We start from the raw sequence: 71,081 nt of genomic DNA, 5'->3' as shown, positions 1-71,081 counted from the left end.
TTAACTACGATCGCACAGGACACATCGCCCGAGATTATAGGCAGCTAAAGAAAACCCAATTACTAGTAAAGACCACTAGCCCGAAGAAACAAGCCCAGTTAGCTATCACCACGACTTACCACACGGCTATATTCTAGACTATATACTATAATAACGGGTGTTAGATACACCTAGGCGATAAAGACGGATTAGGATAGTTTCTAAAACTACCTAGATCGGGACAAGCATTATAGGTCACTAAGAAGGAATCTAGTTAGAGGACCCCTACACGCGAGGAGCCCCGACCTCTCTCGATTAGGGAAAGGGTTTAAGCGGAATCTAGTCACTAGGGTTTATAGATAGTAGGGCCAGTCGCCCCTACCACGGTACTAAGCACTCTCTCTAAGGAAGAGGCCGTATTGTTAGAAGAAGAGTCGTCGGAAGAAGAATTCGGATCCGATATCTCGAACCTAGTCCTAGACAAGAAACTAGAAAAAGGGGTACTAGAATAAAACCCTATTACGGGAGAATACCCACCCGAAGTATAGCACTAGGCGTACCACAATATATGCGACCTCATAGAGGAGCAAGCGGGACAATTAGAATTTAAGGAGAAACTCTAGAAGATTAAGGTCCGCCTAACCGCATATGAAGTATAATAGAGATCCGCTGTTAGTTTTAGCGAACTATACAAGGAAGTCTACGACCTTATCCTAGGACGACTAGTCGTAGTCACCGAACGTATACGCTAGTTAGGGTAGATACTAAATAGCATGCCCCGCCCAAGACATAAATACTACGATATAGTGCGAGAACATCCGCCTATAGAAGTAAGATTCACTAGGGATAGAGGATATATCACCCCTAAGGGAGGCTACATTTCTAGGGAACTTTAACAGAAAGTTATAGTATTACAATAGGAATTCGCAGCTAGGGATCCACGAGTGAATCCGGGACGCTAGGTTGATCTAAGCAAATTCCGGTATAATAAGGTAGAGACTTCGACTGAGGACAAGAGCTCCGGGAGCTCTAACTCGGAAGGTTCTAACTTAAAAAACTAGGAGGCCTTCCGGCTAGAGGGTTGATAGAAGCGCCTACTAAAAGACTTTCGAATAGGTGTAAGGGCGCCTAGGTACCTAGAGCAGGATACTAAAAACACACCCTCGCGGTAATAAGATACGCTGGAAACCTATAAGTGTGGGTTAAGATTAGCCCGATATAGGCTAAGGCACTAATCGATTTAGGCGCTATAGCGAACTTTATGTCACTATAGTTCGCACAAGAAGCTAAGCTGTAGTTACAACGCAAGCTCAACACCTACCTAGTAACCGTAGTAGACGGCCAACCTTTAGGCTATAATTAGGGATTAGTAGACTAGGAAACTAGAATAGTTAGGTTAAAGATTAGACCTTATATTAGGGACATAACGTTTAATATTACGGTAACAGGAACCCACAACGTAGTGTTAGGGTTACCCTAGCTTAAGGACGCGAATCTAAAAATCAACTAGATCTATTAGACACTAGACTTTTTCTAGGGAAAATTGGTCTAAATAAGCGAAGACACGCTAAGAGACGGCCTCGAGATATACGCAATCTCGGCTAAGGAACTTATAGAGAAAGTCCGGAAGAATCCTAAGCAAGTATAGATCCTATAGAGTAAGCGATAAGAGCTCGCGTCTACTATAGCCCCATTATCTATTCTAGACGAATATAAGGACTACGCGAGGTTATTTATAGATAAGGCTCTAGACGAAGCCCTACTAGCACACTAGCCGTGGGATTATATAATACCTATCGAAGAAGGCAAGACACTAGGGAAGTTAGCAATCTACCCACTATTACTAGAGAAGCTAGAGGCGCTATAAGCGTACCTAGATAAGAATCTAAAGAAAGGATTTATATAGGAATCCTAGTCGCCCGTAGGATATCCTATCCTATTCGTACCTAAGAAGGATAGTAAACTACGACTATACATCGACTACTAGGGACTAAATAATATAACTATTAAGAATAGTTACCTGTTACCTTTAATTTTGGAGTTATAGGATCGACTCTAAGAAGCTAAGTGGTTCACGAAATTCGACATCCTAGAAGCATACAACCGGATTCGAATTAAGTAAGGCGAAGAGTAGAAAACGGCAATAAGAACCCGTTTTAGACTCTATAAGTATTTAGTCATGCTATTCGGGCTCACTAATACTCCTACCACATTTTAGGCATATATTAATAATATCCTAAGAGAATATTTAGATGTGTTTGTAGTTGTCTACCTCGACGACATACTAGTATATTTAAAGACTAAAGAAGAATATATACAACATATTAGATAAGTCTTAGAAGCGCTCTAGCGCGCGAACCTATAAATAGTACTAGAAAAGAGCTAATTCTATTAATAGAAAATTAAGTTTTTAGGTTATATTATCACGGATCACAGTATCTAGATAGACATAACTAAGGTGTAGGTAGTACTCGAATAGCCTACACTAAAGTTAGTAAAGAACGTGTAATCATTCTTAGGATTAGCAAATTTCTATAAGAAGTTTATATAGGGCTACTCCCAAATTATAGCGCTATTAATAGATCTTACTAAGAAAGATTAAGGTTTCCAGTAGAGTAAGGAAGCTAATAATACTTTTTACACACTAAAGGAATAGTTTAGCATAGAACTAGTTCTAATAATATTCGACCCATTAAGAGCTATTATTATCGAGATGGATGCTTCGGACCTAGCTATAGGAGCATGTCTAAATCAACTAGACAACGAAGGACGTTAGCATTTAATAGCATTTCACTCACGAAAGTTTAATGGACTAGAACTAAACTATAAAATCCACGATAAAGAGCTACTCGCCATTATTAAAGCATTTAAACAATAAAGAGTATATCTAGAAGGAGTAAAGTTTCCAATTTAGGTGTTTACGGACCATAAAAATTTAGTATACTTCACCACCACTAAGGTCTTAAATCGCAGATAGGTGCGATAGTCCGAGGAATTATTGATATTTAATTTTAAAATTCACTACCGGAAAGACTCTAAGAACGCTAAAGTAGACGCTTTTAGTAGACAACTAGACTATATAGGAGAGAAGCCCTAGATAGTTAGCTCCATTCTAGAATAGTATCCAGACGGAAAGATCACTTATAATTAGGGAACCCTAGCGGCGACTATAATAATTATAAATAACGACCTTAAGGACCGAATCCGGAAAGTATACGCGCAGGACGCCCATACTTAGAGAGCAATTTCCGAAAACCTTAAAGGATTCGAATAAATAGACAACAGTCTATTACTATTTAAGGGACTAGTATACGTGCCACCAGCCTAGTGGGCGGAGATTATTCGATAGTACCATAATAGGCCCACTAAGGGGCACCGCGGAATCTTTAAGATAGTCGAAGCAATTAGCCACACCTACTTCTTCCCACGACTAAGGAAGAAGGTAGAGGAATACATCGCAGCATGCGACCTATACCACAAAATAAAACCAACCCGGCATAAGCCGTATAGGTTAATAAAATTAGTAGTAATACCGGCACGGCTATAGGCTTCAATAGCTATAGATTTCATCGTTAAACTACCCCTTTCTAAAGAACCTTTAACAAAGGTGAAATCCGACTCCGTGCTTACTATCGTGGATCGATTAATAAAAGAAGTACACTTCATACCGTATAAGGAATCATCTAATACTAAGGAACTAGCATACACCTTCCTCCAGAATATAATAGCAACGTAGGGCCTACCTAAAGAAATTATCTTAGATAGAGATAAGCTGTTCACATCGAATTTCTAGACCTCGCTTATAGTATAGTTAGGACTAGCCCATAAGCTTTCGACAGCCTACTATCCATAGACGGATAGGCAAACTAAGCGAATGAATTAGGTACTAGAGTAGTACTTAAAAGGTTACGTGGACTATAGATAAACAAACTAGGTATCACTATTACCGCTTACATAGCTAGCATATAATACAAGCGTAAACGAGATAACGGGACAAACACCGTTCTACGTAAATTATAGATATCATGCCTAAATATTCCACGAACCCCGAGAATTCCAGACCCTAGTAGAAGCAGCCAGGTTAACAATGGAAGAAATGCAATAGATGTACTAAGAATTGCAAAAAGATATCAAATTTCTATCGTATAGATTAGCATTTCACTATAATAAACATAGATCTAGAGGACCTATACTTAAAGAGGGGGATAAAGTTTACCTCCTCCGGAAAAACATCGAGACAACGAGGCTAAGTAAAAAATTGGACCACGTTAGAATAGGACCTTTCAAAATTGTTAGAAACATTAAGGACACAAGCTATGAGTTAAAACTACTAGAGGGAATAAAGATACATCTAGTGTTCCATATCTCGCTATTAAAACCGGCCCCTCTAGGAGTACTAGTGTTAGCTAGGGTACCAGACAACTACCTAATAGAACAAGAAGGATAATACGAAGTGTAAAGAATCCTAAATAATAGCACCGATTTCGATAATAGTGTACAATAATACCTCGTAAAATAGAAAGGCTACCTAGACTCAAAGAATATATAGGAACCACGTACTAATCTTAATAGGAGCGAAGAGGCAATTAAGAGGCATGACCAAAGTCGGTAGATAGAAAGCCGAGGTCTAGCTCCGCCCAAGCCGCGAGCGATAAAGAAAGGTCGCTAGGAATTAAGGAGAGGTTAAAGGCACTAGACTCTTATTCGAGTTGTTATTACCTACTCTCTAGCTTACGAACCTCATTAAGGGAGGCAAGCTCCTAATAGACTATTTTAGACTCTTTCTCTTTATAACACCTCCATTTAGCTTTAGCCTAAAGTTTCCGGGAAATAGCGGCCGATAAAGCACTTTCGGCCTCCTCACGCTCTTTACAAAGGTGTTCTCGCTTATCAAGCAGCTGCGCCCCTAATAAGTAGTAAGCAAGTAAGCAAGTAATTATGGAAAGAATAATAGACACTCGGCTTAGGTCACCACTAGGTCGCATTTTCGACCTTTCATAATGCACTTAGCACAACGGCCTGTGGTAAGGTTAACCTTACAGGCCACCTTGTTAGTTCTACAACGAGAATATAGAGTAGGTATAGTGGGACCGGTAATGCGAAGAACAGCAGTAAGAGTATTAGCTCGCTCTGGGGAAGTAGTCTTATAATTCGTAGAAGGAGTTTTACGAACTAGAGGCATAGCGAAGAGATAACATCTTAACGCTAGCGCTCTGTAGCTTATATTATCCGGCCCGAGCCTTTAAGGATAAAGTGCCTTAAGGGAAGGAGCTAGTGTTATAACCTTATAGGATAGGACCGGCGCCGCCGGCATAAGGCTGAATAATAGCTAGCACAGGCTAGCCACTACATAACTACTAGCCACTACTAGTAGGAGGAACCACGTGATCAGGAATAGATAGTAAGGCTAGTAGAGGATAGTAGTGCTAGCATAGCTAGCCACAGCTAGCCACAAATAGCACCAGGCAGTATATAGGAGACACCGTTCTCATTTATTAGAACGGTGTACTTAACTCAAATAAGAATCTAGCATTCTTTATAACTTAATCTAATCTCACTACATGATATTAATCCTCACCTTATTAACTATATCTTAGCACTATTCCCTATCTCCTTAATTAGGACCCCAACTATCACAGTAATCTTTATTATCTTATGATAGCACCTCGTTACACTAAGCCTAAACACGAAGACTATAGATTACTTTTAGACTTAAAAGACTCTACTATCTCTTTATTACTAATTAAGATTAGCGTATTTAGATCTAGGCCTAGTATAATTTTAAAAAAAGCTAATCTATTAATTAACTTTATAAGAGGTCTATAGTAGCTAATTGCATTAGAGGAAGAGGATTATATAGTTTAAAAATACTAAACCTCTTTCCTATTACTAGAAAATTTAGACCTTCTATACTAGATATGAGTATGTCTTTATCGATTTCTTATTAAGTAGATACTTCTACCCTAGAAGCCTTACTTGCAGACTACTTACTATTAGAAGAATTCTTATCTAGAGGTGCCTTATAGGCTTTTAGAATACTAGCTAGAAGGAGATAAGCTATACTTCTAGTAATAGCTAGGTTGTGATTAGAAGTATTAGACTCTTCTATTAATAGTCTATACTAGGTCGCCGCCTCTATAATATCCTAAATATTAATATAAACTATCTAGTTACCTTTAAGCTAGTACTTATTCTCTTCTAACTATAAGTACCTCTAGTTAATAAATACGTTTCTTCCTATTACTCTAATAAAGAATAAATAGATGAACTAGCTCTTCTCTACTACTTAAAGTATAGTATAGACTACCCGAAACTAGTTAAGGGCCCTTTAGTACTATATATAAAGATACTCTTTCTAAGAAGTGGGGGTTCTAAAGAGCTTTATAAGATTAATAATAACCATAGTATCTCTTTAGAAGATTCTACCTAATAACGCGTATTAGACTAGACTTAGACTATATAATACTATATCTAAAACTAAGATAGTATTCTAAGGCTTAAAGACTTTATTATTACTAAAGAATATAGGTATTATAGATTACTTCTAAATATAAGCGACTCTAATATCATCTATATTCCTACCATATATAATTCTAAACTTATCCACCTTTTTTAGTTTCTATTATAGGCGGTCGCTATTATATTCTATACTTAGGTATTAGAAATAGAGATTATCTAGACTTAAGCCTTAATTTCTATTAATTAAAGGCTTTAGAATAAAAGAGAAAGTAATAAATATATAGTACTTATTACTACACTTAGTAATCTCTAGATAAAGTATCTATAGATCCTACTATATAAGTTACTAGAATAGAGAGAATATTATATTTAGTAGGTATAGCTCTCTTTAGGAATTATTAGAGTGTAAGTACTTTTATTAATACCACTAGTAGTATTAGAGAATCTAATTCCACTCTATATAAACATCTTAATACTAAGGATTAAGAATACTCTTAAGGCTCTTACCTCTATAACCTAACTTAAGGCTCTTTATTACTTAGTTATTTAAAAGTATTAGGAACCTAGATATAGTTCCTTTTAACGTAAAATCTAAAAAAATAAAAAACACCTATAACCTCTTAACCCTACTAGTATACTTATCTTAGAAATCTATAGTCTCTCTATTAAGAATCGTGCTAAACTAATATATTAATTCTATAACTAGTTATAAGTTATAAAGACTAACATAAGAGATATACTCTAGATAGATATAAAGAGTTTTAAGCGGCATATTATTTTATAGCTCTAAAAGCTTGCTAAGTTCCTAAATATAAAAGGCGTAAAGCTTTTTCTTAAAGGGCTTAAAATCAATCGCCTTTTAGAGCTATATCTTAATTATCTAATCAGCTAGATTCCTATTTAACTTCTTAAGTTTAGACCTATCTATTAAGTTAAGAAGTCCTACTAGAACTCGCCCTAAATATTAGTAGACTAAGGTTTTAGCCCTTTCTACTACTATAGGCCTATATTCTAAAAGTTCCTCCTCTTACTCTACGCCTAATTAACCTATCTTCTTTATAGCTTTACTCTTCTTTTTACTCTTCCGTATAATACTACTACCTATACTCTTATAGTCTAGGTTTATAATCTCCCTACTATTCTTTAGTTAATTCTAGGATCTTGTTATACGTTTTAGTGGTAATAAGCTAGGTAGCTCACTTTTCTAATACTTCTTATCCTCCTTCTTTAGACTATCCTGTATACTAGCTGTAGTAATAGATAGTAAGAATACTAGACTACCTAGAGCTTTAATAATACCTTATATATTATATTCTATTATCTACCTATCATGCTAGGTCCTAATAGTTATCTTCTTAGCTATAATTATACTAATCTAGTATCTTATCTAGCTTAGCTCCTTATATGTAAACCATTATATAGTTACTTCCTTAGAGCCTAGCTTAATAGAGTGTTATAGAATATAGTTATTAATAGTACTAATTACGTCTTACTTAGAGACTCTATTCTTAATCTATTCCTTAATTATTTATAGCTATTAATAGCTATAATTATATTTCTAGAAGTAGTACTTTAACCCTAGCTTCTTTATACTCTTTAAATACTAATTTATACGGTCTTAAAAATCTTTTAAATAGTCTATTATTAAAGACTACTTCTTCTTAAAAGTAGGCGTTAACCCCCTCCACTCTTTTTCCTATAAGTAGCCTACTAAAGCTAGTATTACTAAGTATAGCTTATTTTTTAGGCTATCTAATACCTTAGATTCTAACTAAATAAAGGTATTAATCTTATAAACTACTAGATATTATTTATCTAGAGGTAGTAAAAGGAATTTACTAATAAATATATCTTTCTAGCCTATTACATTTATAAGATAGCTTACATTTTAAAGCAAATATAAGCTAAGGTCTTTAAAAGGTAGGTTATTCTCTTAGAGCTTAATATTAGCGTCTTAAATAGCTTAATTAAGGTTTAGGTTCTAGTATATTATAAGTGTAAGACTCTATAAGCGCTTAGAGTCTTCCTTAACTAGAGTCTCTAACTACCTAATACTAAATAGCTATATAGCTTATTCTCCTAGTATACCTATTATCTTACTTAGTAAAGGCGTATCTTTAGTAAAGAAGGTAGGGACTAGTCTTAATAGTAGTCTAAACTTTAGGGTAGATATAGAGGTAGAAAGCATAAATCTATATTATATAGTAGTAGTAGGAGTAAAGAATCTAGGAACTTCTTATAAAGTATCTTTCTTAGATGGTACTAATTGCCTTTTTTTAGGTATTACTAGAGCTAGCGGAGCTATTAAGCTATAGTATAGAGATATAGGCTTATTTAGTCTATCGCTTATAGATATCTTTATATATAGAGAGGGGTATATAATTGTGTGTATATAAAGCTAGTTTAAAAAAGAAATAAATCCGCTTAATTCTTCTAAAAACTTAAAGGAATAATAGGAAGAATTTCGAATATATTATAATAGTATTATCTTTCGTGTTTATTATATTATTACTATATAAACAACCTTTTACATATAATACCGCTTAATCTAGATTAAGTCTAAATAGAACTAGTACTACCTCTAAATGCTTAAAACTAATAAAACTTTATAAAGTTTAATAAGATAAAATAGAAATTTAAAGATAAAAATATAGAAGCTTCTAGTATATCATTTAAAGTATATAAAATAAATATAAAGGGTTAATAAAGTAAAAGAAGTCCCTACTAAAGTTACAGAAGCTACTTAACCTTACTACTTCTAATATAATATTATATATATAAGCGTAAGCAGCTTAATAAAAGGCGGTAGCTTTATAAAAGAAGGTGGAATAATTAGAGCTAATAAAAGAAATTAAATTTTATAAGTATATCTAATACATGGTAAAACTAGGTGGTGTTATTAATAAAAAAGCGGTTTAATAATATAAAAGAGCTAGTAGACTACTAGCTAAACTAATATAGAACTAAGACTCGTAAGTGTCTTTATATAAAGGAGCCTTACTACTAAAAAAGATAGTTTTATTTAGCTTTCTAAGACTAAAGAAGACGAGGGAGATATTAAATAAAGAGATTAAAGTATTTTCTAACTATAGAGTATTATTAAAGAGTTAATACTATTAAAAGTAATAGATTTTATAAATAAAACTAGTAAGCGCTTATATAGAATCTTAAAGAGTAAGAAGTGAGTGTATTTAAAGTAGTAAGGTAGAAGGTAAGACTATAAAAGATTTATAGCTTTAGCTAGACTAAGTTTCTACGTGTTCTTTAACTAGTTAAACTCTAACTATTAAAGTAGCTAAAGATAGGTATTAACTATATTAAATTTTTATTCTTAGAATAAATAAAAGCTATAAGCTTTATAGTAGAGGCATAATACCTTATTCTTATTCTATTAATAGTATTTTTATTAAAAGACTTTTTTGAAGTACTAAGTATTATCTCTCTCTTACCTAGATAATGATCCCCTAGTTATTAGATTCGGCTAATAAACTACCTTTTTTACTAGAAAATATCTCTTTATAGTACTTAAAGTAAAGGAAAGCTCGCTTCTCTTATCTAGTAGGTAATTTTAGAGTAGTCCTGAATTTAATAACCTTAATTCTTAGACTTTCTAATAAGTATCTCCTCTCACCTCTTTAGGTGTTAACTATAGTTTTCCTCTCTCTTAAAAGGATTCTCTAAAGCCCCCTTCTAACTAGCTTTAAGTTCTTTTTTATTAGAAGCAACCTCTTATTTAAGGTCTTAGAATAAGATATAGTTTCTCTAAAGTAGTCCTAATATATTCCCTTTAACCTCTCTTTTTAATACTAAGTGTAGCTATAGCTAGCCGCTCTAGTTTACTAGATATCCTCTAGTAGTAGCTTATAAAAGAGCTTCTACTTTCTTTCTTTCTCTCTCTTCCTTTTATTACTAATAGATAGGTAGCTTATAGTATCTATCTACTATACTAACCCCTCTAGTGATAGCTAGGGAGAGTAATAGTAAAAATAGAACTAGATTCTAGAAGCTAATAAAGTAGAAGACCCTATAGTAGTAGACTATCTATAACGCTAACTTAATTTATAAAGTAAAAGATTATATAAATAGTAACTTATTCACCGCACTACTTTAGCCTATAGAGTGGAAAGCCGTATAGCGGCAGCCTATTTATATTACTAATCCAGCCTATAGAGTAGAAGACTATATAGCGCTTTTATCTTAAATATAGCGCCTCTATACTTATAAGAGGTAGTATAGGCTACTACTATACCTAAGTTCTTCCTAAATATTAGATATAAAGAGGGTGATAGTAAAGATAGAACTAGATTTTAGAAGCTAATAAAGAAGCTAAAGAGCTATTCTTTCTAAGTAATAGATAGGGAGGGTGATAATAAAGATAAAACCGGATTTTAGAAGCTAATAGAGAAGCTAAAGAAACTTAAAGAACTAGGTAGTAAGTACTAATCTACTATAAACTCTAACTAAAACTTAATCCTACTACTTTAAGCTTAATAAAAATAAGCTACTTATATACTAACTTAAAGCACCTCCTATACTACTAAAGAGTAAAGTAGAAGTACCTCTAACTAGCTATAAGCTTTATACTAGCTTTATTACGTCTAGATAGTCTATCTAGCCCTCTAAAATAGTAAAAATATAAATGCTTAGAAACTCTAACATAGATACCTATTCTTAGATAAAAAGAAGACTTATAAATTAAAAAAAAGCCTTACAGTAGTAGGTAAGTAAAACGGAAAATAAGAACAAAAATATAAGTAAGTAAAAACTTAGTAAAAGAAGCTTATAAGAATTATAATACCTACCTATTTTATACCTTCCTTCCTAATTAGAGTCTAATTTATTAATTATTTCCGTATAAGACTATAAATATCGAGAAATAACTACTTTAGATAATATAGTACGACGCTATATTACTACTTATAGAGACTACACGCGATATTAGATAACTATCTAAGGTAATAGAGCATGTTAGTTCTATAATACTTAGTTAATTACCTCCTAAATAATAGGCTTAATATCCTCCTCTAATAATTCTTTTAGATTAACTACTCTAGGTAATAAAAGAAGGTCTAACTCCCCTTTATTTTCTCTTACTAATAGAATATTTAGAACCTTAGGTTTTTCACCCTCTAGTGTAAAATATATATAGAAACGCTTTAGCTAGTTACCTAGCTTTATACTATTAACTATAGCCCTATTAAGTTCCTTAATTATATACGTTCCCTAGTTATTAGAAGTAGAGTGAATATAGTAGAGGCCCTTTTATTAAAAATTAAGCTTCTTATAGTACGCCTTATCGAGTTATGTATTATAAAGAAGAACTAGATCGCTTATATTAAACGTATTCTAGTATAGGCGCTGATAATTATTAAAATACTCTTTATCCTATTCTTAGTGATAATATATACTTAAAAGAGCCTTACTTATATTCTTATTACGCCTCTCTAATTACTAGACTTATAATATAAGAAGATCTACTATTATTAGACTTCTTTCTAGAGTAAGGTTTACTAAATAGGAAGTTCTATCTTAATTAGTAAGATATAATTGTTTCTATAGATAACCCTTATTAGAATTATACTAATAGTAGCCTATATAGTAGTATAGTCCGCCTAAAGAATAGTAGGTAGATAATAAGTCTATTTCTCTATAGATTCTTTAGTTATTTTCGCTAAAGTATTAGTTATAGGCTTATACCCTCTTTTAACTATTCTGTTTACCTAAAAGTAATAGGTAGAGACGTTAATTCTTTTTATACTATATTACTCTAGTAGGTTAATTAATTCTCCCTTATTTTCTAGACCACTATCTATAATAAGCTTTCTAAAACCACTATAATAGTAGAGAATATTATTCTAAATAAATCGCGTAATAGACTCTAAATTATTGGTAGTAAGTACTTATTCTTTAACCTATCCTAAGACGTCTTTCTAAGTAAGAACTAAGTAATACTTACTATCTATAATAGGTATATAGACTATATCTAATACCTATTTTTTGTATAGTATGGAGATCTAAGTTAGGTATAAGGCTTCCTTCTTATAGCTTAAGGCTCGTATTTAATACTATTTATAAGTCTTAATATACCGCTTAACGTTCTAGTAGAGGTTATTCTAATAGTATTAGTCTATAACCCTTTAGTAGGTCCCTTCTCTTCCTTAGTATTCTAACTTATTATAGTAGCTTTATAGAATCTCCTAATAATATTCCTTAGAATTAACTACTCTTTAGAGTAGAATATTCTTTAAAGCTCTCTAAAATAGATGCCTATCTCTTATAAAATACCCTAAAGCGCGCTTCTTAAATTAAGAAAAGCCTACTACTAGAATACTTAAAGGCCACCTAAGAGTTAAAAGGTATTTAGTAATAACCTAAGAGTTCTCTAAATGTTTAGAACCTAGTAGAAGTCTCTTATTATCCTTAATAGTTATATAACTAATAAAATCGAAGAGAGTTCTATATTAATAAAATTATTGATATTTTTAGTATTCTATAGAGGGTTGTTCTTACTTAATAGTTTTTATAAGAGGGAGTTAGCTACTATATTCTTTATACCCAGAATATATTAAACTTTGAAGTCCTATAGCTAAACCTAGATAAGCTACTAGATTATTAATACTTCTAGTAAGTCGGATACTATATAATTAAGTTATATAACTAGTGTATTAGTATTAGTCTCTATAGTAAACTTCGCCTTATAGAGCTAAACCTAAAGCTTCTTAAGAGTATAAAGTAGCTCTTAATACTCTAACTTACTAGTATTATACTTTTACTCTTATTTAGACTAGAAACCGCTTTTATACTAATATAGATACCTTCTACGTTTTTTACTAAGTTATATAAGATTACCTCTCTATTCTTTTCTACTTGTATTAATAGTAAGGATAATCTCTCCTACCTTTATTAAGTAATTTAGTTTAACTAGGGCGGGAGCTATTATTAGAGTATTCTTTAATATTTTTATCGCCTTCTTCTATTCTTAACTCTATTTAAATTCCTAGTCGGACTAGAATAATTAGAAGATAGGCTCCGTAATAAGAGTAAACTTAATAACCTATACTCTATAGTAAGTACAAATCCCTGTAAACGCTCTAGCCTAATAGAAATTCTTATATAATATCTAGTTAATAATCTATATAACCTTCTTATTAACTAGATATTATTCTATAGCGTCGTAAAGAAACCTAATAATCTTAATTAGTACTATATAGAACTATAACTTTTCCCTAGAAGTAGTATAACTAGCGCGTTTGAGGTCTATAAGAATACTATTAAGCTACTAAATATACTTAAGAATAAACTAGCGAATTCTAGTATTAATCTTTTTATTATTATATATAGTCGTTACACCTTTAACGGTGATATAATTAAAAAAGAGGAGACTCTTTCTTAGAAAATAGTCTTAGAGAATCTTTATTATAATTCTTATAAACTATATAACCGAATTTATAGCCCTCTAGGTAAAAGTAGTCTACTAAAGTAGTCTAAAAGAAGTTATAAAGGTAGTAAGATTATAGTACACCTTATTTAAAGGAATCTAGTTATATCTAAAGAAAAAGCTAATAACACTTATAATTATATACTCTATAAACTATTCTAAGAACTTATTTAGGTTTAAAGGTATATTTATATTCTAAATTATAACTATATTAATATTCTACGCGGCGTTAACTAGCTAATACTTTCTATTTTTCTTTTTAACTAGAAACTATAGGTTATAATAAGAACTATAGCTAGATTCTAGCAGTCTATTCTTAAGTCGCTCTTTTGATATTATTATTATCTTATTATTTAGTGCTTTAGGTACTAGAACGCTCTTTACCTACTAGGTATTATATAGAATAGTGCGTATTTTCTAGAAAGGGGTAATATCTAGATTTAGTTAACTAATCTTAAAAAAAGTCTAAGTAAAAACCGCCTTTTAGTTTATTACTATAGCTTTAAAAAGCTTCTACTCTTTTAGCTATAGTTCTTTCTTAACCACTATTACCTTTAAACACTTAGGAGTTGCTCTATATTTAACTAATAAATCCGTAAAACGCGGCTTAATCTAGTAATTATATACCTCTTTAGATAAAAGTAACTATAAATACTCACTCTCTTAATTACTTTTTATTTCTAGTTAAAAGAGTCTCTAGGCTTAGATTTATTAGACTCTAAAGAGTCTATAAAATAAAACTTATCTACCTTACACTTATAGAGTATTAAGATATATAACTAGTTTTAGTATATCTCCACTCTTTAGTAATATAACTCCTACTTAAGGGTAGTATAATTAAATCTCTTTAAGAATTGTGTTATTAAAGCGAGCTTAACACTATTTACTATAAGTAATAAGGTTTAATATAGACGCTTCTGAATTATAGGTTAGAATACTTAAAATACTTAAAGGTAGAGATTAGCCCCTTAATCTAGATTAACCCTAAAGCGGTTAGCGTAGTTAGTAAAGCTTTGGTTCCTCTTAAAATATTTACCTAAAATCTTAAACTCCAAACTCTAAATATAATTATAAAAATAAAAAGACTACTCTCTTACTAGAGTATTATACACTAGTGTAAAATCTAATATAAAAATATAGCTAGCTACTATCTCGCTTACTCTTTTAAAGATATTAACCCTCTAAGGTAGATTATCTAATCTAGAATCTCTTCTATATAGCTTATAATAAACCTTATCTTATATAAACTATTAATAGAGATAATCTAGTACTATATCTCTCCACTTAGGAAGTGCTAAATTAATACTAACCTATAGTAATAGAAAGGTACTTCTAGAATAATATTCTAAGATATATTCTTTACTACTAAAAATAGAGCGTTAATAGTCACCCTACTAATCTAAATAGGCGTGTTAGTAATAACTCTAAGAAACTCAGCCTCCTTATTATTTACTATAACTAATTAATAACCGCGTATATACTTAGAAAGACTATTAATAATAAGACTAGTCTTCTTAGCACACTTCTCTCTAATAAGGTTAATTTCGGCTCTAGTATCTAAAAGAGCTATTAAGAATACTACACCTTAGTGGTCTCCTATAAAGATAGGAATAAGAGGACACTTATAGTAGTACTTTTATTACCCTTAGTAGACCTCTCGCTTTATAAGCTCTTTTATAGTAAAGGACTAAATATAGCTAATATAGAACACCCCTCTTAAAGCTTCCTACTTATTAGTAGACCGCGTAAGCTTTCCTTTAAGATTCTTAACTTTATTCTTAGAGACTACTCCTATTAAGAGCTTTTAGACCTTAGGTATTCCTATAAGCAGCTAACTAAAAGGAAGCACGATCTTTTACTCTATAATTAGCTCTACTATCTCCTCTAGAAGCTAGATATTAGTTAAGAGACTCTATACTTTAATAATCTTTACTTACTCTATTTTAGTATTCTTCTTCTTAGTTATAGGCTTAGTTATAGGCACTTCTACTATAGTCGTGTTATTTATTAGCTTAACCTTCTATACCTATAGCTCTAGTTTCACTATTTAAGAAGTCTACTAGTTTAGTAGTAGCTATAATAGTAAGATAGTAGTTCTATTATAAGGAAAGTATTCTCTATTATATATTTCTTTTATAACTATAGGCTTTAGTCTAGGCTTAGTAACCCTTATATTACTATTAATAATAGTAGGGCGGTTATTAAACTCTTAGCTATAAGCTTCTTATATATTTTTATAGTATTCCTCTTAATATCTAACACTTTCTTAAGTAGCCGCGTTAACACCCTATCTAGACTCTATAGAGTAGGCTCTATATTTACTATTAATAAGTTCCTCCTTTTAGTACTTTAGTAACTCTAGGCTAATCTCTTCTTTATTACTTTCTAAATTATTTATACTAAGCTCTAAAAAAGTAATTAAAAAAGCCGATATCTTTATACCTTTTATTATAAAGTACTATTCTAGCACCTCTAGCTTATTCTCTCTTAGTAAATAGATTAGCTATCTAGGACTCTTATAGGTGCCTTTAATAATTCGGTTTCCTTCTATATAGTAGTATTCTTTTTTAACTATCTCTAATAGTTACTTGTAGTTAAGGTAGAAGTTATACTACTTTCTATAACCCTCTTAGTAGTAAAACGAATTTAAAGGTCGCTAGTTTATAGAAGGAACTTCTAAACTCTAATTAGTATAGAAAGTATTATTTCTAAGTATATACTAGTTCTAAGAAGGAGGCTAACTAGAGTAGTTTATAGAATAAGAATAAAAGGCTTCTACCTCCCTTTAAAAAGCTATAAACTTCTAGCTATTATAATATATATTTCTATATTAAGGTATCTATATTATTAGGCTACTAATACTAGTTTAGTTAAAACCTATTATAGTAAACTACTATACTAGATTGTTAATCTCACTTTTATAAATAGGCGGGAGTGCCTTCTAAACTATAGGGATAGCTAGTATTACTAGCTAAGTAATTTATAAAAGAGTATAACCTTAGTCTAAAGTCACTACTATTAGAAGAAATATAGGAGCTTCGGGAAATAAAATATTCTTAATCTTTATAGTCTTTACGTTCTAAGTTCTATTAATTAAATACTTAAAAGCATCTAGCGAATCAACTACTTCTATTTGTTTAAACACCTAGAAGGACTTTTTAATAAGAATTAACTTATTAACCTCCTCTATTAACTATTTAAATTATAAGGATAATAGGTTATAAGTTATAAACTTATACTATTTAAAGAGAGTTTCCTAGGTCTTAATAAGTAGCTTCTAAAGAAACTAAGTATATTATAAGTATTAACTAAGCACTCTATTCTTAACACATTTTTAGAATATAATAATATACTTATAGGTGAAAGCTTTAAGGTTAGTAATCTTAGTCTTATATTTAGAAAGCTACTTAATAAAGAAAGATTAGATTCTAATACACTATATAGAGTTATTATTATAAAACTCTAGCTTAATATGCTTTTTAAGCTTAGCCTAATTCTTATTCTTCCACTCCTCTATTCCCTTAATAGTAGCTTATAGCTACTTAGTGTAAAAGTCTAGAAGCCTAGAAGCTTACTTTCTATTAGTAATATAGTAGTTTTTAATAGCATCCTTATACTAATAAAGCTAGTAAGTAGTATTAATACTATTAAATAAAGAAAATTCTAAGAAACCTATTATAGGTATTAGTATTTTTAAGGCTATTAGGCGAGATTTAAAATAAGATATAAGCTAATCCGCAGCACTCCTTATATTAGAGGAGGACTCTATAGAAGAAGCTCTACCTATAGGAATAGCTATAGGCTTTAGAGCTTCTCTTAAAAAGGGTGTAGATAGAGGAGTATTCTTATTATTACTACTTAATAAGCTAGTGGTACCTCTAGTTATATAGGCTTAAGTGGCACTAAGTCTAAGAGATAGAGTAGATATTTAAGGGAATAAAGAATATATTAAATTAAAAGCCCTAATAAGAGTAAATAGGAATTCTTTAAAAGTAAGTAGTATAATAGTATAATAGTAAATAGTACTTAAAAGCTTTTAATAAGAATATAGCAATAATTTCTTATAAGAGAAGAGTCCTATAAATACTTGCTAACTTTTTTATAGTAACTCCTATAGCTCTACTTCTATTTACTGCTTTCTAGATCTTAGAGATATCTCCTACTAGTTAGAGTTTTATTCTAGCTAAAATATAACTCTATTCTCTTATAAAAGCGAATCCGAACTATCTAGAACTTTCTTATAGCTATACTTAAAATAGATATATAATAATCTTACTAAAGAGGTAGTTTCTAGCTCTTTCTACTAAATACTATTTTTTTAACTATATATTCTATTACTTTAAATTATCTATACTCTTTATAGCTATATAAGTCTCTTTTAGACCTCTATTTAGTAATTACGCCTAAGTCTATGTATTAATATTAGTTACTCTAATTCAATTTAAATCTCTTTAAGATTAATTTAATACCTACGTCGTAATACTAAGTTAAGAGAGTTCTCTCTCTAACTATAGTCTTAGCACGTTAATACTCCGCATCTAGTAGAGTCCTTAAAATTCTTAATATTATTATAATATAGAGTTAAGGGAGTCTTCTCTCTAACTATTATCCTAATTATTAATACTCTACATCTAGTAGAGCCCTTAGAGTTCTTAATATTATTATAATACTAAGTTAAGAGAGTTCTCTTTTTAACTATTATTCTACTTATTAGTGCTCTACACCTAGTAGAGTTCTTAATATTAGTAGTTCCTTACTATAATATATCTATAGCCTATATACTATCCTCGATATAAATTCTAATTCTTATAATAGCTTTTAACTATAAATTACACACCTGTGTATTATCTTATAAATCCCCTAGTATAGTTACTAAAATATTGTAGGTAAGAGGTTTAAGTATAGACTTAGGTGAGTAGGTTGTGCATGTCTATAAAGGTGAGATATTAAGATAGAACTATTAAGGCGGCGATAGAATTACGGTAATAGGTTATATAAGGCTGAATAACATATAGAACGAGTGTGGTAATACTTAATACTATAATATAACTAGTGCTAACTGCCTTAGTTGTCTAACTAATTAATTAATCCTTAAATCTCAGCACGCGCACCCTATACTAGCTCCCACGTGATAAACCTTCTGCACCATTATAGTAGAGACGTAGGGCACTAAGTAGCTAGCTAGCTACTACGCTCCGCGGTAACGACAGTCGAATAGCTATATACTCGAATAGAATCCGAGTTATAGGATTCTGTAACTATTATATAGAGGAGATAGGAGCTACACGGAGTACCACCTTACTTGTTAGCCTCTCCTATGTACAATTATCCTCAGAAAGAGCCTCAGTCCCTTGTACTTTTTATTGCTTTTTTCTAGGCGCACTTCACCCCTTACTAATTGACTACTTTGCAAGTCTCCAGATTCGAAGGACAATTGAATCCTAAAGGCGGCCACCTTTTGGACTTCTTGCACTTAATTATAGAATTCCAGAGAGATGTCACTGTTTCTAACCAAATAATATTATAGAATCGCTGTTTTCACTCTAACTATCAATTGGCTATCTTCTCCCAGAGTTTATTAATCTTGATGTAGAGTAGACAGGAAGTTTGGAGAAGTAATTACGTGATATATCCCTTCGAGTATAACTTTTGCCTGCTTATCAAAAGGGCGCTAAGCGAGCTCCCAGTAAAACCCTAAAGCAACGCTCGAAATTAATGCCCCAACCTTAACCTAGTAATAAAAATACTAGTAATATCACTTTTCGCCCTATCTACCTACAGTATATCTCCAACTATTAAGACTATACTATAGGTGCCTAAGCTTTTAAAACCCAGAATACCACCTCCTCCACTCTATCTCTACGCCCTTCAATCTCCGCCACCTCTAGAGCGAAGCAACGTATACTATATAACGCCTTTCTTGCACGACGGACTATCCTAGATTTAACCACCTCCTCTATATTCTAGGTACCGTGTACGGTGCAATATTAGCTATACGGAAGTTAGAAGCTTAGAGTGCAGCTCTATAATAGTTATTAATATAGTGGTAGGCCGTAATATAGTACTATCTTACTCTACTTTCTACGTTAGCGATCTTATTAGGGGTCTTGCCTACAGTCGCAAGCTCAACTCTAATAATAGAGTGTGCTGCTATAGAGTTCTAGAGTTACTAGAGATATTTTTTATACCTCGACTTAAACTAATACTAGGTGGGATTCTATAGGCACTTAGCGACTTTACTAAGATAATTAGGGATTTTCAGACTATATCTAGATAGGCCTAATACTAGCTCCTTAGACTAACAATGCGATATTCTAGAAGGTAGGATTATCTATTCTCTAGCGGCCGCAGCTGCAGTAGCGGGCTGTATAGATACTCTACACTATCTAGTAGGCTGTAACGAGCCTAGAGACACTCTAATATCTAGAGTACTAGTAATATACAAAGTCCGCGTTATAGCTTATAATTATAGGGCGTAATATAGTTTATTATTTTCACTAGAGGTTTAATGTCAGAAACGTTAAGAGTTTAATAGCGCTAGGACATTCTACCTCTTATAAATAACAATATTTAGTGCTTTAGTCTGGAACTTCCGCGTCAGCAAGTTTCAAGAGTTTAATGACGCTAGGACAATCTACCTCTCGTGAATAATAATATTTAGTGCTTTAATCTAGAGCTTCCGCGTCAGTAAAGCTCAAGAATTCAATAATACTAGGACATTCAACCTCTTAGAAAAATAACAATATTTACTACTTCGGCTAAAAGTTCAATATTAGTAAACATTAAAGCAAGTATTAGAAGTCCAATCGCGCTAGGACATTCTACCTCTTAGAAAGATAATATTTATTACTTTACTCTAGAGGTTTATCTAGAAGTTTAGCGTCAGCAAAACGCTAAGGATTTAACGGTATTAGGACATTCTACCTCTCTAACAATAATAATATTTAGTAGTAGGGGCTAGGAATTTAGTATTAATAAAATATTAAGAGTTTAACTGCGCTAGGACATACTACCGCTTCTAGTCTAGCTGGTGGTTTTGCTAAGTCTAGGAGATATTCTAGAGGAGAGTAAGAAGAGGTGACTTTAAAGAGCTGCCCTTTTTGTACCTATCTAACTATCTTATAGTCCAACTCCTCACCCGCTAACTCCTAAAAGCTGCGCACCCGCTAACTCCTAAAAGCTACGCACCTGCTAACTCCTAAGAGCTACGCGGTAATATGCCAACTCCTAAGAACTATATAGTAATATACTAACTCCCGAGAACTACGTGGTAATATACTAACTTCTAAGAACTATGCGGTAATGTGCTAACTCCTACGAACTATATAGTAATATGCCAACTCTTAAGAACTACGCGGTAATATACTGACTTAGGGATAAAAAATTTGCGTATACAGAGATTCTAAGAATTGGAAAGGTATCTCTTAATAGTATATTAAGCTCTATTAATGATCAAACTCTCTAATAATAGGCTTTCTTAGAATATATAGTTAAGAATAGTCGTCACTAAAGCCTGATGCTCTTAACTACCTCTATTTATTCCAACTACATCCTATCTCGAAAGCCTATAATACCTATAAAGAGACTATCTCCTTTTCTTTTAGCAAGTTCTATAATAGCACCCGACGTATTAGAAGCTTGCGATACCAAGTAGCCTAATAGATGCAAGTAATAATAGAAGCTCCGCAAAGAGGCTACCTAGAAGAAAGAGTATATACATACCCGTTGCTATTAAGCTTCTCCTAACAGTTAACTAGTACCACAAAATCGCGACCTCCCAAATAATATTAGTATAAGTAGCTCTATTCTCAATATGAACTATACTAATAGCTCTAGTGTATCTAATCGAGACACTCTAGAGGCAGCACCCCGCGCTAAAACCACTTCGCGCCCTAATAAGAACGGGAATAGTCTACGCGCTAATAGCTATATTAATAACGCCGTAGTCAACGAAGGCTTTAGAAATAATAAGGACACTCTAGCAGTCGAAAATCACGGTAGTAGCAGCATAATCTTTAGGTTTTTCGAAGATTACCTCAATAGTCTAGAGGCAAGCAATCACATTAACAACTACATAATCTTTAAGTTCTTCGAAGATAGTAGCAACACTACGGAGACCAGCAACCATATTAATAGCAGTATAGCTATTGACGAGGATTAGGATATTGCGGATACTAGCACTTATAGCGACGACAGTATAGCTATTAACAAGAATCGGGACATTGCGGATGCCAGCATCTATAGCGACAATAGTATGGCTATTGACGAGAATTAGGACATTACAGAGGCTAAGGACCACGATGAAAGTCCCTTCTACTATAAGGCGTCTGAGAACAACCCGGAGCCTTATAACTACAATAATAATAGCGTACTCTCTAAAGAATTTAGAGATAATTAAGTTCCTAGATACAATAGAGATACTGAGTTTTAGACTAAGTTAAGGACACTTCTCGGCTATCTATAGAATTTAAGATTAGCAGCCGAGAAGTAGGCCTTTGAATCCTTATTTAAGAGTCTCGATATTATCCCTTAGGAGTTAACACCTACAACAGCTAACAATATCGCTAACAGTCTACAAGATCGATGCATTACATATTATTTAAGGAAAGCGGGCGTTAGGTACGCTAAAGTCGCTTTTATATAGCACTATCTTCAGTGCAACAACCCCTATATATTTCTACTTAAGCTAGAAAAGCTTACTATACTTAGCTATTATATTATCACCACTAAGCAAGACTGGATCCAACAAGTTATAGTATATCGAGAAATAAAGACAAAGTTCTCCCATCTATATTACTAGAGTTTCTATCGTAATCTATTCTATATTATACTAGAATTAGCAGCAATCAACTAGCAGCGCAGCGCATGCGGTAGAGTTACTAAAAGTATAGCATCTATAGGGTAGTCTATCCCCACTACATACAGTCTCTACTATCCACTATATATAACAAGTTTAGCTATAAAGAGCAACAAAGTAGCAATACGTGACGCGGTTAGTAGTAAACAAATATCTTATAAATAGTGCTAATATAGAGGTAGGCTAAACTAGCAGGAGATTATATACTCTATTAATACTAGATGTACTAAGAGCTAGTGGAGTTTTTCCGGAATATACTACTAAAGCATATCTATCAGGTTCGCAAATAACATTTCAAGGATAGAGCCTCTAAAGCTAAAGTCCTATAGATACACACTAAACTAGAAGCTTCTAGTATCTCCAAGTTTACGTTACCTATAGCCGAGAATACCAGCAACTCTAAGGAGAGCGTCAGCCTACAAACAGTCCCGCTAAAGAGGAAAAGATGCCTTTGCGTATTCTACAAAATCCGTCCCACAAGCATATCATAGCATCTAGAAGAAGACTATATAGCCAACATCTACCTAGGATGCAATACTCGACAAGATCCCACCGATCTATTTAGGCACTTATGCCCAGCAGCATGTTACCTAATATATAGGGATATTTCTTTCTTTCTAGTAGAGGTGCGAACCTATAACTATCCCGTAAAGCCTCGGAATTACAATAACGATTATAGCTTCCTAAGCTATTACGAGTTTTACTATAATATCCCTAGTGCTCACCACGTATATCTAGCGATAACCTGCCGAAACTACACAGAGTATATCGCTAAGGACCACACAGAGCTAGGCGTGCACATAAAAAACTACCACTACTACAATTATTACAAGGAAGAACCCTTCGCAGACAGAGACAGTCTACTCGAGCACCTACCGTAATATCTCTACCGCACTTGCTATAGTCGGCAAACTCCTCTTCCTAAGAAAAGTGTACGTTAGTATGCATGCAATCACTTTCTCCGGTTAGTATAGGACATTAGGCTGCACGATATTACTACGAGAAGTGGACTATAGAGGAAGAACACTAACCTTGTATCGGCCAATACAATACGTTGTTGGATAAGTGAGCGGGTGTATAAGGGAACTTAATATCAGGACAGTAGAGATAGGCATAACGGGTAGCTACTGTATGGCTTAAACCACTATAGAGCTATAGCTTGTAGAATTCTAAGTAAGTAGCTGCAAAAGATTGACTACATCGTGTTACAAACCAACCTTTCTAGTATCTTAATAACTATTACTATTATGGTCATCACTTCTACTCCAACTAGTACTCCTCTTACACCTCCACCTACACCTATCCTTATTACTATACACACCAATATTCCCCTTTAACGGGATGTGGAGCTGTGGCTTGGAGGGTTCAAGGACACTGCTCGTCAGGTTTGTCTGCATCTGGTTGTAAGAGTTTCTGTGACGGGATCGGTGGGTGAGCAACTCATGGTGGGCCCCGTGTCGTGAGGAAGGTTACTAGATCAATGGATCGTCGTAGTCATGTGGATGGTGCTCGAAGTGCGAACGTCTGGTCAATGCATGTGTTTGTGGATTGTTCCTTGACCCAGGCTAACTGTGTCATTGAGGATTCCATAGCCATGTACCTCCGTACCCAGGCAGTGAAGGAGGTCCTTTTGGAAGCGTCAGTCCAATGTTTCTGCGACGAACTCCAGATGGCGTTGGATGCACCGTCCCATCAATGTGAAACTGACCCAAGAGATGGCGTCGCTTCAGCCCTGCGCTGCAATTTCCCCCAGCCGAGAGCTTCACGTCCCCCAGCTCACAGGCCCCCAAGCTTCAGCTCAGTTTCACTTCGACTTCCTCACTGCCTCCCGCAGCCACTCGCCCTCTCGTCGCTCATTGCTGCTCATCTAGCCATTGCGCATCCACTCTTTACTTAGCCTATCCGGCCAGCTTGCTGTTGCCGCCTTTCTTTCGTCTTTCATCCACGCTCATTGATCCTGCAATCGCGTGTTGTTGTTGACTGCGGGTGCTCTTCTCGTTGCACCGCATTCCTGACTCCCAGTGCCGGCCACTCACGCTCTCATTCCACTCCTTCGACCTTCGTCACCCGCGACAATAACCTGCTCGCGAGCCTGGTCAGCCGCGCGCAGGAACGACTCTAGCCTACATCCGCCTGATAACACAGCACTAAAACCACACCCACCAACTCTCAACTCAGATGACTCACCAACACCGCCGTTTGACCCACAGACACGTCGACAAGATGCCCATTGCACTTCAGAACCGCGATGCTGCCCCCCAGGACGCTAGACCTATGCAAACCATCGTTTCGGTCGTCTATGTAACCGCTGAGAAGACATTCTCTGGCGAAGCCGTGTATGTCACAGCAGACATGCCCGACACCAGGCCCTATCGCTCTCTGCCTGCGGACCCAGATTTTCCAGGCGCCATCATCCCGCGCCCTACCCAGACCGGGGAAGAAGAAGAGGCTTCAACGACTGCTCCACGGACCTCATCGAAACCTCCATCTTCCACAACACTTCCGACGACTACCTTAGCGGCTTCCCTTCCCCTAATATCGAGCACGCTGGAATCGTCGGGTCTGTTGACGTCGACTCTTCCAACTAGTGCGGCTGCCGCGGCTAGCACTGAGAATGCACAGCCGTCCTCGGCATCGAGCGAAGGCATGTCGGGCGGCGCAAAGGCTGGATTGGCTTTGGGAATCTTGATTGCCATTGGCGCGGTGCTTGCCTTGGTCCTACTCTTTTACCGCCGGAAGAAGCAGCAGAACAAATCGCGAGAGGTGGAGGATGAGAAGTTCGACATGAGTCCCGCCCTCGCCCCTCCTCCTCCACCGGCTAAGAACACTGCTGCCAGTATCCGAACTGCCAGGACAGCATCAACAGCTCCGCGATTGAGCCTTCGGCCAGTCACCGAGTTCCTACCCAACCTAGCAGGAGATGGCAGGAGCACCAGCAACAAGCAGGAGATGGTCGTTGCTCCGGGACCATCTTCAAGCGCCGATGCCAACGGCTTCCTTGCACCAATGGCAGCAGCAGCAGGCGGTAGCGCCTGGGAGCGTCCAGGAGCTCACAACCATCCTAACGATCCCGCCAACCCATTTGGAAACCATGCGGAGACTATTGAATCGCGTAGTCCTCCCGGACCAGCCGAAATGCTCGCATCGACCACGCCGGCCAAGCCTGAAATCATCTCACCTGTTTCGCCTCTTGAGTCAGAGAATTCGGTCCCCTTCGGTGCTGTTGCTGTTCGGGCTCATGTTGCACAAAATCCTCTCAGCGGGCAACGAAATGGTGCAGGCCCGGCAGAGATGCCGAATCCTGCACCCGCGCAACCGACTGAGCTCCCTGCTGCTCCCATACCTTCTCCTCCGGTTCTTGCGGCAATCCCTGCCTCACCCGTTCCCCCGCCTAGCGCAATGAACACTGTGCATCGCGTGCAGCTGGATTTCACGCCCAATATGGATGACGAGCTTGACCTGCGCGCGGGTCAACTTGTCAGATTACTTCACGAGTATGATGACGGATGGGTAAGACATCACGCTCTGTACTAGGTCACTTGATATACTGACCTCCCACTCAGGCCCTCTGCCAACGCATGGATCGCTCTCAACAAGGTGTCGCCCCTCGGACTTGCTTGTCGAAGCATGCAGTGAAACCACGCCCGGCCAGTCCAGCTCAGGGCCGCCCGGGAGGTGCCTCTCCTCAGCTGCGCGGCCCTCCTAGAAGCCCTCTACCTCTCTCTCCGCCAAATGGTCGCAACTCACCGGGTCCGTTTGCCCGACAAGCTGGCCCCGTGCCGCCGTCTGTCGGACGCAACCTCCCTAGCCCCTTTGCTGAACAACCTCGCTCGGCGTCTCCAACCGGCGGCCGTGGGCGCTCCCAGAGCAACGCGGCTTATCCTGGAGCCCTTCGGTCCATGTCGCCCGGCCCATATGGTGCGGGTCCAGGTCCTTCGAGGCCGCAGCCGTCGCGCCGCCGGTCTAACTCCGCCAGCGGGGTGACAGGTCTCAGGACGTCCCCTCCCGGTCTGAGCCCCATGAATCCTGCCGCCGCCGGTACTGTGCCACTGCGCAAACCCGTGCCTGGCCAGGCTATATGACTGGTCTGACAGCGCTTGCGGGCTGCCCCTCTGATGTAACGAGACATGGCTCATCCAACGTGGCGCATCTTATAACCCGATCCGACCTGCCTCCGCCACATCTCAATCCCTGGTCTTAGACTTTGGCTTCGTTTCTCTGTGGAGCGCGCTGGCACTTCTGCGGCTCCTTCTGCTTATACCCCCTCTTGTTGATTCTTTTTGGTCTTGATGTTGAGAGTGCCCGGCTTTTCTCCCATGTCTGCCCGGGGTAATTTAGCGATCTTTTCGCATTTCCAGAGGAACTAGATGTGAGTTCATGGTGGCAGTGGGGTTTAGACAGGGTTGGAGAGACGAGTGTATAGTATCTGCATTGTTCAGGAATCAACAGCTTCACATCTTGGTCTCAGAACGACATTGCTATTCCTAAACTGCCTTGCCAACGAGAGCCATGCAATAGTGTGAAAGCATTTCCTTCCCCTCTTCGGAAGATTGTGCAAACCTAGATATAGTAGCGTAACACGAGTAACCAAGCACACCAAGTACTGATCCTGCAGGTGGTAGAGGGTTGTAGCCTTATCGATAGCAGTAAACAAGGGGGTGTGAGGCTCCGCTGGGCCAAGCAACTGAACCTTATTACCACTGCTCTGTAGTGGTAGGCCATCGATCCGCGATTTATGGAACAGTCAACCGTGGTGTAGCGTCTCTTCGCACTTTCAGAAACCTTTGATGGCCATTTTGAATCTGGGGTGTGTCTCTGCACGCCGTTCTAGGACTGCCTCGCACCACGCTCCTCTCGCCGCGAACAACTATTCCTGACCATCAGTATACCACCCTACTGCACAACCTGCACACCCTGTGCTCTGTCACTGCCAACTGTGCCTAGGTAATCAGATTACATCGACCCACACTCTGCAGCAATGAGCAACAACGCACCTTCCCAGGGGCCGGGGCCTCAAGGGCAGCAACCGCAAGCCCTGATCAAAGTCCACCAGATCCAGAGCATGCCGCACCTGGACGAGACCGCAAAGCAAAGATACGCAGTCGGCATACAACGACTGTACACAATACTGCACGACACACCACCGGATAGCGACGAGCACAAACAAGCCTATACCAAACTTCTGGAGGCCTCGCAGAAACTGAGGATGCAGCTCCGGTCGTATCAGGACAACCTGAAGCAGCAACAACAGCAGCAAGGCGCCTCTCAAGGCGGACAGCAGGCAAGCGGTAGACCACAGAGTGGAGGGCAGTCAGCAGGGCCGCAGCAACAGCCCCAACCGCAGCAGCAGCAGCAGCAGGGCCAGCCGCAACAACAGTCGAGCAGTGCTCCTCAAACGCAGCACATTCCTCCGCAGATCATGCACCATGTTCAGGGCTTCAACTTTGTTTTACCGCCCGAGCTGGTAGGAGGAACGCCGGAAGCGAACCAATACTTGGCCAACGTGAAGCAGAGTTACTTGCAAGCCTTGGTGAAGCAGGAGCAGGCGAGAGCAGCGATAGGGCAAGCCACCAAGGTGGTAAACGAGCGGAAAGCGCAGGGTCAGGATATTCCGGCCGACATCATGGCGCAGAAGGCCCAGTTTGAGCAGTCGTATAATAAGAGCAAGACGTTTGTCGACGAGATTCGACAGAAACAGGCGCTGTGGAAGAGTCAGCGAGAACAGGGGCAGGGAACTGGTTCGCAGCAAGTGAAGACCGAGGGAGGCGGCAACGCACCTAATCCCGCACCCGCTCCGCAGTTCCAGCTACAGATGCCGCCGCAACGCCAGCACTCGCAGGGTCAAGTTGCTGCTGCCACTGCCGTGAATCCCGCTCTTGACGCTGCGCGAAACCAGTCGAACGCGGGCCGCACTTCACAGAGTCCGGCTACTTCTGGCCCACCGCAGCAGCCACAGGCACAAACGCCCGCGTTCCAGCAGCAACCAGCTCCTACCTCGGGCGCTCCTTCCATGCAAATTCCCCAGCAGCAACCTCGGCCGCAGGTGAATCCACAGCAAGCAGCGCATTTGAATCCCGTGCAGCAGAACTCGCCTCACTCGCAAAATCCACAAGGTCCGCCGATACCTCTAACGCACCAAGCTGCGATACACAGCAGCAACGCGCAACGCTCGTACTCGGGCCAACAGCAAGGCGGATCGCAAGCTCCAAGCGCGTCCAGTTATCACGGGCTGGGAAACCGCGAGCAGATGAACAACCCAAAGATGCCCATCCCGAAAACCCTCAGCGTCGTACCGCCTCAGGCTGTGAACATGGGTCCGGCAAGGCCGACGATGGGAGGGCCGAGCAACGGCGTTCCTGGAATGATGGGCCAACCAGTCATCAACAAGCCCGCAGGCTTTGTCATGGAAGGCGAAGCGCGTAGCGTGCTCACCAAAAGCAAGCTTGATGAGCTCGTTCGTCAGGTGACTGGGGGAGGCGACGGTGAAACGCTCGCGCCAGAAGTCGAAGAGGTGCGTCAGTCACGTGTCCGCTCTTCACAGCTGCGCGCTTTCGTGTGACTTTCGTGTGACGCGATCAGCCTAGCACGTGATCAGACTAGCACGTGATCCAGAAAGCCGCCATCGCCATCCACTGACGTCCCCCGCAGATAATGTACCAGCTCGCAGACGAGTTCGTCGACGACGTCGTCACCAGCGCCTGCCGCCTCGCGAAGCTGCGCGACTCCTCCACCCTCGACATCCGCGACCTTCAGCTCATTCTCGAGCGCAACTACAACATCCGCATCCCTGGGTATGCCTCGGATGAGGTGCGCACTGTGCGGAAGTTCCACCCGGCGCCGGGTTGGACGCAGAAGATGAATGCTGTCCAGGCCGCGAAGGTCATGGGCGGCAAGACTGATATCTAGTCTCTTGCCTTGGCTGACTGGAAGCTTAGGATACTGATATTAAAGTTGCGATACTTGCGGCGCTTACCGAAGAGGCGATGCGTGCGGCGCTTGCTGCAGGTGCGATGCGTGAGGCGCTCAGTAATGGGTTCTGGCATGATGAAGCGGGTGTCAAGGTTGAGGAGACGCGACTCAAGGCTGAATGGACGGCTAGCCCTGAGAAGACGGCCCCTAGCCCTGAGCAAACACCGATCAAGGCAGGAATGAAAAGGGTGAGGTTCAACCTGAAGGAAGAACAAATGGAGCCAAAGTTCGAAGAAGTATCCCCGAAGGCTAGCCAAGACCAAGACCAAGGCTAAGCTCGAGCGCAAGTGTTAGGGTGGGATTGCTGGACGATTTTATGTCTGCATTTCTATCCAAGTCGCAATCAATGGATGGCGCGTGGCGTTTGGCAGGCTCTGGGTAGCAACGGCACGGCTGTTGTTGTAGCACTCTTATAACATTGGTCTGAGGACGCAATATCCCCTTTGGGAATCTATGTTTGCAAAACTCCTCTGGCAGTGTTGAACCGCAGTGGATGAGTGATGGATCAAGCTGACAGCAGTCGCCTGACAACGCATCGAGTCTGTCACGAAGCTCAAGTGTTACGTCACAACCACGAGCTCACTCAGGCCCATCTGAAATACAGCTCACAACCTAGGCAGACATAGACGGCTTGTGCACCATGGTGTTCTTCCCCGCAACACACAATGTCTCCAGACAGGAAGGACGGCCGGCAGGACGGCAACGTTCTCCTTGTTAGCTACGTGGGCAGAGATTGTTCAGGAGAATGCAAGTTTCGGGTCGAAGCCCAGGAGTTTGGCAACATTGAGAGCCTGCGGAATTCCTACGACAGCCTGAAGTCCCACGACCAAACAGCGCTCCGAGTCATTCATGTCCAGGACGCGCCATGGGCCGTAAAGCTCTTGTTGAAGAAGTTCAACATCGATCACTGCAATGATCCAGTAGGCACACGGTTTGCGCGGTGGGCGCGCTACGAGAAGCCCCAGCAGCGTGCAGGTAAACCGATTCTGAAGGGTGAGACTTTCTCTCCACAGCGGGATCCTTCGCGAGACATCAGGCGCACGTCGTTTGGCTTGGATTACCTCAAGCATTATCCGGCGGACAGCGTCCCTGATTCGGCGGCTGCCGACAAGATGATGGAGCTGAATCATTACGACGCTGCTGGCGCGCCGGCTCATGGATACGACGTTTTCGTTCAGCGGCTAGCCGTCTATATCCAGCATAGGGAAGCACTAACGTTAAACGTGCCTCTCACGGCTCCTGACGCAGGGAACCCTTGCTATCACCACGGCGCCGAGGACAGGGGTCTTGAGCACTTAAACAAGCAGCACGATAGCGGTAGCGCTGGTAAAGGCGGAAGGTTGGCGTCCGTTGCAGAGGTACTAGTAAGTGTCGCCTCTCCGAAATTTGCTCTGCATGAGCTTCTCTGAGTTCATTGTCCCTTTCGGCCGCACCTTGACCCACTAGATACGGTGCTGATCTTTTGGATAGCCTGTACAGCCCATGCCAGACGTCAAGTCCTTCGACAACGGCAGTGTCGTAATCATCTTCGAACACTCCCAGTCCAGGGCCGTAGAAGACACCCTCATCGGCGCGCGTCAAGAGACCGAATCACGCTGGCAACGGCTCACTCTCAGCCTCCCACAAGGAGATGCGGTCAACGACGAAAACCTGGCTCTTCAATGCATGGATCTGGTTCTCTGCGACATCTTCAAGGCTCTAGCTAGCGCTTGGGAGCGGTACCTGTCCAGTTGCGGCACTCATGTGTCCATACTCGAAGACAAGGTCTACGATTCTCCAGCTGATGAGAGCCGCGCTCCTGAGCTCTGGGCAAGCCACAGCCTGTGGCGGACGGTGGAGAATCTTATGCGCATCCACGTCGATACCGTTAAGGAGATGAGGATGCATCTGAGAGAGCTTGCTGGTGAAGAGATCAAGGAACAGTGGCTGGGGACTGTGCAAGACGACTTCGAGAAACTTGCCAATCTGGTCGAAGACAAGCTTCTCAAACCCACCGACAATCTGAGGGAGCTGATGTACCAGTCGGTCCAGATCCGAGATTCGCGGCACAATCTCGAGCTAGGAATGAGCATGTGGCGCCTCTCGTGGATCACATTCATCTTCTTGCCACTGACGTTCCTCGTCGGCTTCTTCGGCATTGACCCCTTCAGGAGGGATCCGAGTGTCAAGTGGTTTGTTATTTTCATACTCCCACTAACGGCAATAGTCGTGGCGCTCTGGTTCTCCTTCAAGTACTCCTCCGCCGCCCGCATCGGACATCCCACGCGCCGCGGGGTCTATGAGCATGAGTTCCATGCTCTGTCCAATGCTTATCCGCAACTATGGTCGCGTGCCGGACCGCGTACGGACGTCAAACCGCAAGGTTTCTCCAACAAGATGAAGTGGCGCTTGATCCTAAGTTGGTACGCACCAAGCAAAACCACTCTTGTACCCAGCTACGAGCCCAGGGAAGAGACTGGGGCCTGGTCGCGCGTCAAGCGGTATCTGGTGTGGCATTGGCTCGGTCAGATCAAGTTTGCAACGGCTTCTTCTATTGCAAATCTAGAACTCGAAGAGGAAAGCATCACCGGAAGCGATCTGAATACCAATCACGTCCTCGATCTTTCCGTCACGCCTCTTATGGCAACAGAAGCACAGCCGGCAATTGCGCGATCCACTACGCCTCCTTCTCGACACCTCCGTCCGGCATCGGCGTCGTCAGGTCCTTCGCGACCAAGCAGCACGACCAACAGCGATTTCAAAATAGCAGAGGCTAGATCTGACGTGTCGAACGATGAGATACTGAAAAGATGACCAGGTGCGGATGTTATGCAGAGATAGACCGTCTCGGCAGCTCCTTGCTGGGACTGGAATACGAGCTCTAGGCACATGTTCCAAACCACAATGTGGTATTTATGAACCTCTATCACTTGAGCTATTCTAGCGCTCTTCACAGCGGATTCGGACAATAGACTCCGGTTCGAGGGTGTAGGTAGTTCTTATGCTCTGCCATACTTAGGAAGCGTTCCTTGTGCATTTTATCCGATTGTGATAAAAGCTCCGATACATCACAATGTGCTTTTGGCTGCAGGTCTCGTCCTTCCTGCTGAAGTCTCAGGCTTACGGAATGCCTTGTACAGCTGTGTTGATATAAAAATATATCGCTTGACCTTTATCGATAGCTCGAACTGATACTGACGTCATCACCAATTAGCAGCACTACACGCGGGACAGAGGGGATTCTCGGCCACGGCTTCACTGTCCGCAGTGACATCAGAATCGTCATGATGGATCTTAAGACGCTATTTGGCCCTTTTCCTTTGGCTGTACGAACACGCAGACGCAGTCAGAAAGACCTCCCGCTCCCCGTTCCCCTCAACGTATGCTCCTTGCGACAAGACCTCTCCGCAACTTCAAGACTCCCCGTTTTGCGCCAATTGGACATTCATTCTCTCGAACAAGAAGACAACTCGCAACCATGCCTCAGCAAGACGCCTCGAACACGACCTCAGGCATCCAGCTCTACACGGCGGGTGAACACTTCGTATCCTTCTCTATTCATGATCATCTTACTAACTTCTTCACATCGCATAAGGCACTCCAAATGGGCACAAAATCAACATCCTCGTCGAAGAGCTTGGTGTCGACTACACAGTCCACAAGATCGACATCGCGAAAAATGTACAGAAAGAGGACTGGTACCTGAAGATCAACCGTGGGTAGCTGTAACCCCTTCGCCCTTATACTCCTGCGGGAAAGAGAAAGAAGAGAAAACGCAGCCGGCGCAAACGCGTCTTGGTCTGACACTCCTTAAAGCTAACGGCCGCATCCCCGCCATCGTCGATAAGAACGAAGGCCGGAACAAGCGCGTCTTCGAAGGCGGCGCCATCATGCTCTACCTCTGCGAACGGTACGATAAGGAGCATAAGATCAGCTTCCCTTACGACTCAGACGACTATTGGGAGATGGTCGAGTGGATCGTATGGATGCAGAGCGGTATCGGGCCCATGCAGGTTAGTCATACTTGATTTTGGCACTACATGGCACCAGCTCGAGTTGACGAGTTAACGACGAACCAAAGGGCCAAGCAAACCACTTCTATCGCTACGCCCCCACCAAAATCTCCTACGCCATCGAGCGCTATCAAACCGAGACGAAACGGCTCTACCGCGTCCTGGAAGACCGGCTGGTTTCTCGCGCCCCTGACTCCGACGGCAACCAGTGGCTTGTGGGAGGGAAGTACACGATTGCCGACCTGGCGTGCTTCAGCTGGGTGAACTGGGCCGAGTGGGCTGGCGTGGACACGAAGCCGTTTCCCAAGGTCGAGAAGTGGATGCAGGCGATTGCGAGCAGGCCGGCGACGCAGAAGGGGGTTGATATACCGGAGAAGTTTGAGATGAAGGAAGCGATGAAAACCAAATCCGGGGAGGAGGAATATGCAAAACATCATTCCAACTGGGTTATGAAGGGGATGGAGGATGAGAGTGGGAAGCATTGAGCAGAGTGTAGACTATTTGAAAAGCTCCTATTGAAGAATTACTCTATTCGTTTCGCGTCGGTAACCCAAGAGCGGTAGCGGTACGTGACGAGAAGATTTTGCTAGCCAGAGCTCGGTCACGGAGGACGATTGCAGTGACAGCACGTGGTGTGCTGATGTGACGTTACTCATACCTAGTAATAGCGACATGGCCTCCGTGTCCTCCAGTACTTGAAGCTTGCCTGATGGCGGAGTCGTAGAGCAGTGCTGAGGGATCCCGTCATCTGTCCTACTCCCTCACTTCCCACAGCCTAATCTTCCCCTGCTCATTCGCCACAGCAAGCACCAATTCCGCCTCCCTTTCATTCCCAATCTCACCCCATGCAACCGCCGTGATCCGTCCCAACGGCGTCTTGCTCGTCGGCCAATTCTTGTACACCGTACAACTAGGCAGATGCACAATCCTCATCGCGTCTCTCTTCCAGCGACTCGCCATCGCCAGCGCCTGTCCATCCGGCGAGAAAGCTAGATGAGACGTCGGCGTGGTCAACTGCTCAAACGTCTTCGTCGGTTCCGGCGCAGACGGTATACCGCCGTTCGCCAGCTCTCCATCAGCGGCGGTAGGTTGGGCAGTGCCGCTCCACGCGCGACGGTCGTAGATATTGACCACACCGCTTGAGCTACCGACCGCGACCCAGCGATCTCCGCCTAGCCACCCCTCACGCCCGCTTCGTCCACCGAGCGCGAGGACTGTAGTACCGACAGCGCCTTCATCGGTCCAGCGCGCGATGATCCTTTGTTCATCAACGCTCCACTCGCTGATTTCCCCATTCTTGCCGGCGATAGTGAGGCCCTTGCCATCGGCCCACCAGCAGAAGTCCGCTATGCCGCCTCGGCTTTCGACGCGAGCTTGCGCGGTCCATTGAAGAGTCGTGGCGTCGAGGATGTTTACGACACCGCCACCCTTTCTGGCTGAGCCGAGGAGCGCGAGGAGGCGACCGGAGGGGGAGAGCTTGAATGTTTCCATTGAGCGCTGCTCGTGCTGGTGGCCGTATATGCGGCTTGTTTTCTCGATTCGGCCGGTTGAGAGGTCCCAGATGTGGAAGTAGCGGCGGCGGGCGGATAGGAAGACTTGTGAGGACGCTGGGGACGGGTGGAAGGCAGTGGTTGTGAGAGGGGTGCGTTTTATGTGGAGAGATGTGAGGAGCGGGTTGGGGTTGGGTGGGTTGGGGTTTATATGATGGAGGTAAAGAGTTGAGGCGGGCCCGGAGGAGAGGAGCAGTGGAAGGGTGGGGTGTATGGACAGAGATGTGATTGCAGACTGAGGCGACGATTAGCCCTGATTTGAAGAAGTTGTGGGGAAGGTTCTGGGGCTTACGGGCTGTGTGCCACCAATGTCTTTTGTACGCTGGATATCGATTACCCCTGGTCGCAACTTTCGCTTTCTGCTCCCGCCGTGCTCGGCCCTGCGAGTGAGACTGTCGGCATCCTTGAGCAGTTCAGCGAGTGGTTGCACTGTGAGCTCGTCGTCCATCTCCGCTTCGTCAGCTGAAGAGCTATCTTCAGCGGAAGAGTTCCCTGCGCCGGAAGCGGTGCGCCTCTTCTTCTTCGGCGGTCGTCTTGCCTGTGGGTTTGCCCACTCAGGAAGCGGGTACAGTCGCTCGAACCTAGCATTCTTAGCGACCTCACGCCACCATCGAGCTCATGTATGCGCTCACTGTCTGCGTAAACGGCTTGCATACTCCCTGCCGTTGATGACATCCTCTTCTTCGGTGCGCCTCAGCTTGCGCAGCCGCGGCAATGATGCCAGCGACACGGTCATCCGTTCATCATCGCTGTCTTCCCATGCTGGCGGTTCTCTGCCGTGGACTAGGGCGTCATCGTCGTCTGAGGGAGGTTGAGCTACAAGAGCTTGGCGGGGAACGTCTGCTGGTCCTGTGTCAAGAAAGAAGAGCTGCGGCGTGTCGCGTCAGTCGACATGGTGGGCGCATCTTCTTGCAAGATGGCACAGACTCACATCTGCATCGGCAATGTCTGCTAGCCCGTCCCCTCCCGCCTCGTCGTCCAACGTCGGAACTTCGCCCACCATCCACCCTGCCTGAGGTTGTGCGAAGCTTCTTATGCCCTCTCTGAAGCCTACAGCGTCCCCAAACACCAACTTCTCCAGCTCTTCCTCTGTCGAGTCTTTCTCGATATCCGAAGCGCCATCCATTCCCACATCGTTCAGGTCCAGGTCCAGGTCCTGGTGCTGGTGCTGGTGCTGGTGCTGGTGCTGGTGCTGGTCCTGGTCCTGGTCCTGGTCCTGGTCCTGGTCCTGGTCCTGGTCCGGGTCTTGGAGCTGCTCGAGTGGCTTCGGTCTGTTCGTCATCTTTGGAGGCCTCTGGGGCGCCATGGCAAGCATGCTGTTGCGCTTGCCTAGGTATTGTCCGGCGTGTTGAGACTCCTTCAAAAAGCAGTGATCCAACAAATGTCCTTGAAGATAGGTAGTCGAGTAAGGGTATGAATTTTTGACCGGGATGCGCGCTGGTCGCGGTACGGAGGTACCTTAGGGCTTAGCGAGCCCGGCGCATCTCACCTCGCGGTCACGTCAATCGTTTTCAGCCAACACCACATCTCCCAACTGCATACCCGGCAGCTGCCGACTCCCCCCCATCCCCCACCGCACCGCCATTCAATGCCGTCGTTCACCTCCATGAACGCTGCCAAGCCACAAATGGGCAACACCTCGTCCCAAGTCGCACGGCAGTCGGACGGCGAAAGCACGCACGGTAAGAACGAGAATTAAATCCCGTGTCTCGATACCTACTAGCTGAGGACTGACGGCTTTGTAGATGATGGCACCGATATCACGACTGAAGCGCCGAGAGGCTTACTGTCAAGTTCCTATCCTCCACAACTCCTTCACAACACCGACAGCCACACCGTATACGAAGATGACCGTGCTGCCTCGTCGCAGCTAATCGCCGAAAGCCAGCACGACCCGCCTGTAATCACACCAAAGACGAAGCGCAGGAAATCCAGCATCGCGAGTGTGCAGAAGAGCAGCGGAAGTAGGAAGAAGGAGAAACTATCCAAAACGCGTGACAGCCTGGACAGGGTTGAAAAGGGATCTAAGAAGAAGTCAAAGAAGCGCGATTCTGGCGTGAAGCGCGTTACAACGCGTAAATCCCCACCTGAAGCTGCCGAGGAAGGGCGCAACCCTACAGAAGCCTTGAAGCTCCACAGTCAAGGAGCGCTGGCCGCGCAGACTCCGAGTGCAACGCCGCAGAGCTTCTCACATGTCGCGGCTTCACCGGCCCAGTATGCTACGCAGACCGCTGCCGATAACACCCTCTCTAGATCAGCCACTCGTCGTGCAAGTTCAGCCTCCAAGAGCCAGCTTGAGCACGTAGAACCTTCCCTTGCGAGTCTACAGACGCCGAAGACTGCTTCGGAAGAGAAGAAAACGAAGAGGCGCAAGAGAGACTATGCAGGGGAACACACCATCACTCCTACGAAGGAGCAACGCAGAGCTACGGATGAGGGGGGTTCTGTTCATGAAGCTGCGCAAGAGATAGAGGAAACACCTTTCCCAAGCACAGTCGGTCTTCCAGCCACTCCGAAGCCGCAAACATCTAGTCGCAAACGCAAGACGCCCACTCAACACGTCACTCAGCCAGAAACTGTTGAGAGGCCACCCGGGAAACTCCCAAAGAAACGGAAACGCGATTCGACTGCATCTGTGATCATTGCCGAGGTAAAATCGGACCCTGTGGAGGAAACATCCCAGCCTACCACGAAGAGGCGGAAACGGCGCTCCGGTGATGATACGTCTCACGACAACAGCAAAGTCAGGGAAAGGCGAAAGTCCGCTCGAAGAGCCGAGACTGTTCAACCAGTGGAAGATAACAGTACCCTATCAACAGAGGACCGAGGAGCAGCATCGCCAGAGGTCGAGGACGAGTCCATAGAGCAAGAGTCTGCGTCAAAAGAACGCGCCAGGGTGCCACCGCCCGCAGGTATGCCTACCAGCGGAGCCTTCGAAAAGCCCGAAGTGACCCGCATCGCTCAAGCAGTCGAGGCCTACTGCTTCAACCACAGCCTTTCCCAGAACGAGTTCAACGACATGATTCAAAGCGGCAACGTCAAGGACTTTGCAGAGATGTGGGCCGACATTTGTGCAGCCGTGCCCTACCGCACCCGTCAGAGCGTTCACCGCTTCTGCAAACGCCGCTACCACAACGCCAAGCGTGGGAAATGGGAGTCGGACGAGGACGATGCGCTAAGGAAGGCGTATGAGCTGAAGCCAGACCGGTGGAAGGAGATTGGCGCAATGGTAGGCAGACTGCCCGACGACTGTCGCGATCGATGGAGGGACTACGTCATGGTTTCTGGTGTCAAGAACAGAGACTATTGGACGGAGGAAGAGAAGAACACGCTTATCAGAACAGTGGAGGACTGTCTGCTAGCAATGGAGAGGGCGAGAGAGGAGCAGGCACAGGACAATCAGCAGACGGCTGTAACGCCAAAGAAGGGTAAAACGGATGACCCGGAAGCGAACCTCAACTGGATGGTCGTTAGTCAGAAGATGGGTGGGACACGAAGCCGCATCCAGTGCATGGCGAAGTGGCAACAGCTCATCAAGCGGCGAGACAATCCTCCTGTCAACTCTATACACAAGACTCCTGAAGTCGATGCGGGACAGGGGTCGTGGCGGGTGAAGTGTGGGTTGAGCAACTACAACAAGATGCTGCCGGGCGACAAGCTCGCAATCCTACAGGAGATCGCAAGATCGGAGGCTGCCAGTGAGGACAATGTGCCTTGGCATCTCATTCGTCTCCAGAATCCGGACAGTAGGTGGACAATCATGGACAAGAAGGTTGCGTGGATGGAGATGAGGAAGTTGGTTAAGCCGCGCGAAGATCTGAAGGAGCTGTTGGAGGCTATTGAGAAGCGTCTACGAAAGATCTATCCGGAACAGCTGGATCAATTCTATCGTGGCGATACCCATAAGGGCAGATACAAGACGAAGCAACGGCGCAAAAGCAAAGAGGTTGTTAGCGATGACGAGTCAGCTGAGGAGGAGAACGGTGAGCCAGATGATAGTATTGAAGGATAGCGCGCGCCGGCTTCGAGCGTCCAGTGGGTCCCTAAAGTGGCTCCGTGCCCGGCGGTGATGATGGGCGAGGAGGGTGAGTAAGTATGCTCGAACGAGGGTAGCTGGTCTTGCTCCAACCGGCTGAGTGGACATCATGGGGTTCTCGGAAGGGAGAAAATGCTACTGGCTTTTAAGGTTTTATACGAGATGCTCCAACAGGCTATGTCTGGCTTCCTGTCAGAAGTATAAAGGCTCCGCTTGCACTAAAACTGCTCCTTTGTTCTTGTATATTACCACTAAAAGAGAGTAATGAGACTCGAGGCCATCTGTGTACGAAAGCAGTGCCAGGACGTATCGTAACAGTGTTTGATATATGATTCGATGATCTGCGTAGCGCAGGGGATGTTTGTTGGAGCACCACATCCCAATATGATCGACGCTGCGTGGATAGACTTGTGGAGAACAAATTGCTACGAACGCCATCTCAATATTGTTTCCTGAATAGAGACGAAACGTGCTTGCGTAGGCGAGCGGTTCGTACCAAGCTGGCTGTTGTCTGAATCCAATAGCACCGCCGGTTGCTGATGCCTACCTCATTTATATCACCTCGAGTACTCGCACTTGTGAAGCTCCAAAGTAGCACAACCAACTCGCTGAACCTTTTGCTCCCCGCTTTACTAAGCTCAACGCCGCCGACATGTCCGTGTCGTCAGGTGAGTATAGCAAGTCCACCGCGCTGGCCGGGCACGAAATACTGAAGCTCTGCAGAAGCCATATGGGCCGCCTCGCCCACGACCACACGCGGCCAGCCTACACCGCTCTCTTCAGACCCAAAGGGCGAGAGAATAGCTTATGCTGTGGGTACCGGCACCTCCATCGATGCCTGCCTTTCAGAGCATCCGCCCCAAACTACCCGCCAGCTTGAATCGCACCACCATCCACTCACCTCCAGCATGAGCTGATATGTTGGTCACAGTCCAACAAGTCAATCTTCCTCCGCAACATCGACAACCCTGCAGTCAGCAAGCAATACACATCTCATACAACCCAAACCACTGTTGCTCGCTTCGCGCCCTCGGGCTACTATGTAGCAAGCGGAGATGTTTCTGGGACGGTGCGCGTATGGGACTGTGTGGGGGAGGGCGCTACCAAAGGCAGGTAGATAAGCTGTACACGTTCGAGTCCCCGCCGGCAAAGTGTTAAAACAAGCCTCAACCAAGGCGAGGGCTCGTTGTTCCTGCTGCTGCACTATCTAACGCGTTGTTCAATCAGGCGAATATCATATAATAGCTGGCCGCATAAACGACCTCTCCTGGGATGGCGACTCCCAGCGCATAATCGCGGTCGGCGACGGCAAGGAACGCTTCGGCCACTGCATAACCGCTGACAGCGGCAACAGTGTCGGCGAGATATCTGGGCACTCTTCTCAGATTAATTGCGTTCACATCCGGCAGCAACGCCCCCTGCGCGCGGCGACCGGTAGCGATGATACCAGCCTCGTCTTCTACCACGGAGCACCGTTCAAATTCAACACAAGTCTAAGAGGGCAGCACAACAAGTTTATCTTCGGAACGGCTTTCAGTCCTGACGGCGCGAGTCTGGTCAGCGTCGGTAGTGACAGGAGAATCTGGCTTTACGACGGCAAGACGGGCGAGGCCAGGACTCAAATCGGCGAGGGTGTTCACACGGGCAGCATATTCGGCGTGTCCTGGGCCAAGGACTCGAAACGCTTCGTTACCGCCTCAGCGGACCAAACTGTTCGCATCTGGGACGCCGAAGCTGGCAAAGCAGTCCAAACATGGCGCATGGGCGACGAGGGCGTGACCAGCATAGCTCACCAGCAGGTTGGCGTCGTATGGCCCTCCGGCCGCAGCGACGGGCTGGTCGTAAGCGTCGATCTAGACGGCAACCTCAACTACCTCGTGGACGGGACACCGAAGCCAACTCGGGTTATCCAAGGACACCAGAAAAATATCACAGCCGCAGGCCTCGTCAGCCGGTCTTCCACTCTCTTCACGGGCAGTTACGAAGGCCGCATTTGCGCCTGGGACATCTCTTCCGGTGCCGCCTCCACCGTTTCGGGAGACGCTCACACAAACTACGTCGCCGGCTTCTCCGCCTCTCCGGATGATGACAGTATCTACAGTGTCGGCTGGGACGACACATTGCGCTCTGCATCCACATCCATAACGCCACCGTCCTACAGCTCATCTCCCGTGTCGCTATCCACCCAGCCTAAAGGTCTCGCCTGCGCATCAGGCTTCAACGTGTTAGTGGCATCATCCGACGGAATAACTGCCTACAAGAACAGTCTCAAAGCTTCCACCACGGACACAAAATTCTCACCCACCGCCATCGCCGCGCACGGCACCATCGTGGCGGTGGGTGGCGACGACAGAATCACCCACCTATACACTCTGTCCGCGGACTCAAGTCTGTCGCCCACAGGCCCCGAAGACGGGCTTCGGCGCGCTACCGCTGCCATTACGGCCCTGGCATTCTCGTCCAATGGCGCATACTTGGCCGCTGGAACTGGCAATGGCAAAATTATCGTCTACAGCACCAGTGACTGGAGTATTGCCACCGATCGCTGGTCGGCGCATACGGCGAGGATAACTAGCATCGCCTGGGACCCTCTATCCAAGCTCGCCGCGAGTGGCAGCCTAGATACTAATGTGTTTTTCTGGAGCTTGGAGAATCCGGGGAAGAGGACGAAGGCTGGGAACGCGCATAAGGATGGAGTCACCGGTGTTGTTTGGGTAGAGGAGAACAAGGTGCTGTCAACGGGTGGCGATGCTACCGTTAAAGCGTGGAAGGTCGAAGGCCTGGCATGAGATAAGGATTTTGCAGTTGATGTCGCAGCACAACTCCGCGCTAGTCGCAAAGGCTGAGGAACAGCGAAGATGTTTAGCGTCATACCGTGTTTGTTGAGAATGGGATAGAACCTTGAGGGCGAGTAGACATCATGACACTACTGCGATAGGCGAAGGGCGTTCAAATCAAGGCAAAGCCGCCCGGCGAATAGACAGTGCGCCGCAAAATTCTGATCTTCCGCCGTACATGACCGGTATGCTTAGGGTCTACTTCACCCTCTGGCATCGTGAAACTTTACGTTAACCTCTGAGACCGATGACAGACATACCCAGTATTGATGGCATCAACTCTATATCTAACGCTGCGGCATCTCATACATTATATGCTTTCCTCAAATTGCCGCACCAGCAATCCCTGGTCTCTCAGATACTCCTTGACCTGTTTGACTGTATATTCCCCTCTGTGAAACTATACCTCAGTGTTAGCCCCGGAAACAACATAGAACCGTATCTCATCGAAGACATACCATTCCAGCACCCAGAGCGGCATCGGTCGTTGTCTTTGCAAACACCTCACCAAAGTGACCAGGATTTCCAGCCCCACTGCTTGCAATTACAGGAATCTTAATAGACGCCTTGACATCCCTGATCAACTCCAGATCAAATCCACTGTTCGTGCCGTCTTTGTCGATGCAATTCAGTAGTATTTCCCCGGCGCCCATTGCCTCCACAGCTGTGACGAGTTGATGCACATCGAAGTCTCGACCTTCTCGGCCACCTTTGACAGTGCACTGGTACCAGCAGTACTCTTCGCCGTTTGGGCCGGGAACGGATGTGCGGATGGTGTGATGGGGTGTTGAGTCCTGCGAGGACACGTACACCCTTCGAGGATCGACTGAGACGACAACGGCTTGGTTACCGTAGGCGCGGGTGATGGTCTCGATGGCAGTCGTCCCGGACAACTGTTTGCTACGGGCGAAATATTCTTCTGCGGCCGTGACGGCTTCAGAGCCGATGCTTACTTTGTCTGCCCCGCTTTTGAAGTACAACGTGGCGACTTCAAGTGCGGATATTTTGGTTCCGTCCGTATCTTGGGTGTCTCGTATGCCGCCACCGATCGTGAGAGGGACGAAAACGGTCTCGGATGTGCGCCGCAGGATCTCGAGCATCGGTGTGTCTGCGACGGGACAATTGCGGAAGGATGTGATGTTTAGGAAGGTCACTTCGTCCGCGCCTTGCTCGTAGTACTTGCGTGCCATATCGACCGGTTTGCCGAGATTCCGCACTGCGCCGCCAGCACTGACGCCGTCTTTCTCGCGAACGTCATACTGGTCTCCCTTCGTGACGACCAAGTCTCCGTTGTCGTTTGTGCGGACATCGAGGCAGGCAATTACGCGACGGGTAAGACCTTCTTTAGCCGCTTCCGCCTCAGGTCTCGAAGAGAGCTTTTCGGATTTCCTGCCATTGAGGAAAGCTCGTAAGACGCGAAGGCCAGCCGCGCCGGACTTCTCAGGATGGAACTGCGTAGCAAGCACATTGTCCTTCGCTATGGCGCCCACAAACTTCTCGTCTCCATAGCGCGCGGTTGCGACGCTCCACCCGGCAGCCTCAAGCTCGCCTTCCCGGTACGGCGCGGCATAGGAATGGACATAGTAGTACTTGCTATCCGGCCGCAATCCATATAGGCTCTCTTCCGCCACCTGGCCTGTTGCCGAGGTGTTTGCTGAGTTCCAGCCTATGTGCGGCACGCTCTTGTCCCGGTCGTCGAAGCGCTTCAGTTGCCCGGGAATCAAGCCGAAGCCTGGTACGGCGAGGTTCTCCTCGGAGCCTTCGAACAGCGCTTGCAATCCGACGCAGATTCCCATGAACGACTTGCCGGCGGCAATGTGTGCTTTGATGGGCTCGACGTAGCCGGCCGACGCGAATTGGGTGAGGCAGTGGCCGAAGTGGCCGACGCCGGGGAGGATGAGTTTCTACATGGGCGTCTGTCAGGATCAGTCGATTGTCTTACGATTGCGTTCCTGTAGGGCCATACTTCAGCTTTTGACACGTCGGCTGGCGACTTGATCCACTCGACCGTGTAGCCTAGCTTTTCTATCGCGTTGACGAGGGAGCGGACGTTGCCGGCCACATAATCCAGCAAGTGGACGGTCGGCATGGTGCTTTTGGATAGTAGGACAGAAAGGCCAGGAGCGCCTCAAAGTCCGCGTAGATCAGATGGAGGAGAAGATGGCAGGCCTCGATTGTGAGATATACGGGAATTCGGCCTGTTGATGAGTCAACGTGGTGGAGTGGTGAGTGGTGAGTGGTGGAGCACATGGAGATGCCCCTCCAAAGGCGGTGACAGGAACAAAATTTCAGCCCTACGGCGCCGCAACTCCAGAAAATCCATCACGACCAACTTCCTCCGCCATCCCAAACCCCTCACGCACCTCACTCTCTCCCCCTCAGGCGACAAAATGGTCCGCAGACTCAAGCACCACGAGCAAAAGCTCCTCCGCAAGGTCGACTTCACCACCTACAAATCCGATAACCGGCACCGCGATGCCGTCGTCCTGCGTCGTTACGCCATCTCCAAGCCCTCGGACTACACATCTTACAACCGCCTCTGTGGCTCCCTACGGCAGCTTGCGCATCGAATCGCCAACCTCGATCCCTCCGATCCGGTGCGCCGTAAGCAGGAGGACTTGCTACTGGGAAAGCTGTGGGACATGGGCATCCTGGGCACCGGCGGTGGAGGCAAAGGCAAGCTGAGCGATGTGGAACACAAAGTCACCGTGTCGGCGTTTGCGAGGAGGAGGTTGGGTGTGGTCATGACGCGGCTGCGAATGGCGGACACGGTTCAGGCGGCGAATAAGTTCGTAGAGCAGGGCCATGTCAGGGTGGGGACCGAAGTGGTGACGGACACGGCATATCTGGTGACAAGGTGAGCCAGTGGATTATGAGAAACACTGGAGGGAAATCGAGCCGTGGCTTACACTTGGCACAGGGACATGGAAGATTGGGTGACGTGGGTGGACTCCTCCAAGATCAAGCGGAATGTCCTGAAATATCGCGACAAGCTGGACGACTTTGATCTTGGAATGGCTTGAGGTACGATTTGGTTTCAGCGAGCATCCGTTCCGGCCTATGGCGTTTGAGTGGGTTTGCAGCATTTACTGGCGCTGGAGCTGGGTCTCGCTTTTGGACGAAGCATCGGCGGTACCTTCCGTGCCTTGTCGACATCGGAAGTGGAGAGTACGGAAGCAGAACTGGCGCAACTCTTTTGCGGGTGCAGCATTACCTGCTTCGTAAGTTAGCGGAGCCCGTATACATCGCTGCTGCCATTCCAAGACCGTGCTTCCCTCATTCATACCCTTCAGGATGTTCCTCCATCGCCGTAGATCTCAACAGGGTCATCCACCGTATCTCTGTCTCCAATTCCCATCAAATTCCAACGACTGTGCATACAAGAGCGACATCAACCTCAAGATGCCCTTCTCCGCTCACCTGAAGGCCTCCTGTGAAGCGATGCTCAAAGGTGCGTCCAATATCCTGTGTCCAACCCCTCACCCAAGGATACAACTGAGTTGGCCTAGTTCGCAACGCTGAGAAATGCACGGCCTACGGCCTCCAACTGAAAACACGGAAAACAATCCGCGAGGAAGCGCGGATGAATCACCTGACAAAGAAGATCAGTGACTCGAAGAAGACACGGGAGATCGAGTCGACGCTACAACAACGGCCTCGTGCATCGATCGACCGCTCTCGGTTTCCCATCTCGACTCGCGTTAGGGGCTCGGTGCGCTCGTGGGCTTCGAAAGGTCTCCATGGTGTTTGACGAGAGGCAGAGCTGTTGGGAGCTTGGAGCGATGATACCATTGGTAAGTGACGCTTGCTGGCATTGCTCTCCACACTGAGGGAATGTTTGAGGTGCTGGCAACAATGCAGCGTTAAGGGTAACACGAAGGCTTTCAATAGACTGAAGTAGAGGGGTTTACAGTTGGTGTTTGTCGCAACAGTCCTCGCGAGGTGGAACCTGGATTGGCAAGACGGGAGGTTCAAAGCATGTCTCTTGGATAGTCCCCTGCAATTGGAACGAGGCTTTTACAAGTCTCTAAGTCATGTCGCAACATATTCACTCATCCTCTTCTGACGCGAAACTTGTTACCGCCTTCTCCCTTTGAAAAACTTCCTCAACCCGCTCGATACTTCACTAACACCACCAGCCTGCACCAGGCTTTCCTTTATCCAGCCCGGCAACTTTGCCTGTATCCTGTCCATGGCGTACCTCCTATCAATCAGAAGTATGCTGGCGTAATCTTCTTTATGCCTTATCGCGCGCCCAATGCACTGGTTCACAGCTCTAATGCAAGTGTTCTCGTAGAAGTCCCTGGCCGCCTCTTTCCCGTTCACCTTTGTCCCTCCGGTCGGGCCAGGAGGTTTGTTGGCGATATATTCCATCCGGGCCTTCCACTCAGCGCTATGCGGATTGGGAAAGGGTAACCCAATAACCATAACACCGCGGCCCAGGGCATCCGAGAAGTTGATGCCTTCACTCAGACTACCACCAATCACGGCAAGAAGGAGGGCACCACGGCCAGGGGTGACCGGAGAGGTGACGGCTGAACTGTAGGCGGTGAGCAGGGAGTCTGCTTTGGCTTGACTTTCGGACGAGCGGTTGGAGTTGGAGGAAGTGGTTGAAGGACTTTGACTGGCGCTATTGGGAGACTCGTAGAAGATCGGCTTGATAGCTATAAGGGCCTCGTAGAGAGTCTTGCCATACTTCATAACCGTTGATGGAGGTGCCGCGCGCTTCCAGACTGCAATGCACGTCCCGAGGTAAGCGTATCCAGGAAAGAATATCACTACGCCGTCAGGTATGTTCTGAATAAAAGACAGAACAGCAAGACCGAGGTCGACGATCATCTTCTCGGAGCTTCTCTTCTCGAAGGTAAAGTCGAAGACCACCCCACTTGGGCCCTGCTCCACAGCCGAGGCGAAAAGGCTGCTAGCTGGTATGACATGACCGCAAGAGAGTGTCGTGATGCGGGATGGTGGGAGATAAGAGAAGAGATGCTGCTCGTAGTCGCTCATGGGAGACATTGTACCACCAGCCAAAATCACCGCTCGAGCTTGCTCAACGATCTCTCTGAAATGGTGTGTTGGGTCCAAGAGCATGTACTTCAGCCACAGGCTACCGTCTTCTCCTAACCTTGAGTAAAAGAAGCGTCCCTCTGCCGAGGGGTTCATCAATGCGGCAAGGAAGCCTTGAACATGTGTTAAGACCGGTACAGTCTTCTCATGAGTTGCCGTCTTTTTCGTTCCTGGATGGTGTTCGGCATCTGCGGACTTGTTCTGCTGTTCCGCGTACACGATGTACCCATCAACCTTTCGGGCTAGTTTGCTTTCTTGCAGATAGCGCATCAGCTTATACAGGTTAATCTGGTCGACACCCTTGCCGCCCATGAGGTCCCCAGGCTGAATAATACCCTCCAGATCCTTGGCGACAGATGCCTTTGTCTGGAGGTAGCTGGTCAACGAATCAAGCAACCTGACGATCTGCGTAACGTAAACGCGGTTCTTGCCTTTCAAGCGATTGCGAAACTTCTGAAGGTAGATTCCTAGCTGTGCTCGTGCTCGCTGCAGCTGGCTGTGAGAGACGGAAATTGAATAGATTCCCGTAATAGCGTCCATGACATTGTGTGCCTCGTCGATGATGATGACATGGCCTTTGAGAGAAAGCCCTAGAGATTCGCGAGCGGACTTCTGTAGGAGAAGTGGATACGGGAGGGTAACAATCTGGGTTGAACGTCAACCGAAGTCACACAAGTTACGAGTACAGTTATCCTCGCACCTCACAGGGCTTCACCGCTGATCTAGACGCATAGTAAGGACATATGTCCAGTCTCTTTCCAAGCACTCCGAGATCCTCGATGTCCCGAATTTTTGCAAGAGCATGGTCGCGGAAGTCGTTGACGACGGCTTCAGTCTCCTTTCTCGGCAGATACGGGCACCTGTCGTGCGCTGGCGTCTTTGGCTGCTGAAGTTCGAGACATCTTTCGTTGATCGCCGTTGCGCTGGTGAGCTTGTTGACCTTTTGGTTGATGCACAAGTTCTTCCTTGATCCGAGGGTAAGATGCTTGAATCCCTCCTCAAGGTGCACTTGAGCAGCTGGCCCACAGGATAGTTGCTCATGAGATTCCATGGTCAGCGCTGGCGGCATCTTGACACGGTTCAGCTCACCCGCAAACTGTGTAAGCTGCGAGTGCGTTCTTGAGCAATAGAAAATCTTGAGCTCGTCCATCGCCTCGGTGTCTTCTGTGCTTGCTCCTGCAGTGGGCATCCCCAGCTTGCTCATCAACGCTTGAGTCTCGGCGGAAAGCCCATGATCTGCGTTTGTAGCGGCGTCCGCTTTCCGATTTGCATGGTCATCGCTCTCGTAGTCCTCGAGGGTAAATCGGGCTTGGTCATCTTCCGAGACGAATGCGCTCGTAGCCGTCCTCTGCTTCTATGAGTGTCCGGTGTAAAAGCAAGAAACGGATGAATGTTGGTACCTGTTTTTTGCGCGTCGGCTCCCCGTTCTCGTACCGCTCCTTGAGCCGCTTCTCTTTGGCACGAATTTTCGCGAGACGAGCTTCCAGGTCAGCACGCTCTCGTGACGCCGCCTGACGCTTTTGTTCGCGAGCATGCTCTATGATCCATTCCGGCTCGCCGTCATCCGCTGTTTCGGCTAAGAGGTCCTCCTCGAACGCCTTCCTTTGGTGGTCACGCAGCCACGTCAGAGAACCGCAGATCAGGCTTAGAGATTTCCCCTGGTTGCGCTGTGTTAGTGTCTCAGAAAATGGAAAACGTTGAGTATGTTGCGGAATGGAACACAGAGCATGGAGGGACTGAAGAAGGTGGAATGCTACTGTTCGAGCCCACAATACAGAACGATGGCCATACCATCTGCTAGATGTTCTTCAACGCGATGGTTTTCTACATTGCCCTCGGGCCATACTCGTTCGCCAATGTGGGTTCAGTAGCGACGGTTGCGACCCATTCGCTTCAGTCAAGGCATGAAGTCGGCCACCGACTCAGGACACATTGCTGAGAGGCATGTAAACCTTCGTATCTGGAACATTGACATCACTCTGGTAGGAAGTATCAAGGCCAGTGATGCCAATCGCCGGACTGTCTCGAGGCAGCTTCTGCATTGGGTGAAGCGAAAGAGCAATATGTTACTTGGATATGAGCCTGTCCATTCGGCTGGGATCCGCTCGGTCCTCTCTCTTTGAAATGCGGGTAGGTAAAGCGAGAAAATAATCTTACCGTGCCTGTTTATTATCAGCGAAGCCCAGTAAGCTGCTTCTTTTCGGCCTTACTCACCCGTAGGTGACTCAAATATGCCTACTTTGCCCTCCTCGATGCAGTCGTACAACGCGCTCATGAATCGCTTCTGGATGTCATACGGCTGGTAGGGGTGGTGAAAGTCGCGCTCTTGACTAACTGTCGATGCCACCTCCGGCAGTGGCGCCATGGTGGCTACGGTGGTGCCCTTGGAGAAGCAGGTGCAGCGGGAGGACGCGTCGTGTTTCACTTCGGGACGCGTCGGATAGAGTGAGATATTCTCACCTAAGCTTCAGCTGGGGAAGCCATGGCCACCGTTCCTCCCTCGTAAGTCACGTCCTCCGTCAGTCAACATTCGAACAAACAGACCTAGATTGGTCGCGGACTGATGTTTTACCAGAGACGTGGTTACAGGATGCAGGGGTGCACGAACCGACCTTGTGCGGCCCGCCTTCCATGCAAATATCTGCATGGCGGCTCAGGCACCTGCCCGAAGCAACTCTTTGCACGAAATCTTAAGGTCGCATCCAAGGTCTGGGCTTCGCGGGATCCTCAGGCAAGACGACGGCTCACGCCGTAGAACTGGCATCCTGCATAACTCCTTTTGTTTGTTTCGAGGATATGACGATCTCGCTCCTTGAAACACCGGCAAGCCCTACGCCCACAGCGACCTTCCGCTCGTCTCAGCAAGCGACTGCAAAATCTTCTGCTGCAGAGGGTGGCCGGCTTGTGAGGCATTCTGTACCACCTGCTCATGCGCCCCATCCTTGACAAGCGTCAATAGACGTATCACCTCTGCTAGTAGACATCACGATCTCAATAGTACTGAGCTTAGGCAGCCACTAAGTGTCGCGCTGCGGCGCAGTACCAAACTTTCCCATCTACGACCGATAGGAGATATGTCGATACCACTGACATCTACACACAAAAGAATCAACACTGACGTCATGATTGAGTAGCCTTCGCTCAGGCGTTTCACATCTACAATCCCTTCAAAGTTATCACAAGCATGGTAGGGTCGGTACGGAGGCCCTGTCAGACAGAGAACCGTCCTTGCCAGTTTCGAATGCCGAAGGCTGGTTTTCTTGGCAGGAGCTGCTCAGTGGCACCTGGACTCTAACTCTAGGCACCACGGCCACGAGTAGAGCGTTCAATGTGAGTCATGCCCTAGATATTAAGGACTAAGATCGCAGATACTAGACCCTTGGTTGCACGGCAGGTCCGGGGTCCTCCATGTCCTTCTCAGTTTCAAGCAGGATTTCATATTCAACTTCTGGGATTCGGCTTTGAGAAGTCTAGTAACGAGACGCCTAATTACTCCCATACCATTGCTTTTAGTATATAAGATTGTCTTTTCTGTTGTTGAACGCCCTCTTTTTGCTGTAACAGCAGACATACTTACCAATCGAACTATTCTACTGCCCTTGTTAATTGTCAATCTCTTGAAGATTTGCCTCTTGAAGATTTGCCAGTTGCGCAGAGCTTCAAAGATGACTGGCGACCAAGGAATGAAAATCACGCTGCGGCGCGGTGTGGCCATCGCAGTATACGGTCTGCTTGCCGTAGCCGGACAGGTTTTTGCAGCCGACTCTTCCGGAGAGGACCTTCCTATAGGCGACTTCGGCCCATGGAAGCAGGTTTTCACGGAAGACTTCCTCCTCGACGCGGCGCTAGGCGAGTTCGTAGCCAAGTACGACGACAAATGGAAAGCACGGGGTGCAAACTGGGACTTCGATCAGAGAAATCCGGGCCAGGTACCCGTCGCCGACACCTCCCGTAGAGGCATCTACTCTCCGGCGAACACTCTGTCGGTCTCCAGTGGCGTGTTGGACATCGCCCCGCACAAGGGCGACGGCCCCCAGTTCGGCCCGGATGGCAGACTTGAGCAGAACGAATGGCCAGAGCTGGTAGACCTGCCGTGGGAGCAGGAACGGCCATACGTTGCCGCTCTTACGCCTCGCGTCCTGGGTCCTGACGGCGAGATGACTTACGGCCGCTTCACGGTCCGCCTCAAAGTCGAATACCCGGAAGACAACCCCGCCGGCGGCGAAGGCTACAAGATCGCCAACCTGTTGTGGCCCAAGAGCGACTTGTGGCCGGATGACGGCGAGATTGACTACCCCGAGGGCGATTTCTCAGACAACAGCTTCTCGGCATTCCACCACTATACGTGCGATGCCACGAAGCCTAGCCCGGACGAATCCTCGGAGTGTGACAAGTTCCGCTCGCAGGAGCTGCCGTGGCAGGACGGATTTTACAACATTGCGAACTTCTCGAGCTGGCATACTGCTACTATTGAGTGGATGCCCGACCGCATCAACTTCCTTCTCGACGGCGAGCTCGCAGAGACTCGAGAAACAAATCCGACGGACGCGACTACGACCACGAGGGTGCCGAACAAGCCGATGTATCACGTGATGCAGATAGAGACGGAGCTCAACAATGACTATATTCCGGTTGAGTCGAGGCCACACATCAAAGTTGCCTGGATGTCGATCTGGAAGTACGAGCCTTAGGCTACTGTCTGAAAAAAGATGCATAGTCGGTATTACTTATATATTGATCCATTCAGGCTCTTTCCCTTGTATCTTGTATTTGCTCGATGAATTTTAGTCGATGGAAAGAAGAGTAATACGATGCAATTAACTACTTAAGTGTTACATCGGCAAAAGTTTTCGTCACATCTGATGCATCAGATGTGGCTCTAAGGCCTCAGACGTGCAGAGCTCATATCCAGCTCGCGAGCCGCTCGCGATCTGGTCGATTACCCCGCGTACCCGGCGTGTGTCACGGTTGCAGGATTCACCGCTGCACCACCGCGCATAGAACTAAAAGGTCACAGTTTCGTCCGAACCCAGACGAAACGAGGTGAATCACTATATATCCTCACAGCGTGCTCGGCGTGCTCGAGCTTTTCGTGCTTCTCGTGCTTCTCGTGCTACCTAGTGTAGCCGGTAGATAGTCTGCAGATAGCTTTTTGGCATTACGAAGCATATTCTGACTTAGTCATTAGCCGACAAGTAATAGACGCGTCTGCTGAACCAACTAGATCTTGTACTGTAACAAGAGATTCCCTGTAACCTGTAAAAGGCGTGCGCTAACCACTAGCCGCACGAGGATCCTGTAGTAGTCCCTTCTGCTTGAGCCTTTGTTTCAGACCAATGGAGTTATTGACAAGGGTATTTGCAGATGACGGCGCGAGGGTGGCAGTGCAGTCAGCTCGAAGCGGGGAAGCTTCATCGACGTCTACCTTCATGCGCGTCCGTCTTTAAATCAGCTCTCATCATACTGAAGCCAAGTTGTCTCCTGTGGAAGGGCCACTGCCCTATCATAGAAATGGACTGACAATAGGGTTATCAAGAGGGGATCGTATAAGCGGACTGATGAGACTTACATCTGAGAATGCCGCGATGCAAGCTCAAAGGTCAAGGGCAAGTCACCCTAAAGTCAGGACGGGCTGTATCACTTGCAAGTAAGTCTATTCCAGCTTTGGATGATCTACCTACTTATCATAGACAGAATAAGACGTATCAAATGCGATGAGCGAAAGCCCTACTGTCATAGGTAACCATCCTTGAACCATTGACGCATGCATAGCGTATAAAATCTACTGGCCAGGTTGCTTTCGGTCTTGCACTGACCAACTTCCTCGATCGGGCTTACATACCTTCTAGAACGCGTTGAGTGTTGCAACTGCGGCAGCGCTGACAGTTCCTATAGATGCACCAGCACTGGACGGAAATGTGATGGCTATGGAGCACGCTATCAGCCTTCACAGAACCTTTGTTCAGCGCACAATGCTGGACCAAATAAGCAGCTCCCAAGCTTCTCGATATCAGCGGAGGAGCTGCAATCACTCGAGTTCTTTCACAAATGTACTGCTCCGCAGCTCTCGGGATATTTCGACGCTCCATTCTGGAGCGGTCTTATACTCCAGCTTGGTCACGTAAAACCACCAATACGACACGCGATGATGGCTATTGGCTCTTTACACCGCGATCAATGTGAAGCTTTGGAAAGCCGCTACGGAAGCCTGCCTGCCACCGACAGCAACTTTGCTCTACATCATCACAATCAAGCCATGAAGCATCTTGTCGAGCACCTCTCCCAAGATCGAGAGTCAATTCAAATCCCTCTGACGATGTGCATTCTCTTCATTTGTCTCGAGTTTCTCCGAAGCGACATTGATCGCGCTATGATGCATATGCAAAGTGGCTTTGCTATCCTTGGGACCCGGAAGGCCTGGGCTCTCGATAGCCGTGGAAGGAACGATGTCACCATGGGACATCTAACATCTGCTTTTTCACGTTTGAAAGTCCTGTCAACGCTTTTCGGAAGACCGACGCAGTATGTCTTCACGAACGTAAAATTGGGAGAGCCATACCTCAATACGTGCGATGCATTCACAAGCATTCCTCAGGCAAGGGCGGAGTTGGTCAATCTAATGAACTCCAGTCTGCTGTTTACGAATGCTACCTGCGAGGTGAAATACAGTTTCGACATTGATGTGGGTATCAAAGAAATTGAAGAGCAGATCCGACTCGAGGCTCTGTTGGACCGATGGCATACAGCGTTCCAATCATTAGTAGCATCGCAGCCTGACATGACCGTGGCAGAACATGACGGATGTCGAATGCTTCTTATATATCATAAGGTCACATGTGTATGGCTGTCTACAGCTCTGGCTCCTAACGAAACGGCCTTTGACGACCACTCTACGGTCTTCGAGCAAGTCATCAATCTAGCGGCTACTCTACTCAGGACATCTACTTCCGCTTCACCAGCACCTTCGTCGGGCTTCTCTTTCGAAATGGGTCTTATCCCGCCGCTGTATTACACCGCCTTCAAATGCCGTATACCCTCGCTTCGGCGGCGAGCCATTTCGCTTCTTTCCGCCGCGCCACGAAGGGAAGGTCTGTGGGACGCATTTCGTGCGCAGAAAATTGCAGAGCGCATTGTGACAATTGAAGAGGCCGGTCTGGAAGATTCCGCAAAAACTTCATGCCCTCCAGAGGCAGCTCGTATCCATACCATAAATGAGCTCCCCGCTGATTTAACCCGCATACAAGATGCCGACATGAATCACCAGCATTCGCTTGCACACAGACATTTTGTCGCATTTCGAATGAAGCCAAACGGCTTGCAGGGAGCTTGGCACCTTCGCAACGAGTCTATCGACCTAGACATGCTTTCTTGTGGCACTTGTTCTGATAGGGTTCACAAAACTCCTACGCTGCAAGTCATGCATAGAAGTTGGTTCCAAATTCTCAGCGCTTGATGCAGACACCCAAGGCATGACCAATAGTGGAGTCGGCTCTAGGGCGTTGCATCTTCTGAAAGACTGTATGTGCAGGACCAAAGTGATTAGGAAGTACTCCAGCGGAAGGGGCGGCGGAATAGTAGAGAATCGATATCGTCACACATGCATTGCGTATACGACGAATATACGACATAACTGATCAAACGCTTTAGAGTAGGCTTAAAATGGTAACAGGATGTCCGAATAACAACGAATGTCTATGCGGATTCATGTTGAAGTCCATACTAAATCCGACTACTGTGGCCACTTGTTCTATCTGCATTTAGGGGCGTAGTGGTGGAGCAATAACCAAGCTCTACACATCGACACCGATGAAAACACAGGAATTGATAATAGCTTCAGCTAAAGCAGCTCAAACGGAGCCTGCTTTCGCTCGCGAACTGTCCCACGCGGAGGTAAAGTGCCATCTCTAAAGTAGGGCAGAATCCGTTGCGTTGCACACTCGCGGTCAAGAGTCGCCGAGTAGGATGTATGTCCTGTGCCATTGATAGCGAGTAGGCCTGATCTGGGAAAGGCCTCAGAGATGCTAAAAGCGCTACAACACAGCTTAGCACGCCACTAGCGCTGAGAACACGGATATAACAGAGGCATACTTTCGTAGAGGAGTAGTAGGATCGGCTATGTTTCCGACGAACAAGATAGGACTGCTGGTTTTTATGTTCTCAAACTTATCTGCAAGGCGTCGTAAGTTTAGTGCTCTATTATGGTCTCAGCAATGACTAACCCGTGTAGCGTTCCTTGGCCGGGAGTCCCGCGCCTATCGAGACAACGTCAGAACGGTCAAGTCCAGCAGCAGATGGCGATCTCACTTACCCAAACAAATGATTACTTGCCGAGAAGAGGGGCTGGCGAAGAATTTGCTCACTACCAGGTATTTGTTAAAGACGGCTTCAAGCTCACTTATCCCAAGTTTCTCCACTCCACCGCCGCTATCACTGCAGGCGATCGTGTAGGCTGCATTCGGGCTGTTCTTGACCCCGGTTATAGGGTCGAACAAAGGAATTCGACAGGTGAGCTTGCATTACCAACAATCTCTAGATATGCCTGAATCGCGGGACCTGCGGCCCTGTTATAAACCTCGGCGGTGACGCTCGCCAGCAGAGCGAAGGTTTCTCCTGGTTGATAAAGAGCACTGTCTCCTAAGAGAGCCAAAGCGGTGTTCTGATGAGTCCAAAACCCGGGACCGGAAGCGGTTTCTCCAAAATTCGCCGGTCGGCCTCGAAGAATCGGTCCCGTATCTCTTCTGGGTTACTATACCAGAAGGCACACTTATCCGGCCCAGCATCAAAGCAAAATTGGAAGAAATCACTCAACGCAGTATGGACATCGCCGATATCGAGTTCTGGTAATTTCTCAGGCTTATACCAAGTATTGAAGTCCACAACACCTGTCTTGGTCAAAAGCAATGTCTCTTCACGAGAAAGGACCTCAGAAACCTCTTACCACCGAGCACCGTGCGATCTATCTTATCCCAAAACGAGGTGTTAGACAAGGCCTATGGGAGTGTGCAGGATTACAAACAGGGAAGAGTGCCGCATATATGGCACGGTGGCACTAAGTACGGAACCGTAAGAATATCCTCTTCAAACAGAAGTCAGCCTTTATACGTACTCTACCTCGGACGATAGACGAGGCTTACAGATAAGAGAGCTTATCCTACCCAAGAGCCTGTAAGACGTAGTCCATGTCTTTGGCCACATGCATAGTTCCGGCGTAGGAAATTAAGTCAGGAGTGACAAGGCCACAGTCGAGTCCAAGGCCCTTGCCGACGGCGTAACTCTTGCCGAGTGTTGGTGTACCCAGGCTGCGAGCCCGTAATGTCCTTGGACCGCTGGGTGAAAGCGAAATTTGTAGCGTCACAAGTTATTAGGGGAAAAGTAGACCCCACCGCTCTCGGAACAATGCCGGTTAGATCGGTGTCATTCCCAACCTGGGCACGGAGTAAAGCACCACTGTCTTCGCAGACGATGTACACGAAAGGGAGAACCGTGGGGAAACCTTTAAAGGGAGCCATCGTACCAGCATGACGGCAAATCAAATATTACATTAGCAAACATCATCCTGTGGCTTGCTTTTACCCTTGTCGGCGAGAATTTGGCTAGCGGTCGGCCTGGTAATGTCCATGGAATTCTTCGGGGTGCAGCAGGCGACGCGTCGGCTGCTGCGGCCCAACCGCTGGAAAGAGGGGCATAGAATCGTCACGTAGAGGGTTCGGTCTGACTTCCAAGCTAGGAATCTAAGTACGAATGGCCCTATCACGCGGTTGACAAAAATACTTCTCAAGCACTCAGCTCCTCAGCCGGTTGGATGGTGTCTACGCTAGGATAAGGAAGCTCCTAATTTCGAGTATGTCGTAACCACTACAACCGATTCGACACTCTACGTGTCACGTTACGATAATTATCAAGATAGAGTGCGTGCGAATAGCCTCAACGCCGTTATCACTTTGTGAGACAGCCCACAGTCTGTCTTCCCCTTATTCATAAAACTAGTAGGTTATAAGACCAAGCTCTCATTCAGATATGAAGCAATCCGTGAAAGACTCACGTGTACTGCTACAAATCCAAATCCTTTCCCGAATATGCTGTTCTCAGTTGGATTAGACGCGCTTTTGGAAAACTTCCATAAGAGCATCCAAGAATGGACCAATCCGAAAGCCATTCGATAGACCTGTGCCAGTTTCCCCACGGAAAGCTTGTTTGCGGCCACCTCAGCGCATGCAAGACCAAAGAGGTTTGCTCTGAATCGACTATACCTGGCTGCTCTTGAGCGGAGATCTAATCTCCAACCCATCCCTCCGCAGAGCCATCGCATCATTGTGTTTCTTCTGACGAAAGGTCCATGTCGCGGCGTGCCAGCTACCCGAAAAAGCAAAACCCGGATGAAGAACTGAGAGCACAAGAGTAGCAAGGATAACCATTGGGCCCTCGAGCACCATGAACACGGCCTCGTTTTGCATAATGGGCCCATCGAAACCTTCCTGCAGCTCGGCAACACGGAAGACAGATCGAATGAAGATGAATATGGCGGCTGCCCAGAGGGCTGTAGAGGAGGGAATCAGTCATCACCACCACGACGTGGAGCTCATAGTGATCGAAAGACTCACAGTATTGGAACGCTTTGAACTTGAACGACGATCTCAACCATCCAAATCTTTGATCCTTCCTTCCATCTTGAACCCGACGCACCGTCCACACAAACTCGGCCCATAGCGCCATGAACAGCAGCAGCGAGAAGACCTGAAATGCCAATCCTGCGACCATGATGTGTACGCCGGTATCTCCATCCGCGTCGATCTCTGAGGTTGCAGCCAAGGCACCTCCGACGGATTGAAGTACGAGCGATAGGAAGTCGCAAGTAATGAAGACAATGGTGTATGTTCGCGGCCTCAGACGCGAGAGATTGGCACCGTAGACTGTAACTATACGGGCGAGGCAAAGGTATATGGAAGCAGCGAGGAAGGCCGGACCGAGAGTTAGCGGGATGAGATAGCTAAGATCGTTCGTCATTAAAGTTCACTCCGTCCACAGCCTCTATCAGCTTGGAAAACTTACAGCAAGAAAGCATCGAACTCGAATGGATTTTTGTTCAGCTTTAGTCGCCCAACGTATCCTAAGACTTCGAGCAGCAACCCGCAGAACATTCCGACTAGGAAACCCCAGGTACGGTACCAGACCCCTAGACCAGTCTGAAGAACGAGTAGCAGGGCGAAGATAACTAGATATGCCAAGTTCCCGGCATAAGTTGGGAAATAATCCAGATAGGCCCATTCGAGGGGACATGTCTGGATGGTGCAAACATCCGGCATGTCGGTAACATTCTGGGCCATTTTGCCAAAGTAAGGTTATGGGGGAAACGAGGTAGTGATAAGGGAGCTTGCCAAACGAGCCTTTCCCAGGAGCGGGTTAAAAACACCCAAGATTGGAAGGCCTGAACGCAAGAAGTAACAACGCGAAGATTGTTTAACAATGAGATTGACTAGAAGAGTGCGCGTCGCTGTGGTGTCTGGAACTATGCCAGGCACAGAGACTTTTATGTACCCCGGTAGCATCTTTACAATCACAACACAAACACCAAGGCCACGCAACTCGACGGCGGAGCCCCCTGACTGAAGGCCTGATGCGTCACTCCAAAGAGGAAGTTATATCGCAAGAAATCCTGCGAATGGTAAGTCGTTTACGAGCGGACCAACCAACCCATCATCTGCCCTGGCCACAGATCAGTTGGCGAAAGCCCTAGTGCACTAAGGCCGCGTAAGGCACGGCTGGAGTTCAGACTGGAGGCTTGATACTCAGGATGCAGAAACCGTGCTCAGGGTCCGTGAATACTAAAAGCGGTTAGTTATTTACGAGCAGGCGAATCAGAGCGAGGTTCGGTTAAAAAATGGTCGTATGGATTCTCTCCCTATAGACGCACAAGCAGTTCATGCCAGCTGTCAGGCGTAGATATCTAGAATGCTAGCAGATTATTGCCGTTGATATTTTCGGATAATGTCTTAAGTTGTGTAAAGCTCTTTTTTGGTTCGAATGCGAAAAGGATTGAGTCCCATGTAGTGAAAACGTGACATGTGTAGTGTGGAGGTAGCCACTGAGCTATCCCAAAGAGGCTAGACAGTTTCCTATCCCATTCGATGCGGCTTTTAGACTGGTGGCGTGGCCGTTACAGTCAGCTTATGTTGCATTAGAAGTGCTAGCGACCTGACTCGATCCGGAAACACAGCTAACTTGTTCTATAAACAAGAAGAGTATTCGACAGCAAGTAGATTTGAACAGCTAACTGCTCCACTTGAATATTCGTGTGCTGGCGCTAATATGACACAGTTTCTTATAGTACTACCCGGTATCCAGCATCCCGTGAATTAAAAAGAGGAATTGAGAATTTTCTGGTGACAGCCGCATGCAGAACCACTCGTCCAGGGCGGGAAGTTCCTACTCCAGATCAGGATCTCAGTCCGTCTCTTGCAGCCCTTTCCGGGTCTAACTACTTTGCGTCTAAGGGTGACACGGAAAAGTCGCGGCTACGCGAAAGTTGTCTTAAATTATTACCACTCAATAATACTATTATATAGATATATCTATATCAGAATTAATAGTATTCTATTCTTTCTACTACTAGCTATAAGTGTAGGCTATTTCATCTAGATTTAGGCGCGAATAGTAAGCTTTAATATAATGCGAATATAGATGAATTACTATAAGATGAGGTATCTTTAGCAATTTGGCGTAGTTATTATTTTTCCGTGCTACTCTTAGTCTCTTAGCTCTTTTATACAATCTAGAACTACAGGTACTCTCTTCTATAGCAGCCCGTAATACTTAGAGTCTATAGTTAGTTACTACTTATAGCTAAGCTTCGAGATTCTATATTCTCCTATAAGTAGAATAGAGCCGCAAACTAAAAAAATAGATATATTTTTAGGTTTTTAGTAGATATTTTTATATATATATAGTACTACTATAGTCTTAATTATAGTATTTAGGTTGGATTTAGCTACATTTATTTATAATATATAGATATTAGTAAATAATATATTCTATCTATAAAAGCGGCTCTTCTAGTAGAGCTAAGTACTAAGAATAGCTAATAAGTAAGTTTCTAGTTATATGCTTTCTATTAGTCTCCTATTACTAAGTAAGTTATGTTACTATTTATAGGTATTTAGGTTAAATCTAAATATTAATTTCGCATATAATCTTTAATTTATAAATTACCTAAATACTTTTTATTCTATTTGCCTTAAGATATAAGATTTTCTATGTATAGATACTAATAATTTAGATATTCTATTTTATTTTAACTTAGCTTAACTAATTCGCCTATATATTCTATTATCTATCTCCTTAATTACTAAAAAAATTCTATAGTATAGAAAGTTCTAGCTAGATAAAAGTAGTTATATAATCTTAATATTTACTTTCTACTTAAAGAAATCTAACTTTATTAGTATATTTATTTTATTAGCTTCTAGGTCTATAAAAGACTTAATATTAGTAGAGTTTAGAATAAAAGCTTCTAGAATTATACTTATATTTCTGATTTATCTAAAAGAAATATCTAGAGAAAGGGATTCTATCTAGTAGTTAAGTACCTTAGTATCTAATATATTTATTAATTAGATAAATACTTTATATAGAACTATAATTTATAACTAAGTTAGTAAGCTAATCTACTTCTTAGAATATATACTAATAAGTAATTTAGACTAGATCCGCTAGCCTAAGTATTCTATTAATAATTCTTTCTATAATTCTGCTATATAAGTCCCCTCCCTAAAACTTCTAGAGCTTAAAAGTAATACTAGTAAATGCTAGAATATAATTCTTAAATAAAATAATATTATATTTACTATATATATAGATTAAGTTAGGCTAAAGAGAAAGCTACTATTATTTTAGATAGTAGGTAATTATTTTATCTGACTTCTATTTAATTATTTAGTTTATTTAGTAATCTAGGGCCCTAAATTTATTACTAGGTAGCTATATATAAAGCTAATTATTAAACTAGATATAGATTAGAATAATAGGCTCGAAATCTAATTTAGTATATTTAACTATAAGCTAGTATAAATTAAATATAAATATATAGAGAGATAGAGGTATCTTCTATAGTATCTATTTTTAGGTAAATAATTACTCTTTATTATGAAAGTTAATCTCTCCGCTATTTATTCTAATAAAAGCTAATTCTAAAGAGTGGTTATTAAAGTAGAAAGGGAGTTTTATAATAATTTAGTTATTTTTAGTAGTAAAAAGAAACCCTTTATAGACTTTTTTCACGCTAGTAGTAGCTATAAAGTAGACTGTATTCTTATAAATTAATTCTATACTAGTAATCTACTTATCTTTATCTTTTAGATTATCTTATATAATATATAGAGAATTGATCTATAGAAACTATACACCTATCTTTTAATAGACCTTAATAGTATTACTAAGTGTACTTAGAAGGAGGTGAAATAGAATACTATATATATAAGTATTAATATTTAAATATATTATCTTAAACTATTAGTTGCTACTCTAGTAGTAGCTTAATATTATATACTTCACTTTTTCTTCTTTCTAACTGATATATTACCTTATTAGTTAATCTATATTATTAGCAATAGAAAATACTCTTCTTAGTAGTTTGAGATAAAATAGAATATTTTAGATAGTACTAATATTAATCTTAATATTTATCTAGCTATTTTTAGGTCTTATTAATAGCACTTTAGATTAACTTTTCAATACTTACCTTCTAGAAATAAGGTTTAAAAGAGGACTCTCTATAAATATTTTAATTTCTTCTAGTATATGTAGATTCTTTTTTATAAAGCTTTTACGCACCTTTAAATACTACTAATTCTAAATTAAGAGATAGATTAGACCTAATTTTCTTAGGTAATCTAAAAGCTAGATTCTTAAGATAGTTATCTCTTAGTAAATATCTTAAGTTATATATTTAGGGAGAAGATATAGTATCTAATTCTCTAGTATATACTTAAATTAGAGTATCTTTATTATAAATATCTTTCTAGTTATACTTAAGCATCTTTTAGATATAGAAGTAAATCGTATAGTATTCTTAGTACTCTTAAATTTTATACTAGTTATAATATTTATATTCCTATCTAATTAAACTATATAGACTATCTAACGGGCTAGTTATTTCTAAATATATTATATAATAGTCTTTATAGCTAGCAAACTTAATCCTCTAGCTTTTAATAATTAAGTGGTTATTAGTATTAGCAGCTTTCTACTTTACTATATTATTTCTATGAAGAAGAGATTAATAGTACCTAGAAACTAAAGTTTCTAATAGTAAATAATTAAAATATACTTGAAGTAGCTGATAGTTTAAGCCTAAACTAAGCTAGCTATACCTAAAACCTTTTAAACTTAGAGGTAGAAAAGTCTTTTAATATTTATAAAAAAAAGAAGCTACTAATTTCTATCTATATAATAGACTAAAAAATAACAATTTAATATATAGACTTCTATAGCATTAGTATTTATAAGAATACTCGCTTAACGTAGGTACTTAGCTTAGAAAGGCTTAGCTAGCTTAGTAAAGTAGATAGTATAAGATAAAGTAAAAGCTATCTAAAAAAGCTATCTAAAAGAGCCTCTAAATCTAGGCTAGATTGTAGTATACTATAGTAGTATATAAAAGTATTCTTAATAGTTTTACTCTTATAGTTTTAGCTAAAGCCTTAGTATGCGGTCTAATAATAAAAAGAAAATAGTAGTACTCTAAATTATAATTTAAACTTAATATTCCTCCAGTATTTAGATTAAATATTGTTCTAGAGTTGTATATCTCTATACTAGGGGTTTTTACTTATTCTACTTATAATTCTCTTAATTTCTTTGATAATATTCTATATATTAGCTAATTGATTAAATTCTACTACCTCTAGATACATTTATATTGTAATATTATATTTTCCTATCTTATTACTTATTATAAATAAACTATAGTCTACTATATCTCCTCTAGCTAATACTAATATATTCTTTCTCTTAAAGATTAGCTCTAAGTTACTATTATATTTTTCAAGCCTCTAGACTATTACTAAATTTATTACTAAAATTTAAAAGTAACTTATGTTATAATATAGATTTCTATATTAGCTTTTAGCTTTACATAATAAAATCTTTATATAGAGGATAATTCTAGACGATATTAATAAAAACCCTTTTATATACTATAGCTAGAATAAAATTGAAAATCTAGACTTATTTTAGTAACATAAGATAATTATAAGATTATCTTAAGTTAGTAGAATTAAGTTAATATATTGCTAATAACCTAAAAATTAAAGAAAGTAGTCTAGTTTAAAATAGTAGGCTTAGCTAAGCTATATTTAGAAATAAGAGTAGATAGTTATAGCTAAATTCTAGAGAGCTGAATCTAGCCTCTTTCTATATACTTAGAGTATCTTAGAGTGTTACTTAGGCTTTACTTACTATTAGCTTAGGCTAAAGTAGTAATTACTTGAATTTAAAGATAGTAATAAACTTTAATAAGTTTTGCTTTTATAGTAGAATATTAAGATATAAAGATTATTCTAGTCTAATAATCATACTAGTACTAAAGTCTTATTAGTTTAATTATTATATTTATATAAGCATTATACTAGTCTAATAGATATACTAGTATAAAAGAGCTATTAGTATAATACTTATACTAGTTTGGTATTTATACTAGTCTAATATTTATACTAGTCTAATATTTATACTAGTCTAATATTTATACTAGTCTAATATTTATACTAGTCTAGTAACTGTATTACTCCAACCTCTATACTATTCTAATATATATACTATTTTAATATATCTACTAATCTAATATTCATATTAGTTTAGTACTCTAGATAGTATTTAATAACTTAATTACAATTTGAATCTCTATTAAAGTATCTAATAATCTTGTAAATTATTATAGTTTAAACTTAATATCTCTTAGTATTTGAATCTTCTATTACACTAGGAATATATACTCTATATAAAAGATTATCTTTCTATTAAGCGTTTTACTCCTTCTAATTCTTATATGATATCTTATACATTAAGTAATTAATTAAGCTTCTACTTTAAATCTTCTTATGTTATAATTTAATATTATATTAGCTAATTATCTCTTATTATAGCCTCTACTATAGTCTACTATTGTTCTTTCTACTTCTACTACTATACTTATACCTATAGATAGAGTTTTTAATTCTCTATAATCTTTCTTAAGTACTAAAGTATCTACTAAACTTATTATAGTAGTATTAAAGTATTTTAACCTCTAGTATAATTTTACCTATTATCTCTTAAGCTTGCTTAAGTATATATATATAGTAGTACTTTTAAAGAATAACTTAAAGACTATGCATAATACTCTAATACTATAATTATTATATACTCTAAAGTAATCTAGTATATTATTTGATTTCTATTGAAGCTATCTACTAGACTACTACTATAATTAAGAAGTTAGAAAAGTTTTCTAATTCTAAGCTATTTTTGACTTCTAGCTATACTACTCTCTATTTGTTATTATAAATATCTATATAAAGCTCTATATTAATACTAACTAATATTCTACTAAAGCTATCTAAATTTTATAACTATATAGTTGTTTAAAGAGTATTATATAAGCTTTATTTCTTCTATATATCTAATTAGATATAATACTTAAGTTTAGCTCTATTAGTATACTTAATAAAATAGGATTCTCTACTATACTCGGCCTTAGTAAAAACTATAACTACCTTTAAAATTTATATAGGAAAAATGCTTATAGTACTATAATAAGTGCTATAGGTTAAAATTATAAAATCTACTATCTAACTCCTAAGTCTACTCTTATTCTATTAATATACCTACTTTATAGCGCTTTATAACTACTGATATAAAAGTCTTAGAAATTTAAAGTCTTAGTTAAAACTAGATTATAACTATAAAGCTATAGAATCTAATAGTTATAGTTAATATATTATATTTATAGCTATTACTATTACTTAGCTACTAAAATACTAACTACTAACTATACTAACTACACTAACTATACTAACTATACTAATTATATATATATCTTAGATTACTAGTTTAATTTCTAGTAGAACTATACTTTTTTTATTTAGCTATAAGATAGATATAGACTCTAAGGGTTATTCTATAACTTATAAAAGCTTAATAGGCTAAAAAAAGACTCAATAGAGTAAATAAAGACTTAATAAAGTAAATAAGTACTTATTTAGCTGAAGAAATCTTAAAAACTTTATAGTCTAATAGAAAATCTAAGCTTTTTAACACTTTATGGATTTATATCTCTATATAGAGCTAGAGCTTAAATACATAGTAAATTAAAGCTAAGCTAAAAACTAAACTACTAACTATATTTTAAATTAAACTAGAATCTAGACTAGAATCTTTACTAAAAACTAAAGTAAAAATTAAACTAAATTAAAACTAAAAATAAGTTTATAGATATAAAGTACTATAGAAATTAGATCATATTTACTACTTAAGGTAAATAAAATTATAAATTAAAAAATAAACTGAGAAATATACTAAAAAATAAACTGAGTGTAAACTAAAATAAAACTAGAAATAAAATAAATCTCTTAAATATAGAATAAAGAAACTAAAAGAAAGTTTAAGAAAGAAAACTAGATATACCAGTTTTACACTGAAACGGCTTAGAGTATTAGTAAAGAGGATATATTTTATTAAGATTTTTAAGAGTATATCTTTTTTTAATATCTCTCTATCTTTCTTTTTCTTAGTTATAAGGGGCATTCACCCCTTTAACCTCCTCCTAGTATTCTTTACTATATATCTAAGAGATTCTTTTTTTTTTAGTTTATCTCTTAGTTTATCTCTTAGTTTATCTCTTAGTTTATCTCTTAGTCTATCGCTTAGTCTATCGCTTAGTCTATCTCTTAGTCCATATATTAATTAATCTTTTAGTATACTTCCCAATATACTAATTAGTCTACTTTTAGTTATTAATTTAGTTTAATCTCTAGAATATCTTTTTACTAAAATTTTACCTATATCTTTAGTTTAGTTATAATAGGAAAATTTTTTTAGCGCTTAGAGGTACTTAGAGTACTTAGAGCCTACTTTAAGTACTTAGAGTCTCTAAGTAACTCTATCTACTTATAAGCTACTTATAAGTATATTAAAATACTTAAAGAACTTTAGATAGCTTGTGTATTTTAGATATTTTAGATATTAGCTTATAACTAGTTAGAGTTACTTAGAGGCTTTAAGTACTTAAAGTAGACTCTAAGCGCTCTAAGTAGCTCTAAGCGCTAAGTTTTTTTTCCTAATAATAAATAATATATATAAAAGTTATCCGCTTTTATCTTAGAATTTAGTTTATTCTTAGTATTTTATAGTCTATCTCTAGGCTATTTCTTACTTTATTTATTAATCTATTTCCTAGCTCACTTCTTAGCTTATATTTAAATAAAGTTTTTAGTCTATCTCTTAGCTTATTTCTTAGTTTACTACTTAGTTTACTACTTAGTTTACTACTTAGTTTACTACTTAGTTTACTACTTAGTTTACTACTTAGTTTACTACTTAGTTTACTACTTAGTTTACTTTATAGCTTCTAGTCCAGTTTAGTTTCTAGTCTAGTTTAGTTTCTAGTCTAGTTTTGTTTCTAGACTACTTTCTTATTAGTATCTTAATTTAAGCTTCTAGTATATTATATATCTAATTAATTTTTATTATAGTCTCTAGTTTAGTTTCTAGCTTAGACTCTAGTCTAGATTTTATTTTACTTTATAGTTTAATCTAGAGTTTAGATTTAGTTTAGTTTTTAGCTTTACTTATAGTTTAGTATCTAGTTTAGCTCTAGTCTAGTATTCAATCTAGTTTTTAAGTTAATTCTAGCTTACTTAAAACTATAGTATTTAGCTTAGCTTCTACTTTAATTAGTCTTTTTATAGTACTTAGTCTCTTATTATTTTAGTATAAAATAGATAGATTTATATCTAATTGATTAATAATTTTATAGAAATTCTAGATTTTTTATTAAAACTTTAAGAACTCTAAGGTATTTTCTTAGCTATATAGATATTAGTCTATTCCTATAATATCTTTTCTTATTTTATTAAGTCTTTTCTTATTTATATTAAGCTCTTTCTATTTTACTAAGTCTTTTTCTACTATATAAAGTCTTTTCTATTTTATTTAGCTTTTTTTTACTCTTTAAGGTATTCTATACCCTACTAAGCCTTTATAGATTATAAAATACCTTTAAGAGTCTATATCTACCTTATAGCTAAAAAGAAAAAGTACAGTCCCGCTAGGAGTTAAACTAGCGATCTAAGGCACACGTGTAGTTGGCGCGGTTGGCGCGGTTAGCGGTTGGCATTTTCGCAGCCAAGCCGCAGCACCAGCTACAGCCGCAGCGCACTAGCTATAACTACTAGATCCTGCAGCTCCACGGTCGTAATTAAGCCTTAGCCAAAATTTTAAATCTCTAAGGCTTTTATACTAGCGGTAGTAGAGCGCTATAAAGTAGATGTATTAATAGAGTAAGAGTAGGCTTAAAAAGTTAGGTAGCGGATTTTTCGATTTTAACCTGTAGTGTTTATTATCGCATTATAAGCGTTTTTGCTATATAAATTTTAAAGGTAATTATAGTTTTCGCTAAGGCCGCGTATGGTGGAAAAATCTATTTTACTAAGTATATTAATACCGCTTATATTTAAAAAAAAAAAAAAAGAGAAATAAAAAGATAGAAAGAGAAGATATGCTTATAAAAATCTAAATATGCTAAATAGTCTTTACAAATACTCTTAACTATTTTAGCATAAGATAGGTATACTTTATAAAGACTTGAAAGAGTAGATAAATACTTATATAGCGAGAGAAACTCTAAAAAGCTTACTAGTCTAATAGAAAATCTAATATATATATAATCTAATATATATATAATCTATAACACTATAACTATAAATATATCTAGAGTATAACCACATATATTTATAAAACTAGAAAGTATTATATAGTCTATATATACTAAGTTACTAATAAACTAATTAATTATAGAAGTTTTAGTTTAATTATAATAGAATTACCTCGTATAACTTTTAATGAAACTTATATAGTTTAAATCTATATATCAGGTTCTATACTAAAGGAGAAAGAATTTGAATAGATAATAGAAACGTTGCTTATAATAAAGATAAACTTTATAAGCTAAAATTTCTATTATTTACCTAAAAGTTGAAAATATAAGTAGTAATAATTAAATATATATTTTTTATTTTAAAAGAGAAAATAAAGAAGAGTAGTATAATATAGAAAAGAATACTACTAGAATCTATTTACTTAGATAGTATGTTAGATAGCAAATAGTATTTGGAATATTAGTAAGCTTAGTAAAAGCAACTAAGCTAGAAACTAGATTAAAAACTAGAATAAAAACTAGATTAAAAGCAAACTAGCTTAGAAACTAAGCTAAAGTATCAATTAGAGAATAATCTAAAAAACTTTCCTAGATAGTAAGATAGGTAATAGACTAAATAGTAAGCTAAGTAATAAGCTAAGTAGTAAGTTAAGTAGTAAGCTAAGTAGTAACATAAAGAAGTAATTAAAGAATAAAATAGAGAATAAACTAAGAAATAAAATAAGAGATCTAATAAAAGATAAATTAAGAAGTAATTTAATAAACATACTAAGAGATATTCTGAAAAAGAAACTAAAAACAGATTATAAAAAAACTAAAAAGAAGCTAAAATCTAAATAAAAAAAAGAAAATAACTTTCATAAATAAAGTAAAAAGAGCTAGAGGGGATGTAAGAGAGAGAATACCCTTTAAATTAAAAGAAAGAGTAGAGGGTTTAAGGGGGAGAATCCTCTATAGAAAGAGAAAAATCTATACCATTATACTTAAGTAAGAGAATTTGATAAACTTTGCTAGATTAGAATCTTAAATAGATACTATACTAAAATTAAGCTAGAAACTAAGCAAATAACTATACTCTAAGCTAAATAGTAAACTAAGATATAAACTAAAGATAAATGAAAAAGATACTATAAATAAAAAGGTCTCTTGTATATAGATTAAAGAAAGCTAGGGGGAGTATAAGGGAGAGAATACTTCTTATATTCTTGAAAAATAAAAATAGAAAGATATAATGAAAAGATATACTCTTAAAAATCTAAATATACTAAATACTCTTTTTAAATACTCCAAGTCGTTTTAGTATAAAATAGGCATATCTAGTGTTACTATAAGAATACACTTCTAGTAGATTAAACCTAGTAGCTATATATTCTTATATCTATTTAAAAGTCTTTTAGTAGATACTTTTATTATTATTTTTTAGCTAGAAGATCTTTTAGTTTTTTAAATTAGAGCTTATAATACCCTTGTTTTTAGCTTAAATCTTTATTTTCCTATTACTAAATTTAATAGAGTTAGCTTAGTATTTTAAGTCTGCTTCTAGATTTTTAGTAGCAAATTTCTATTATAGAACTATAACTCTTTATTAAAGTATATAGAGAATGTACTCTCTTTTAAAAGTTATATAGTCTTTGTCTCTTATAAAGCTTATATCTATTTATATATATTCTTATACTATATTATAGTACTTATATTCTAGTAAGAGTATTTTCTCTAGTATTTATTTTAGCTATTTAATAAGTGTAGTAGCTATAACTAGTTATCTTAAAATAGGGTTATAGACTTTCTTGTATAGCTTACTAAAATTTATAGTAGACTTCTACTATACTTTATATAGAGTAAGTTAAATCTTAATTCTTTTAAGATTTTTTTAGACTTTAGATCGTCTAACTTAGTTTCTATAAGTTTATGTATATTCTAGTTTAACTAATACTTTATCTCAAATAAATATCTACAAGTAATAGAATCTTTTAGTCGTATTTCTATCTCTAGTTCTTTCTTTAGAGCTAGCTTAGAGACCCTAGAATTCTATTAGAGAATATAGATTCTTAGAATCAATATAGTAATTAACAATAAGGTGTATATAGATAGAATAATATAGTTAATTTAGTAGAAGACTAAATTCTACTAAGCTTCTATTATATAGAAGCGACTAATATATACTCTTACTTAGCTAATACTCTACTTGTAGAGAGTCTAGAACTAGTCTAAAGCTCTCTTTATATCTTATAAGTTCTTAGATTCTATTTTTAAGATTTTTTTAAAATAAAGATTTCTACTTATAAGGCTCTAGTCCTTAGTTCTTAATAGGAGTTATTAGAATCTTAGCCTTATTTTTTAAATTTCTACTTATTACTATTCTAATTTACTATTTATACTTAGCTCTATACTTTAGATAAGAAGAGGTTAAACTATTCTCTTAGAGTATAATTTATATTTTATAACCTATAATACTTCTATCATTTAGAGTTTAAATAGCTATTATCTAGAGTCTTACTTCTTATTTAGGTATATTTAATAGCTATATTTATAGTAGATAGCCTAGAGCTATATAATACATTCTAGTCCTTTTGTAGCTATAAGATATTCTAATTTTTAAGATATATTAGTTTATACTAATGCTTACTTCTTATGCTATTATCAATTTCTAGTAATATATTCTACTTAGCTATAGTTAAAGTATTCTCTTAAAAGAGCTCTATCTCTAGAAGTATTCTATGTTTTTCACTATAATTTCTCTATAAAGTGTAATAAACACCTTATAGTAGTAGTATTAAGTTCTATAGGCTAATATTTTTATAGATTATAGTACTATCTTAGAGTTAATTAACTCTATTTAGCTACTATAATTAGTATAGTTCTTTTAGTCTTCTCTATCTATTGTTTATATATACAATTACTAATTCTAGTAGAGGTATTAATTATAGACTATAATTCATTAGACTATTCTTTTTATATTAAATTAGTCTTAATACTCTCTATTAGTTCTTTA

The 71,081-nt window shown here is 41.9% G+C and overlaps 12 protein-coding genes across 12 annotated transcripts; 8 read left to right on the top strand and 4 right to left on the bottom strand.

Moving 5' to 3' along the window:
* Positions 1–24,956: 24,956 nt before the first annotated feature.
* W97_08966 (uncharacterized protein) lies at positions 24,957–26,815 on the top strand (the record flags this gene model as incomplete). The annotated part of the gene is made up of 2 exons (XM_007786833.1): positions 24,957–26,243; positions 26,297–26,815. The coding sequence occupies 2 exons, from the start codon at positions 24,957–24,959 to the stop codon at positions 26,813–26,815; spliced, it is 1,806 nt and encodes a 601-aa protein (XP_007785023.1).
* An 896-nt stretch (positions 26,816–27,711) lies between these two features.
* On the top strand, positions 27,712–29,639 carry W97_08965 (uncharacterized protein; the record flags this gene model as incomplete). The annotated part of the gene is made up of 2 exons (XM_007786832.1): positions 27,712–29,244; positions 29,382–29,639. 2 exons carry the CDS (start codon positions 27,712–27,714, stop codon positions 29,637–29,639), a joined length of 1,791 nt encoding a protein of 596 aa, XP_007785022.1.
* A 728-nt stretch (positions 29,640–30,367) lies between these two features.
* Positions 30,368–32,495, top strand: W97_08964 (uncharacterized protein; the record flags this gene model as incomplete). Its single annotated transcript, XM_007786831.1, has 2 exons — positions 30,368–31,066; positions 31,173–32,495. 2 exons carry the CDS (start codon positions 30,368–30,370, stop codon positions 32,493–32,495), a joined length of 2,022 nt encoding a protein of 673 aa, XP_007785021.1.
* A 664-nt stretch (positions 32,496–33,159) lies between these two features.
* On the top strand, positions 33,160–34,179 carry W97_08963 (uncharacterized protein; the record flags this gene model as incomplete). Its single annotated transcript, XM_007786830.1, has 4 exons — positions 33,160–33,214; positions 33,277–33,396; positions 33,498–33,694; positions 33,763–34,179. 4 exons carry the CDS (start codon positions 33,160–33,162, stop codon positions 34,177–34,179), a joined length of 789 nt encoding a protein of 262 aa, XP_007785020.1.
* Positions 34,180–34,447: 268 nt separating this feature from the next.
* W97_08962 (uncharacterized protein) lies at positions 34,448–36,550 on the bottom strand (the record flags this gene model as incomplete). The annotated part of the gene is made up of 4 exons (XM_007786829.1): positions 34,448–35,479; positions 35,537–35,825; positions 35,877–36,112; positions 36,176–36,550. 4 exons carry the CDS (start codon positions 36,548–36,550, stop codon positions 34,448–34,450), a joined length of 1,932 nt encoding a protein of 643 aa, XP_007785019.1.
* A 300-nt stretch (positions 36,551–36,850) lies between these two features.
* Positions 36,851–39,256, top strand: W97_08961 (uncharacterized protein; the record flags this gene model as incomplete). The annotated part of the gene is made up of 2 exons (XM_007786828.1): positions 36,851–36,926; positions 36,990–39,256. The coding sequence occupies 2 exons, from the start codon at positions 36,851–36,853 to the stop codon at positions 39,254–39,256; spliced, it is 2,343 nt and encodes a 780-aa protein (XP_007785018.1).
* Positions 39,257–40,335: 1,079 nt separating this feature from the next.
* On the top strand, positions 40,336–42,069 carry W97_08960 (uncharacterized protein; the record flags this gene model as incomplete). Its single annotated transcript, XM_007786827.1, has 2 exons — positions 40,336–40,393; positions 40,526–42,069. 2 exons carry the CDS (start codon positions 40,336–40,338, stop codon positions 42,067–42,069), a joined length of 1,602 nt encoding a protein of 533 aa, XP_007785017.1.
* Positions 42,070–42,427: 358 nt separating this feature from the next.
* Positions 42,428–44,206, bottom strand: W97_08959 (imidazole glycerol phosphate synthase hisHF; the record flags this gene model as incomplete). Its single annotated transcript, XM_007786826.1, has 3 exons — positions 42,428–42,517; positions 42,576–44,021; positions 44,084–44,206. 3 exons carry the CDS (start codon positions 44,204–44,206, stop codon positions 42,428–42,430), a joined length of 1,659 nt encoding a protein of 552 aa, XP_007785016.1.
* Positions 44,207–44,507: 301 nt separating this feature from the next.
* W97_08958 (uncharacterized protein) lies at positions 44,508–45,140 on the top strand (the record flags this gene model as incomplete). Its single annotated transcript, XM_007786825.1, has 2 exons — positions 44,508–44,974; positions 45,038–45,140. 2 exons carry the CDS (start codon positions 44,508–44,510, stop codon positions 45,138–45,140), a joined length of 570 nt encoding a protein of 189 aa, XP_007785015.1.
* Positions 45,141–46,194: 1,054 nt separating this feature from the next.
* On the bottom strand, positions 46,195–49,549 carry W97_08957 (uncharacterized protein; the record flags this gene model as incomplete). Its single annotated transcript, XM_007786824.1, has 6 exons — positions 46,195–46,682; positions 46,743–47,829; positions 47,885–48,532; positions 48,585–48,842; positions 49,255–49,346; positions 49,399–49,549. 6 exons carry the CDS (start codon positions 49,547–49,549, stop codon positions 46,195–46,197), a joined length of 2,724 nt encoding a protein of 907 aa, XP_007785014.1.
* Positions 49,550–50,849: 1,300 nt separating this feature from the next.
* W97_08956 (uncharacterized protein) lies at positions 50,850–51,875 on the top strand (the record flags this gene model as incomplete). The annotated part of the gene is made up of 1 exon (XM_007786823.1): positions 50,850–51,875. The coding sequence occupies one exon, from the start codon at positions 50,850–50,852 to the stop codon at positions 51,873–51,875; it is 1,026 nt and encodes a 341-aa protein (XP_007785013.1).
* Positions 51,876–57,428: 5,553 nt separating this feature from the next.
* Positions 57,429–58,508, bottom strand: W97_08955 (uncharacterized protein; the record flags this gene model as incomplete). The annotated part of the gene is made up of 3 exons (XM_007786822.1): positions 57,429–57,721; positions 57,786–58,171; positions 58,234–58,508. The coding sequence occupies 3 exons, from the start codon at positions 58,506–58,508 to the stop codon at positions 57,429–57,431; spliced, it is 954 nt and encodes a 317-aa protein (XP_007785012.1).
* Positions 58,509–71,081: the final 12,573 nt, after the last annotated feature.

Source organism: Coniosporium apollinis (genome assembly GCF_000281105.1).
Source record: "Coniosporium apollinis CBS 100218 chromosome Unknown supercont1.71, whole genome shotgun sequence".
NCBI lineage: Eukaryota > Fungi > Ascomycota > Dothideomycetes > Coniosporium > Coniosporium apollinis.
This window is presented reverse-complemented; position numbering and strand designations above follow the sequence as displayed.